Source organism: Sceloporus occidentalis, unplaced genomic scaffold (genome assembly GCF_023333645.1).
Source record: "Sceloporus occidentalis isolate IW3139 unplaced genomic scaffold, rSceOcc1.0.p SCAF_8, whole genome shotgun sequence".
NCBI classification, from domain to species: Eukaryota; Metazoa; Chordata; class Lepidosauria; order Squamata; family Phrynosomatidae; genus Sceloporus; species Sceloporus occidentalis.
Window position 1 is genome coordinate 23,327,463 of NW_028316988.1, and position 58,894 is coordinate 23,386,356.

General features: G+C 47.8%; 4 protein-coding genes across 10 annotated transcripts; 3 read left to right on the forward strand and 1 right to left on the reverse strand.

Annotated features, from left to right (window-relative positions):
* Positions 1 to 1,104: 1,104 nt before the first annotated feature.
* Positions 1,105 to 29,895, forward strand: CERS4 (ceramide synthase 4). 4 transcript variants are annotated; one of them, XM_089535374.1, is made up of 11 exons: positions 1,105 to 1,159; positions 16,932 to 17,105; positions 19,233 to 19,350; positions 22,508 to 22,626; positions 23,274 to 23,331; positions 24,290 to 24,340; positions 25,002 to 25,094; positions 26,354 to 26,482; positions 26,802 to 26,908; positions 27,677 to 27,833; positions 28,577 to 29,895. In XM_089535374.1, the coding sequence occupies exons 2-11, from the start codon at positions 16,933 to 16,935 to the stop codon at positions 28,772 to 28,774; spliced, it is 1,203 nt and encodes a 400-aa protein (XP_089391500.1). In that variant the 5' UTR covers positions 1,105 to 1,159; position 16,932; the 3' UTR covers positions 28,775 to 29,895. The 4 variants fall into 4 exon arrangements, with proteins under 4 accessions (XP_089391500.1, XP_089391499.1, XP_089391504.1 ...); XM_089535373.1 differs by lacking the exon at positions 1,105 to 1,159 and adding an exon at positions 7,702 to 8,324; XM_089535375.1 differs by lacking the exon at positions 1,105 to 1,159 and adding an exon at positions 15,098 to 15,394.
* Positions 29,896 to 31,945: 2,050 nt separating this feature from the next.
* LOC149308240 (uncharacterized) lies at positions 31,946 to 34,726 on the forward strand. Its single transcript, XM_089536853.1, has 3 exons — positions 31,946 to 32,723; positions 33,503 to 33,716; positions 34,516 to 34,726. The coding sequence occupies exons 1-3, from the start codon at positions 31,946 to 31,948 to the stop codon at positions 34,724 to 34,726; spliced, it is 1,203 nt and encodes a 400-aa protein (XP_089392979.1).
* Positions 34,727 to 35,764: 1,038 nt separating this feature from the next.
* Positions 35,765 to 47,555, reverse strand: LOC149308241 (proprotein convertase subtilisin/kexin type 4-like). 3 transcript variants are annotated; one of them, XM_089535380.1, is made up of 15 exons: positions 47,514 to 47,555; positions 43,430 to 43,534; positions 43,151 to 43,252; positions 42,945 to 43,073; positions 42,782 to 42,858; positions 42,441 to 42,529; positions 41,320 to 41,492; positions 39,857 to 40,069; positions 39,403 to 39,503; positions 39,067 to 39,170; positions 38,683 to 38,800; positions 38,314 to 38,496; positions 37,534 to 37,658; positions 36,803 to 36,922; positions 35,765 to 36,334 (listed from the first exon to the last, which is right to left on the reverse strand). In XM_089535380.1, exons 1-15 carry the CDS (start codon positions 47,538 to 47,540, stop codon positions 35,853 to 35,855), a joined length of 2,148 nt encoding a protein of 715 aa, XP_089391506.1. In that variant the 5' UTR covers positions 47,541 to 47,555; the 3' UTR covers positions 35,765 to 35,852. The 3 variants fall into 3 exon arrangements, with proteins under 3 accessions (XP_089391506.1, XP_089391507.1, XP_089391505.1); XM_089535381.1 differs by lacking the exon at positions 47,514 to 47,555 and adding an exon at positions 47,384 to 47,449; XM_089535379.1 differs by lacking the exon at positions 47,514 to 47,555 and adding an exon at positions 44,950 to 45,305.
* Positions 47,556 to 47,589: 34 nt separating this feature from the next.
* Positions 47,590 to 54,914, forward strand: LOC149308242 (receptor expression-enhancing protein 6-like). 2 transcript variants are annotated; one of them, XM_089535383.1, is made up of 6 exons: positions 47,590 to 47,751; positions 51,570 to 51,663; positions 51,881 to 52,019; positions 52,970 to 53,126; positions 53,835 to 53,908; positions 54,801 to 54,914. In XM_089535383.1, exons 1-5 carry the CDS (start codon positions 47,637 to 47,639, stop codon positions 53,858 to 53,860), a joined length of 531 nt encoding a protein of 176 aa, XP_089391509.1. In that variant the 5' UTR covers positions 47,590 to 47,636; the 3' UTR covers positions 53,861 to 53,908; positions 54,801 to 54,914. The 2 variants fall into 2 exon arrangements, with proteins under 2 accessions (XP_089391509.1, XP_089391508.1); XM_089535382.1 differs by lacking the exon at positions 53,835 to 53,908.
* Positions 54,915 to 58,894: the final 3,980 nt, after the last annotated feature.

The following is a 58,894-nucleotide window of genomic DNA, read 5'->3' on the forward strand; positions in this document are numbered from 1 at the left end:
GCCAGGATTTGTACTTTGGTGGAGCATCAGTGCTCTCTCTGAAGGAGAAGGGGAAACAGCTCACAAAACTAGAAAGCCCAGCATTCCCTAGCAGGGAGCCATGGCAGCTAAAGTGGGGCCAAACTGCATTCATTCTGCCATGCAGATGAACTTAGGAAAGGCTAAATGTTCCACAAAGCTACAAAGCGCAGAATCACCTAGCATGGCGCATGGCAGTCAAAGCAGTGCCAAAGTGCATTAATTTTGCAGTGCGTAGAAAGCTCTCCCTGTGCCTTCCATGTCCCCTCTGCTGCCAATTTCTGTTTTAAAGGCATCATGCCCAGGAAGACGTGGGCATCCTTAAGGAAAGTGCGCCTGCAGGTAATAACAATCACAGTCAACTTGTCTTCTCCAGCCAAGCATGTTATGTACAGTAAAACATGATCCCAAATCCACCGGGCAGCGATGTGTTGGTTCTGCATGTTTTGTGCCTTTGAGTTGTTTCCAACTTGTAGCAACCCTATCATAGGGTTTTCTTGGCAAGGTTTGCTCAGAGGAATTTGCCATTGCCTTCCTCTGAGGCTGAGAGAGTGTGACTCACCCAGGTCACCCAGTGGGTTTCCATGACCGAGTTGGGATTCGAACCCTGGTCTCCAGAGTTGGGAGTCCAACATTCAAACCGCTACGCTACGCTTCGAACAAAAGCTTGCATCACGGATTCTGTGCCTTTTGGGATGGCCTAACCAAGGTGCCGCTGCTGGGTGGATTTGGGGTTTTATAGCACTTTGGTGTCGGACCAACCTGGAGCATGCTTCCTGGCCTTTAGGCGGGTGATTCTGGGGCGCCTCTGGGGCTGAAGAGCAGGGAGTGGAGCCTGCAAATCCACACAAAAGATACCGATATAAAGAGATATGTAAAAAGTGCATAGCTTTGGAGCCACCCCCCTCTTGAGGCTCCCTGGCCCTCTGTACTTGCTCAGAGGCACCCTGGCCTTCATCATCATCATCCCTGGGACTGGAGGGAGGGAGGTCTGCCTGGCTGGCTGTTCTCTCCGCCTCTTTGGGACTCCTCCTCCTCCCGCCTCCTCCTCCTCCTCCTGCTTTCCTTCCTTCCCTCCTTCTTCATTCTGCCAACCAGGAGCTTCGGCAAAGGCTGCTTCAGCTGCTTCTGTTGGAAACAGGTCTGACTCTGGATCAGGAGGAGGGGGCTGGAGGGGGGCTGGAGGAGGGACCCCTTCCTTGGCCTTGCAGCCCTCTGCTTCCTTCCCATCAAGGCTCTGGGCATCTGCCAACCTGGGCAAGGAAGGAAGGGGCTGCCGGCATGTGCCCCTGAAGCCCACCCTCTGCCCCCCAGGAATGCCAGGGACCCCTATCGCCCCCCTCTATGCCAAGGGGAAGGCTCTCTGGGCAGAGAAGGGGCAGGGAAGGAGGACAGCTTGTTGCTGATGGGCACAAAATGGTGCCAGCCTGGGAACAGCCTTAGGGAAGGGGCGCCTGGGCGGAGTGGGGCAAGGGATTGTGGGGGGGGGGGGGGCTTGGTGGGTCATCCTCGCCCTCTTGCCTTCTGTCTCTCAGCCCCAGGTTTCAGGAGGGTCTCTCCTCTCCTCTGATGGGATGCCAACCCTCTGCCCCAAAAGCTGTGCCAGGCTGGCAAGGGGGGGAGGAAAGGGGTCATTGCTGGGCATGGCATGAGAGGGGCACCCTCTACACCCTCCTTGGCTGTGTTTTCAGAGCTGTGTCTCTGTGTTTGTGCATTTATGTGGCTGGGGATGGGCAACAGGTCCCTGGCAGAGAGGAAGGGAGCTTGGCACCAGACCAGGAGGGCACCCAATGGGGAGAAGGGGCCGGTGGAGTGGCTCCTCCCCTGGGCCCTGGGGGGTTTGGGAAAGAGGAGGGCAGGTGGGGGTCCCCAGAAGCCATCCGGACAGTCCCAACTGGCAAGGCCAAGGATGCCTGGGAGGGAAGGCCAAGAAGAAGGCAAAGCGGGGCTCTGTCTGTGGTAGGAAGGGCACTGAAGAGAGAGCTTGGCAGAAGAGAGAAGGGTGAGGCTCAGAAGGAGACTAGATGGTCCCACATTTAGGATGGATCAGAGCCCCACATTTGAAGCTTTGTGGCAGCTGGCATGGACCCCTCCAGAGGGGTCAGGGACCGGCTGGCCAGAGAGAGTGGCATGGGTTCCAGGGTGCCCAGCTGTCCCAGCCGCCTGCCTTGGGCAAAGAGGGCCCTGCAGAGAGAAGGCACAAAGACAGCCAGCTTTGGGGGAAGACAGAGAGAGACGGAAGCGCCTCTCACTCACTTGGCATCTGCCCACAGCGCTTGGTGACCCGGCTGCAACAGGGCTGCTTTGCCAACTCTCCTGTTTTGCCAAAGCTTCAGTGCTTTTACTTTGGGATCCCTGGAAGCAGGCTGCCCTTGGGATTGGTTTTTGGGTGGGTGGGTGGCTCCAAGGGGCAAGACTGTGCCAAGCTGGACCCCAAAGGCCTCTCTTGGTTGGAGTGCCCACGGTGGGCACAGGGATGAACCCACATGTTTAAAGGGATGGGTGTGATTAAATCTACTTTGTACCCTGTCTCGAGCCTTGGAATGATGTGGGTACAAAATAAAATTTATCATCATTATTATTAGGAAAAGCCAGAGACGAACTTTCAACTGGCTTTAAACCCTGCTCCTGGGGGTAAAAGTGGGGCAGAGACACAGTGCCATGTTCTCCTCTATTTTTGCCCTGCAGTGAAGGGCAGAGAAGCACTAACCTTCCAAAAATATGACAACCCTTGGTTCACCAGGAACAGTATAGCCCATTTCCAGATGTGGTTGGACCCAGCTCCCATCGTCCCCCTTCCCTTTCCCTGTTTGCTGGACTGTGGGAGTTCAAATGCCACCTCCTGTGGAGACTGGGCCTTCAAGATTCCCTTCCCTGGTTTAAATGGTGCAGTTTGATGATTATGGTATAATTAGCATCGTAATAGGGCCATACGTCTCATATTAATTGCATTGCGTCATACCAGTTTCATTGTGTCATGCGCTGCTAGGGATACTTGAGATAAATACTAGAACATCCAAAATCCACAAAACAGGGTTACCGTTATCAGACCAACCTAATTGCACTCAATAAATGCTGCCAGCTTTCCAAGCTCCACTGCTTCAAAAGTGTATTTGGTGCATTTTGGTTAGATCTATAAAGGTATCCCTGTTTTGTGGATTTTGGATGTTATTGTACTTTGCTACATGGCTAACATTGATACCCCTGGGTATGTCGTTTGAGATACATACTTTTATTGTTGTCATTTATTTCACGCAGGACTGTTTGCTTACCTTCACATTGTTTTGAATGCTACTGATACTTTGATTATATTCTGACTTTTGTATTGTATGAATTTTTATTGCTGTTTCAACTTTTGGAAGGTGCTGAAAGGCTTTTAGACTAGTCCTCCCAAGTGTTCCCCCAATTTGTGGCTTTCCCTTGCTGGCTTTGTGGCTAGTCTCACTCACTTGAGCAACCTGTGTTCCTCTTAAATGCTTGGCCTCTTGAAACTTGTGTTCCTTATGCCACTGGAAGACTGCAGGTGAGTCTACACTGTAGAAGTAATGCAGTTCGGCAACCCTTTTAAGTGCTCTAGCTCCATCCTATGCAATCCTGGGATTTGTAGTTTCACAAAGCCTTTAGCCTTCCCTGCCAAAGAAAGCCTTCTACTGCTTCACAAAAGCACAAATCCCAGGGTTCTGTGGGATAGAGCCACGGCAGCTAAAGTGGTGTCAAACTGCATCATTTCTACAGTGTGGATGCACCCTCTGAAGTAACAACTGAGGCAAGGGTGAAGTCCTTTTAAGAATTAGATAGTTCAGCCTTTGCAGCATGGCTTCATCTGGGATGCTAGGAAGGGAATTTGGGTCAATACAAGCAGTTTCTAGTGAAGCCTGGACTCTGGTACCTTTTTTGCAAGGTTTGGGTGATGGCAGACGGACACAGCCAGGAGGTGGGAAATAACCATACATTAGAAAGATGCCAATCCAGCCTCTGCTTAAAGGCCTCCAAAGATGGAGAGTTGCCCAGCCTCAGAGGCAGCTGGTTCTACTGTCAAGCAGCTTCTATAGTCAGAAACTCTTCCTAACATTTAGGAGGAATCTCTTCTCTTGCCATTTGAATCCACTGGTTCTCATCCTAGTCTCAGAACCAGCCTTCTACTGGAGATCCCTTCAGGTTTTTAAAGATGGCTCCATCCCATCCCCGTTCTCTGTTTCTTCTCCTCCAAACTAAACCCCGCAGCTCCCTTACCTGTTTGGCAGAGGGCTTGAGTGGCTTCTCCAGACCTTTGACCGTTGGGCTGCCCTTCCCGGGACACGTTCCAGCTTATCAATATCCTTCTTGGACTGTGGAGCCCAGGGATGGACACGACTGGCTCCCGGAGAGGTCTGATCCAAGCAGAAAGCAGCAAGGAGGTTCAGTGGTTTCACCTGGCAGAAAGAAAGCCCTCCAGAATGCGGAGTGCCTCTTTGGGTTTGTCAGCCAGCCCAGCACTCCCTTTGTTTCTATCCCTTCAAGGCAGTTGACTGCATCAAAAAAGGTACAAACAACACCATGCATAATTAAAAACAGACAATATTAAGTAATTAAACAATATTAAATGTTCTGTAGCATTGAAACATGCTTGCAGAGAGTGCAATAGCACTTCTCCTGGAAAACAAAGAAAGACTCCTGCCCTCATGTTTCAGAATAACCACCTGATTTAAATAGGAACGTAAGAGGCTGCCTTGCATTCCCAGAGCTCCCACCCACAACCTTCTGCCTGCAAAAGAAGGGACTGTCTGTCCACCCTCCTCTGATCCCAGCACTCTTAAAATGAAGACCAACCAGCCCAATGTGTTGGACTACAGCTCCCATCATCCTAGGGGTGATGTGGGCTTGAAGCATGCAAACGCTGGGACTGACGCAGCTCTGTCGGCGGCTTCTTGGCCACCCTGAGCCTTGTTTTGGGTCTGACTGGTGACTTGCAAAGCTCTGAAAAGACCTGGGGTAACCTGTCCGGGTGGCATTCCTCAGCCTTGGGAGTTGTAGTGCAACCTGGGGACCAGCCAGAAGCAGTAGCCCCTATTTTGCAGAAAGTTGATTTCCCCTTGATTTGGGAGCAGCACAATAGTTGATCCCTTCTGCACTTCCCCTGCGGCCTGACATTTCTTGTGCTTTCAGATTGTACAGATTAAGAAGGTAGATATTGTCATCGGTACATTTTTTAAAAAATATTTCCTTTGCGGCAATAAACTGGCCAGAAAAAGCAATGGAGGCACAGAGGTGCTGAGAAAGGTAATCCAGCCTCAATAGGTTTAACACAACAAGCAAGTGGCACAGGATTCAGAGTTTATCTACATAGGGCTGAGTTGGCCTTTTTCCTTTCTTGAAAGGAGGGAAAAGGAAAACCAGAACCGCTTGCCAGGACTTGCTTGCTAGGAGGTGGCTGGTACATTTCTCCATTCACAGGCTGCGCAAGACATTCACACCCAGCTTCATGGGTTGCATGGCCAGAGGAAGATGCCTCTGAGCATAAGCAGAACGCTTGCGCTTCGCACCTCATTGAGTGGCTCCAGCCAAGAAATATCACAGCCAGGTATCCTTCCCTCTTTGTATTCTGCTGTTGTTTCCACAGGCTCAAAAGAATTTTTGGGGAATCTTTTAACCCAGTCATTCACAATTCAGGATTTCTGGGTCCCACATGAGCCTGAGTCTCTCGAAAGCAAATAAATGACGCAAAGCTGAAGGCGCTTTGTTTTCACAATTGTTGCCCATTGCAAAATCCCAGCATCATTTTCAAAACCTTAATCTCTTTCCTTGTTACGGCGCTCAGTCCCAGTTGCAAACCAGAAGTTGCACCCAAAGCAGAGCGTGGTGCGAGGCTGTTCACAAGGGACACAAGGCTCCTCCGTTCATGAGGGCTGCTTTACAGCCAGCCACAATTGGCCCTGGTGCGGCTGCAGGTAGTTTAAAAACCAATCCTGCCTGCTCAGCTCAGCCAGCAAAATTAAATATTAAACATTAAACATTACCAGGTGCTTTTAAAAGGGGGCTAATTCTTCTCTTCGCTCTCTTATTAGCAGACCCAGGACTCATCCCAAATCTGAAGTAGTTTGCTGAAGGGAGCTAAGCTCTCAACACCAGACTCAAAATGTATTCAATGATTTAAATATTTTTCATCAGGAGACCTCCGGGCGTCAGATAGGTAAAATCAGGCAAACGATTCATTGCAAATTAAGATCCATAAATAATTTTAAGAAGGTAGGAAAGATACTAAGCATTTCAAACAAATTTGAAGGGTTTAGTAAAAGCCAAAAGAGTGAAAACACACGCTGAGAGGTAAGCCACTAGTCCCCGCTGGATGATCCTCGTGCAAGTCACACTTTCTCAGCCTCAGAGGATAGCAGTGGCAATCCCTCTCTGAAGAAACTTGCCAAGAAAGCCCTATGACAGCTTCACCTTATGCTGTCGGAAATGGAAATGATTTGAAGGCACACAACAACTTCTGCAACGTATTCAAATCCAAATGCTTGCCTAAACAAAAAGGTTGTTGCTGGTGGAAAGACAGCCAACTTCCAAGTCCCACAACTTGGGAGCCGCCACCTAAAAGGCTCTGATGCATAATTGGGACAGTGAGGGAACAAGGAAAACCTTTCTGGCTCATTGAGGGAGGCAGGGTCTTTTGGATGCCTTGCCTCCCCCTGCCCCATGGGTGGGACACAGAGGAAGACCCCTCGGCCAGATTTCAATTTGTGTGTATCTAGAGAGAAGCATTCCTTCAAGTATGGAGGTCCCAAACCCATCAGGGCTTCAGATGTCATCGCCAGCACCGTGGATGCAGTCTTGCACTAGTTCTGTTGTGCCCTGTCACTATTATACCCCTCGCTCACACATGCGTTAGAAGCAAGACCTAGACTATCTCTTGTCAGTCGCTTGGGTTTTCCAAGCAAGCTCATTGCTTTTGCAAGGTCCCTGCTTAGAGTGAGGACTCAGCAAAATGGCTCGCGGATGAGGTGGATTAATGACAAGGATTTGTGTCTGCTAATAACTTGCTGTTTTTCCAGACGGGTTCTTCTTGCCAGAGGGGAGAAGTGGCAGAGACAATGCCACGCCAATTAGAGGCCGCCTTGATCCCGGGAAATGCCTCCCCAGCCAGTAGGGAGTCGTCCTCCTTCGCCAGACACAAGGTACAGCCGGTGCAGGCAAGCTTTGGCATTGCCAGGATGAGCCCCGGGCAAAGGGCTGGTGCCACTTTCACTCACCTGGCATGTCCAGAAGGGAAATGTCATGCCAGCCACGTTGCAAGCAAGTGAACAGCCGTGAAGCAATCACGTATTGGTATTCTAGACACTTTGGCGTTAGGGTTGTTCTTGTTGTCGCACCACTCTGTTTCCAATTTATGGCAACCGTGGATTGAGGGATGACAAAGCAAGACTTGCCACTGGCTGTGGGCAGTGGGCATAAGGTTCCTTTCTTTTTAACAATCAACCAATCTATCAATCCTTCTATAGCCGGGTTCCTCCCTGTAATCCTTGTGCCCCTGATTTACAGCTGCTTTTCTGTTCAGTGTCGGTCATCTCTGGACCGACAGCAACCTGGTTTGCTAAATGAAATAAACAAGACACACACAGACCCTGCCTCAAACCCCGGAGAACCAGCCAGATTCCCAGGGCTGAGGCTCAGTAGGCCTCTCTTCCCTACACAAGGACCCCAAACAAAGGCAGCAGGAAGTCCCCTTTGGATAACAGGTGCCTCGTTCAAATTATTACTATCCCTGCAGCCTGTTTCAAATTGCCACTCGCAGAGGTTGCTGGGAGAGGCACTTCACCCTTTTCATGAAAAGGGGCTTTCTGGGGAGGTTCAAGCGTGATGCAGCGGCCAAAAAGGCCAATGCGATTCTGGGCTGCGTCAACAGGGGGATCGTGTCCAGAGAAAGGGAAGTGGTAATACTCCTCTGTTCTGCTTCTGTCAGGCCTCCCTTGGAATAACCCTGAGCCCAGATCTGGGCACATAATTCAAGAAGGATGTTGATAAGCTGGAATGGGTCCAGAGAAGGATGCCAAAATGGTGGAAGGTCTAGAAACCAGGCCTTATGAAGAATGAATGGATATGTTGAATTTGGAGAAGATGGAGAGATGGCCAACTTTAAATACCTGAAGGGATGTCATGGAGAAGATGGAGCTTGTTTCCTGCAGCTCCAGAGACTAGAACATGAACCGATGGATCCAATGTACAAGAAATCCCACCTAAACATTAAGAAGAACTTTAAAAACTGTTTGATGGTGGAGGATGGGCTTTCTTGGAAGGCAATGGGTTCACTTTCTTTGGCGGTCTTTAAACAGGTTGGTGCTTCTGCTTGGCAAGGGGTTGATGTCCCTTGGGGCCCTTCCACCTCTGAGATCTTAAGAAGCATAAAAATTGCCTTGGGTGCTGCATATGGCCCACCCAAGAAAGAAACAGATGCATTGGGGGGGGGGGGCAGAGAGAGGCTAGGCCTTTGGAAAGTGGGGCACGGATGTCCCCCCAAGTATAAGACAAGGTTTGTGTGTGTGTGTGTGTTTTCTTCCACCCACAGGGTTGTTGCATTGTCTCCCTTCTGGTGGGAGCCTGTCCTGGCCAGCTGAGATTAAACACCGTGCGCTTCTTGCAAGGGACACACGGCCAGCCAGCCAGGAGCCTAGATTCGCTTAAAGCCTCTTAATCCGCATTGTGCTCCATATGCTCTTGGAGAGCCTCTCTGGGTCTTAAATGGTGGCTGGCAAAGCAGATTGTCTGGCAAAAATAGATCTGGGGGCGGGCGAAGCTTTGTTGCGTATGTATTTCCCGGGCAGAGAGAGAGAGAGAGAGAGAGAGAAGGCGGCCAGCTTGTCACCCCGGCAGAGCCACGGGCCACGGGCCGGGTTTATTTTTAAACACCGAGCGCAGCTGCAAAGTTCTCTCGCTTTGTAGTTTGAGCAGAATTGGGAAATTAATCCATCCCCTTTGCAAAAAAGTCTCCCAAAGAAACCTTAGATGGCTTTGCTTTCTTTCCAAAGCTGCAAAGGAGACAAGGAATCCTTGAAATGCTGAAGGGAGGCTGTTTGGTTCTAGCCCTTCTCCTGAGTCACAGATGTTTCCTGGTTTCTCTTCCTTGTTCAGTGTATTTTCGGCAAGAAGAAATCCATGCAGGCAGAAGAACACCAAACCACCAAACCACACAAACACGGTTGTCAAGTTTAGATCTGTCTAAATCTATTTTACATGCCTCTCTTGTTGTGTGCCCTCAAGTTGTTTCCCATTTATGGGGACCCCCAAAGTGACCCTGTCATGAGGCTGAGAGTGTGTGACTTGCCCAAGGCCACCCACTGGGTTTCCGTAGCCAAAGAAAGAGGATTCGAACCCTGGTCTCCCAGACGACTACTCTCTTTTAATCATGTGTTGTAAATGAGTGGTGTGTTTTAATACTGTAATACAGAGGTCCCTTAGTATCCACCAGGTTTTGGTTCCAGGACCTCCCTGGAGATGCTCAAGTCCCACTAAATCCAATTTTATAGACATGTGGAAATGTGGTAATATGGCTCCTTTGTGATTCTTCAGAGTAACAAATGTTCTTCTCAGTTGCTGAGAAGGCTAACCTGCAAAGCCTTTAACCCACTTCATCGCACCCGGGACTTGTACATTGTCGTGAGCCAAACCCTGTCCAGCCCCAGCCCTGGAGGGACCATTCCAGGGCAAAAACTGGCCTGGTCAAACCCCCAGGAGAAGGAGGCTCTGAGGAAAGGACCTGCCGGGAACAGCTAAACCGGTTGCCTCCTGCACACACCCTGCCATGCACTTAATGAAACCCGTAATGAGTTGTGAATAAATCCATGCTGACATCTCAAGGTCCGGGATTGCTTTGGTTTAAATGAATACATTAATGTAATTAAGGGGCCTTTTCTTTTTTTGGTTACCAATTTGGATTGTAATTTCTTCTATTCCGATTCATGGATCCTGCAAAGAATGGGGTCTGGCCCCAGGCAACACTCTGCATTGTATGTTTCCCGGCTTCAAAGTGGAGTTTCGATCCGGGTGTCATGTTTTTTTGGATTGCACCCTCCACGTTCTGCCTTCCGGATGGGTCACTGGTTTGACCCACAGCCAACCTCGGTGTCCCCGGTCTCCTTGCCTTGAACCCATGGGGCAAGAGAGGAGCCACAAGGCGCTGCTGAACCCAGACATTTTACATTAAGGGGTGTGGGACAGAGCTTCTGAGCCGGCAGCATAGCCCCACTCACAAAACACAGCTTCCTGTCAGAGTGCTGTTTTGCAAGGACTCGAAGGCACACGACAACAACCACAACCCTTCTGGAATTATAGTTCCCAGAGCTGAGCACAGTTTTCCAGGAGAGGTCTGACACGATGCTCCTGTTCCCTGCCACCTAGGACCATCTTGGCTTCTTGGCTGCTGAATTGCACTGTTGACTCATGCTGAGCTTGTGGATGCAGCAATGGCGGCTGTCATACAGCAGCTTCAAAAGAGGGCTGCAGAGATATGTGCAAGGTTCTGGGACCGAACAAAAGCTGTTGGTCCGGGTGGCTATGCATTGCCTCCTGCCCCAGAAGTCAAATGGTGGGGCCAGTTGCCTTCATTTCTGGCCAGTCTGAGGCAACTAGTTTGGCCATTATGGGACAGGCTGCCTTTGGGCTGGTTCACAGTGGCTCTTCGGATGTGTCTCGCTGCATTTTCTGGCTTTTCTTTTGCACCTACCGGTCTCCATTCAAGCTTATCTCCTTTTTGTTATCTTTGCCTTGGACTATTCCTTCTGCTTCATGTGTGGCTGTGCCTTCAAGTTGCCTGGTTCTCTTGGGCAGTGATTTCACCAGTTTCTTTCTCTGAGTATTTGTTGGCAGTCTCCATCCAAGTACCAACCAGGGCTGACCCTGCCTAGCTTCCAAGATCAGATTGTGTGTGTCTGTATGCGCCTTCAAGTCGCCTGTTAATTTAGGGAATCCCATGAATGTATTAAGGTTTGCTTAGGCCAGGAATCCTCGAAGGTGGTTTTGCCAGTTCCTTCCTCTGAAACAAAGCGTCCAGTGCTTTCTAGTGTGTTGGACCACAGCCTCCATCATCCCCAGTCATCACAGATGCTGAAAACAGGTGTCCCACAAACAGACAGCTTGGGTTTCGTTCTCTCTCATTGCTCTGCCACCACGGTTCCTCTTTTCTTGGAATATACAGTATATTTAATTTCCTCCACTCCCCCTACTGCCTTCCTTTTGGGTTTTTGGTGAAAATGACACAGTCAGGGGAAACATTTTGTCAGATTCATTAAGCTGAGCCTTTTAAAAATAAATGTAGAGTTCTGCTTATTACAACTAGCTTTCTTCATTTACGCTTTTTTGAGATTTTACATAGCAAAACAACTGCTCTTTGTTATATTCTCTAATAGTTTTTGGCCATTCTGATGCCTTAGAGAACTCCAGTTTGCCAGCCAGGTTTAATCTTTGGGGCGTGAATCATGTGCCGCCCTCCAGAGGCTGCAGGACTGCAAGTCCCATCAGCACAGACAGGGACGATGGATGTTGCAGTTGAACAACTTCTGGAGATGGGCTGCCTTGTTCCCGACCCTGATGGATGTAAATATAACGTAGTAAGATAGATAAGGTGCAGTGAGATGACTAGGAACGATTCTCTGGTGATCGCTGAAGGAGAGAAGGAAGGAAGGCGTGATGCTTAGTTGTGTTTTTCAGGTTAAGAATGATGGGAACACTGCCTTGCTTGTCTCCTGGGGAAGAGCCAAAGGGGAGGGAAGGATCCAGCCATATTATCTGGCATGCTGTTGCCTCCAGCTTCCTCCTTCATCTCTGAGACTGAGAATCTTGCTGGTGCGGCATTTCTGAGGCCAACAGTTGTGATCACCCGACAGCTTCCTTTCCGATACCAGGGAACTCACATGATCCAGGGTGGGGTGCCTGCATCTCTTTGGCATGGAAAATGGTGGCTCTGCTCCTCCACGGCAGGGCTTGCGTATCTCACAGGAGCCAGCATAACCCTTTGGCTGAGGGATGATGGGAGCTGCAGTCGAATTGCAAGGGGTGGGTGGTCAGGACTCCTCTTTTTCTTCATGGGATATAGATGCCATTGCCTGGAGTCCATCTGGGGCAGTATGGTCAGCTCTCTGGGGTTTCAGGCGGGGATTTTGAACCGAGGACCTTTGAGAAAGGAAGTTGGTCTTCTTCTGAATCAAACCTGTGAAAACCCACCGAGCACAACATTGGCAACATGGCGCTAATTTTGTACTTCTCTCTGGGTTCTGTGATGCCAACAACAATTGAATATTGCAAACACCATCACAGTTTGAGTCCCAATATATCTTTTGAAAACAATAATTAAGCAAGCAAGCAAGCGCTTTATAACCCACCTTTCTCCCATCCTAGTATTCAAGCTGTTACTGTTGCGTGCCTTCAAGTTGTTTCCGACTTATGGCAACCCCAACGTGAACCTATCCTGGGTTTTCTTGGCAAGATTTGTTCAGAGGAGGTTTGCCATTGCCTTCCTCTGAGGCTGAGAGAGTGTGACTTGTGGATTTACATGGTCAAGCCATGTTCAAGCTCACCCAGTGGGTTTACAGGTCAGGATTCGAACCCTTTTAATACAGTTCAAGAAACCTTTTATACTAAAGTTAAAATGCAAATGAAACTGAACTCCTGTTTGTAAATGGAAGTTAAAACCAGCATTTAAAAGATGTTTAAAACTTAATAAACTAGAGATCCTACACTCATTGAAAGTGTGGCCACAAAATACTAAAAACCAAATAAGAGGATCTTTACCTGCCGGAGGAAAGACAGATTTTGGACCTTATTACAAAATATAGGTGAATCCGGACACAGAGGTGCTGCCCCCAAACTTCCAAGGGGTTTTCTGCCTGCGCAGTGCAGTTGTGTTGCAGCATTTGGGTTTCAAATTTTAAAGTCCTGAATAAAATAAAACAGAAAATACAGTAGAAGCAAATGCAACCCAGAAATCACACTATAAAGAGCCCTCCTAAAAGCACAACTGAAAACCCAACTCTCACATACAAGAGAAATGTAAAAATAGTCTGCACTCACTTCCACTGGTCATTGCACCTCAGTGACATTCAGGGTTGCCAGCTGAGGGTCATCTCATTCCTCTGGTTTTCAGGCCAAAACCTAAGACCAAGGGACGGCCCCTGGGGATGGCATTAAAGGCTGTGCGCTAAGTGCCACAGCTGCTCACAACTTGCCATTCAAATACACAGAGAGAGAAAGAGAGAAATGGGATAAGGAACATGTCATCTAATGAGATGAATAGTATTTAATCTAATGTAGTTCTTTCTAGACAGAAGGTGGATGCGGAGCAGAAAGGAGGGTGAGCCCTGGCACCCCAACAAATGGGTGGGAAAGAGGGAGCTAATGAAGGAAATGCATACATACACACCATTGAGAAGGGATTGCTCATTGTAGCAACAAAGGATCTCTTGGGAACTGTAGCTCTCTTCACTGAGCCCTTTCCTCTTTCCCCAAAACTGGAGAATTTGTATGATTGTTTCCTGCCTAGAGATGACCCCAAAAGACAGAGGAGACTCAAGGAACCCCGGTTGATGTCATGAGATGATCCCCATCTTTCTAACAGCTGAGGTTGGGGTGCATCACTAGGAGAAGTGAGGAAAAGGGAAGGATGGATGAAGATGAAGCCACTGCCCTGATGCTTTGACTGCAAAATTGTGTAGTGCTGAACATGGGGCAACAATCTTGGACTGTGGAAAGGGATTTTTCTTTTAAGATACTGTGCTGGTCCTCAAATTGGCTGGAGTGAGAAACCTCACAAAAAGCCAGCAGAAAAACATGACTCTCCCCATTTAGAAGCCTTTAGGAGTGACAACCTGCTGCGTAAAACTGTTGTGGTGCCCCTGCACTGTATAACACCCTAAAAATGCCCATTTTTCAATGTGAGAAATAAGCTTCCAGTGATCTCCCTTTGGAGGGTATGTGTGCGCATGTGTGGCATTTTCTGCAGCCCCTTGGAAGGTGGTGGGGGTCTGGCTGTGGTCCCTAAACCCCAGGCTGGGGGCACCTCCTTATTCCTTGGAAAGTAGCTGGAGAGAAGGAGTGCATCTGCTGGATTATCCGTGTGCCTAAGCCTTTGGAGGCAAGCCTCTCGTTTCCTCATTAACTCCGAGGCCACTTCAAAAGGACGAAAAAGAAACTGAACCAATTGTAATTCCATGCAGGCAAGAGTCCAGCAGAAGCTTCCAGACAATCCAAGCTCTTTTCTGTGCCTCTTCCCCCTCCTGCCTCCCGCCTCCCTTTTCTGCAGCTTGGCCTGGGATCGAGTGGCTCCGTCATGCAGGCTCCCCGCCTTGAGGCTGCCTTCTTCTTCCTCACCCCACAGAGATGGCACCTCCATTTGCAAAGGCAGTCTACCTCTGAGCGCCAGAGAAACAGGGAGGGCTTGCGCTGACTCCCATGGCCTTCCCAGGCAGGGGTCAAGCTGGGATGAGGGGGGCTTCTTTTGGTACAGTGATACTGGCTTTCTTAATAGGAGGATGAACGGTGCTAGACAGCAAGAGCTGTTTATTTAGTTCCCCATTGTACATCTATTGTTATTCTTAAGATTTATTTATAAAGCGCTGTAGGAGATCCTTCTTTCCCAACCAAGCAGTTCAAGGCCTGTTTAAGTAAGAAAGGCTTTGCCCGACAGCAAAAAGAGAGCAGAGAAGGGGCTATTGAAGCCAGTTCCTAAAAGATTGCTAATTTTTCGACAAAAGTTTTCTCTTGCTGGTAGCAGGACACCAAAGATGGAGGTATCCTGGCCCCAATAGGGATGGAGACTAGGCACTACAGCCCAGAAGGCCTTCCCCAGCATTTGTGTTTGTTGGGGTGCAGCTTTCCCCAGCCACCTCAATCTGAGCCAGAGAACCCGGTGTATAAAATAGGGGTGGCAACCCATAGATAGGTCCCCAAATCGTGGATGGGAATGTGGGCTGCCAAAGCCGCAAAGGGCCACTGGAGGCTGCAGGCTTTTGGCGGCCAAAGGGAGCTGTGGCTCTGGGTGCCAGCCATAGCTCCCGCTGTGCGCACGGTCCCAAAGCAAAGCTGGAAATGTGGATCTCGGCCAGGAAGGGTGACTCAAGCCTTGGAAATCCACCTCAAAGGGAAGAGGCAAATGAAACCTGATCTCCTTCCCTTTGGAGAGGGACGGCCTTCTCCCCAGCTGGTCGCACCACAGTCCCAGCCTCTCTGGGCTTCCCCCGAACCACAGCCAAGGACAGACTTTCCTTTTCGGCCTGCAAAGAGGCGCTTGGCTGCCCCATCCCAGCCCCCAAAACATGAGGGTTCACCTACACTTGAAAATGTCCCCGCTCCTCCTCTGAGCTTCACAGAGCGTCCCTCATCCTGCAGAAGTACATTTCCAGAGCATCCTCAGCTGGTGAGTTGCGCAGCTGCTCCTTGGTCCCTCTGAGACGCACCGGTTCCAGCCTGAAAGAGAGGTAGAAGAACAAATTGCCCATTCTGGCCATGCTCAGAGGTAGTCTTTTCCAGATATTCTGGGATCACATTGGATGGGTAGGGTTGTTGTTGTTGTTGTTGTGGGCCTTCAAATCACTTCCAACTTATGGCGACCCTAATCTGTCCTGGGTTTGTTTTGTTTTTGGCAAGTTTCTTCAGAAGAGGGTTGCCATTGCCATTCTCTGAGGCTGAGAGTGCGACTTGGATTTGAACCTTGGCCTTCAGAGTCATAGTCCAATGCTCAAACCACGACACAATGATGCCTCTCTGAGTAGGGTTGCAGGTATAAGAAGAAGGGCACCTGATACCTCTACACTTGGAGAAATGTGGTGCAGTGGTTAGAGCATTGGGTTAGGACTTGGGAGATCTGACTTCTAGGGTGCGTTTGCAACCTATCTGATAATAATAATAATAATAATAACAACAACAACAACAACAATAATAATGTCTCCAGCATTGTACTGCTGGCACCTGTATTATTGCTAAGTTAGATCCCTTGTGCCTGTTGGCTATAGATGGCATTTGTTACGGCAAATGAAAGGGTACGCCTTGCCAAGGCATGCGCCAGAGCTTTTGTTCTTGTGAAACGCAGCTATTGGGGTGAAGGAATTGCTAGAGGGTAAGGCTGCACAGACGCGGCAGCAAGTCTGGGCCAGACCATTACATCCTTCTCTCAGGTGGAACAGGGATGCACTCTCTCAAAAAGCCTCTTCATACACAATGCTGGGCAGCTCTGGATTTGTGCTGGAATGGTGTTGTTGTGTGCCTTCGAGTTGTTTCCAACTTCTGGGGACCCTAAGGCAATCTTATCACGGGGCTTTCTGAGGCTGGGAAAAGGGATGCACAGTTTCACTGAGAAACTTCCTTATATTTAATTTTGTGCATTCCTGGATTTTTCCTTCTACGGGCTGAAATTAGGGTACATAACTGCAAGAAGTCTCTTTGGATTGCATTTTGCACAATTCTGGTTTTTCCTGATAGACTCAGTTTAGGCTGTGGGGCAGGAGAAAAAGGGCCCATGGGCAAATTGGCTGTGAAGGAAGAGCAGAGAAGGGTGATAAGAGGTGTGGAGAACAAAACCTAGGGGGAAAGGTTGAAGGAGCTGGGCCTGTTCAGTTTGGTGAAGAGAAGACAGAAGGGTGACACGGTTGCCCTCCTTAAACCCCTCAAGGATTGCCCCGGAGAACAGGGGACAGGTTATCCTCTGCTGCCCCAGAAGTGGGACCAGGTCTAAGGGTTAAAGTTACAAGAAGGTAGATTTCCATTGAACATTTGAAATAACGTCTTGAAGTCAAGCATTGAATCAATTCTTAAACACTCGGCTGACACATTAACTGAGTGGGTCTGCTGTAGTTTTGGGGGCTTAATAGTCAGCTGCAGCTCCATCCATTTCAGCTCTACCCACCTCATTTTATCACCTTTCCCCCTAAGATTTCTTTTCTGTCCTCTTCCTCCAGGATGGCTCTTCCACTGAATGAATGGCTTTGGTGTCATGAATATTGGCTGCCACCGGGGATCACCTGGGAGGACATGAAGGAGACGGAAGAAATCCGGTACCCGCAGCCCCGGCACCTCCTCCTCAGCGTTCCCCTCGCCCTCCTTCTGGTCGCCATCCGGTTTGTCTTCGAAAGGTGAGCTGCAAACCAAGAAGCAAAAAGCCCAAAAGAAACCTGTAAATGTTTTCAATAGTTGTGGGAGCAAATTTCCTTGCCCCGCAAGATGTATCCCCAAAGTGTTTGGATGCAGAAAAATGTCCTGGATTTGCACCCGGGGCCCTTTTCATTAAAGTCAGAAGGAGGGCACCCGATACCTCTGCCCATGCCTAGGAAAAGGCGATGGGTGCCCTGAGACCTAGGCTGCAACTGCACTGCAGAAACAATGCAGTTTGACACCACGTTAACTGCCACGGTGCAATGCTATGGGATTCTGGGATTTGTAGTTTAGTGATCCATTTCACCTTCTCTGTCTCAGAGCTCTGGCGCCACAACTGACTATAAATCTTAGGATTCTACAGGATGGAGCCACAGCAGTTAAAGCCGTGTCAGGCTGCATTATTTCTGCAGTGCGTATGCAGCCCCAGAGACAGTTCCCAGCCGTGCCATCAAGTGTTCGCCATGAAGTGCCAACTGCAGTTGCTCACTGTTTGTCATTCCAAAAGAAAGAGACAGAAAAAGAAAGGAGGAGAGAGAGAGAGGGAAAAAATGCACACGCAGAAAGAGGACATATTTTCCTGGTGAGCAATCCGCAAATGTTGCCAAGAATTCTTTGCACAGGAGAGAAACCCGGATTAATTAAGCAACAACAACAACAACAACAAAACCAATCCATCAGGGAGCTGGAAGAGCAAGAGGAAACTTTCTATGCTCTGCTGTAGTGGCGGGCAAGATGTGGACCCCATTAATTCCCCTGTACCCCAAGGTTTGGTTTGGTTTTAAATGCAGCATGATTTTGGGGCAGGATTTCTGACCCATTCTGCCCGTTTCTGGATGCCTTTCCACTTTGCAGTCTTCAGGATCTCCTTCTGTCGCCCCCCCCCCCCTACATTCTTACACATTTTTAATTCAAAAATAAATTAGTGTTATTTGGATAGGCCACATCCCTCCTTCTGAGTCACAAATTCTCCTGCAAGAGCACCCATTTCACACACGGATGCTCACACCTAAACCAAAACGTGTTGTTGTGTTTCTTGAGGCTAATACTGATTTATGTTAGCTGTTTTCTAGGCTTCTCTAGGTTTGATTTATTTGGAGGAAGGTTGTCATCGTGGCTTTCCTCTGTGCTTTGGCTGAGCGGGGATTCAAAACTGGGTCTCCTAGATTCCTAGTCCATCACTCAAACTGCTATACCTTGCCACTCTTACTCTATTGGGGGGGGGGGGGGGGGTTAAGTAAAAAAAGAAAAAATTGAGAAGGAAAACTACAGAAGCCTTTGGAAGGAAAAACAACATCAAATGACATTTGGAGATGGAGCACTGATGGCTCAAAAAGTACCCCAAGACAGGATTAAAAACACACTGGGGAGAAAGAAAGCACAGATCCTAAGGAAAAAATTCGTATCGTTGATTTGGCTTGAGATCATCCTTTCTTAGGGCACGGTGGGTGTCCCTAGACTGAGTTTAGTAACACTTTTGCGTACGGACACACACTGATTTCTCCGCAAAGAACGCACTTCCCCAGGACAAAACGCTTGGGGAAAAAGGGGCCCATTGTCTTTTGCCACTTCAGAGAACAATCGACTGCTGAGCAGACGTCTTTATCAGACAGACGACAGACGCTTGTTGTGGTTGAACAGTCCGGGTGAAGTGTTTACGGCGGACATCAACAATACCATTTAGGTGGCTTTTCTGCATCCCCATGTGTTCTGGTTCACTGTAGGGATAGTTGCCATGTCTTACTCTGTGCCTTTGAGGAACTGGACCATAAAACCCATGGAAAGCCCACCCTGGAATAAAAATAGGCATTCTGGTCTTAAAAGTGCCATTTGGTTCTCATGATAGTTCAGAACGTGAAAAGAACTTTGTGGGATCAGACCCAACTTGGGGGACTCCACAAATGATAATTTTGTACCCTGCTAAATTTTTTCCTTCAATGGGTTTTAGGTCCAATGGGTTTATAACCAGGAAAGCCCATGCAAAAATAAAAATGAGTTAAAGGTCCTCCATTTCTTGATGGATGAGACCTAGTGCTTCTTTGAAAGGCTACAGTTTAGCTCTCTGAGCCATGGACTTATGTTAACAGGATTCTTGTCCTCCCTCACAGGAATGTTGCTGTGCCCCTGAGCAGGAAGATGGGGCTGCGGGAGAAGGTGCGGAAGAAAGTCCCTCCCAACCCTGTCCTGGAAGCTTTTTATGTCGTTCATAGGAAAGGCCCCAATAAGGTGAGTTCTCTCTTAGATGTCTGACTTCCTAGGTGCTGCCAGGCTGCAACTCCCATCATCCCCCAAGTGGTAGCACCTGGGGAAGATGCAAATTGTAGCCAGTCACATCTGGCATTGCAGCTGTAGAGCTATTTTATCTGGGAGGAAAACACTTTCCCACACCTTGAGATTTTCAGGCGCTTCTCCTTCGTCTGGGAGGCTTGGCAAAGTTGCTTTGCTCAGTAAAGGGCTTTTTCCAGGGCCAAGGTTTTCTTGACTTTTCTTTCTGCACACTGTCTGAAAATGGCAAGGCAGGAAACAGTTTTCCATGGTGCCCTGAATGAGCTTGCATTTTTTCGGTGGGGATTCCGCAGAACAGCCACCTTTGCTTGAAAGGGTCATTTTTAAAAGAATATTATGTCTTGTTGGTGGGGAGGCCGAAGAAGCGTGGCTACCAAATGGTGGCCTAGCTGGCCTGTTTGGTGACCTGGCCCCAGCCAGAGACATTTGCCTCTTTTGTAATTGTCGAAAGGAGGAGAAAGAAGAATTCATTTGCAAGACCAAACACTCACAACAAAAAGTCTCTAAAGAGTGAGGCCAACAACCTGTAAACCTAAAAGTAAAGGCCAAGGAAGTGGCATTACCCCTTATAGTTATTCTGCAGCCACAATGGCCGAAAGGGAATGAAGTACAAGTGATGCATTCATTATTTGTAACTAGTTCCTTGGAAGCCTTGAGGAATTCCACGGACAGGGTCCCCAAACGCGCGGCCTCTGGGCTGCAGAGGTGACAACCTGGCATGGAAATCTGGAAAGTGACACTCTCTCTGCTTTGCAGAATACAAAACATTCCCCATTCTTTCCCTTACTGGACGCCATCGGTGAATATGGAGGCGTTCCTTCCATCTTTAAGAGCCACTGAGGAACATTTCATAAAACAACAACTCCGTGCTTATTCTGAAAGGCTGCTGGGGGGCTGGCTCTCTTGTGGCAAGGAGTCCCACAGAGCCCTGCGTCTCCTTGCCTTTCATTCAGGGAGGCAGCTCTGCCTTTTGTTCCCAAACCGCTCTCCAGCTGCACAGAGGGAATGACTCACCCGCCTTTACTCCCTTTTCCTGGAATATAAGCCTCAGTGATCCCCAGTTGCTGGTTTCCGTATAAATAGCCCGAGCGCTGAAAGAAATTCTTCTCTGTGACTCATCTCTCCGGTCACTCCGGGCCAAAAGGTGGCTAAATGGAGGCCGGCCTTGACGCCACTGGACTCATATAAACACAACCATCCTTTGTGTCTGTATATATAAAGACACACACATCTAATTGGGGTTGAAAACAATTAACCACACTGGATTCTGGAAGCATATTTGGATTTAATTAAAATTAATGACAGTCACTGAAAATAAGTGGTTTTTTTAGGAACACTGGAAATTAATACTTTATATGGTGACAGCTGCTTGTATTCTTCTACCTAAACACTGGAAAAGGGAAACTATACCCTCAAATGAAGAGTGGTTGATAAACCTGATGGAATTGATGGAATTAGATAAACTCACTTATAGATTAAATAATAAGCCAGTAACTGAAGTGGAAAAAACATGGGGTCCAGTGATAATTTACTAGAAGGAGAACTACCAGGGACTGCTAATATAGTGTTTTGTTACGATATGGGGAATAGACATATTTAAATTAACTGTAAACTCAGGATGAGTTGTATTTAGCGTCTATAAATTGATCTTTTGAATATTATACTTTTCCCCCTTTCTTTTCTTCTTTCCCACTTGGAAAGTCTGCAACATCTAACTTGCAGATCAACACCAAAATATCTGTGATAAAAACTAAAAATTACTGTTGTCAGGTTGACTTTAAATAATACTCAAGATTTAAAATAATAGACTATAAAGTTAAGAGTCAAAAGGAAGGAAAGTAAGAACGGAGAACGGAGAACAACACTTCGTAAGATTAAGTCAGTTATCAAATCACTATCGTGTAAATATAACTATTAACTTTTTCAATAAGTATTTGTATATTATGAATGTTACAAATAAAATATGGGGGGGGGGGAAACTGTATTGGATATTTCAGCTTGTGACTGACTTGATGATGTGCATCCCACTGGGAAAGATTTAATATTACTATCGATCGATCAATTGATCGATCAGTTAATATTTCATCTAGATATTGAATTTGTGTGTGTATGCATGTATACTGCTGGGAATGACAATTCAGTATCATCTGAGTGTCCAGTTTGGCAGGCAAAGACCTGCTTAATCCTCTGCCATCCCATTTTCCCATTGCTTTTAAAGTGTCCCAGTTTCCTCCTTTGTCCTCAGCTGACTTCAGTGGCTGCAAACTGAGTTCAAAGTACAAAAAATACAAAGAGTTAACTCAAGAGGAGAGGAAGAAAGGGCAGAATCTTGCCCTTCCCAGGAGCTTCTGGCAAAAGCAAACTGCTGCAGCCTTTCCTGGCTTGTCTGCTCTTGCTTATTAACAACTTTAACCATCTTGATCACAATCTGATGTTGCTTGGCCACTCGTTTCCTAGTTTTCAACTGAGATATATATATATATAGACACACACACAATTATACACAGACATGCAGACAGGTATCTTTATAGGCATGCATTTGTTTATTAGACTTAATTGAGCCTAAGGGTTACTTATTAGTGAGGTTCGGCAATGAAAAGCTTGCCATGGTCCTGTAGGTTAATTGTTCCAATGACAGCTTCTTGGCCCTTTGGCTGCAACGAAGTGCTGTGCAATGGCTGTAATAAATGCATATTGTAACTGATTAACCACATCCTTCCTGGACCCTGGGTAGCTTTATCAGAAGGGCTGCTGGTTTCTTTCTTCAGATCCTCTTATACAGATGCTTCCTTTTGTATAAGGGGTAAAAACAGCAGAACTACACTTTACTGTCATGTAATGCTCCAAACTTAAGCATTTCAGTTTAGGCATGCAAAGCAAAAAGAGAGACCAAATGGCCCATGGAAAGCAAACACAGCAAAGAGGAGATGTCTAGTTGTGATGGGTTTTCAGTGTCTTACTCACTGAAATGCTAGGAATTCAGGGAGAGTTTGGAGGGGCAAATTCTCATTTGAGGGGGGCAGTGCCCTCATCTTGCCCCCCTGAAGAGCGTCTTTCTCACCCAAATCCTATGATCTCGCTCTCGCTGTCTTTCCAGGCAGAGACCGAAAGGCTAGCCAAACAGTGCGACCTGCAGCCCAGGCAAGTGGAGCGCTGGTTCCGCTATCGGCACAACTGGGACCGGCCCAGCTTGACCAAGAAGTTCTGCGAAGCCAGGTAAACCGAGGCAGGGAGTGTGTGTGTGTGTGTGTGTGTGTGTGTGTGTGTGTGTGTGAGAGAGAGAGAGAGAGAGACTGTCACCTATGGAAGTGGGTTTGCACATCCCAAAGAAGGAAGGCGGTCAAGTGGGGAGAACAGAGGGCTCTGGGACTAGATTATTTTGGTCATCGGCCCACAAGGAGACCCAAAGAGAGTCAACAGCAGTGTAAATCCCATCAATTCCGTGCATCAACTTGAATTAGAAGAAGTGATCCAGAATCAGGCCCAGATTTGCAAGGCAGCTTTCTCACCTCCTGATCCAAACTTGGGGAAAAGTTTCAACATCTGAAAGTAGTAGCGCCACTCTCTTCTGCTTTGGTCAGACCTCAGTTGTGCCAACGTCTGGACAGCACAGATCAAGAAGGTGGAGGTGAATCTGCTCTGAGTTGGAGTCCAAACTTTAAAGACAGATTTTGCATATTCACTCAAATGGCCCGACTTTGGCACATCCTGGACCTTTTCAATTCCATCCAAAACCTGGAGCCACCAACTGTGCCTTTGCTCAGTGCTGGACATAGGTTTCTCTGAGGATCATTTACTCTAGAACTTTACTGTAATTACATAAATAAATATGTAGATATGTTTTTCTTCCCCTTGCTTTTCAGCTGGAGGTTCACTTATTACGTCACTTCCTTTTGCACAGGAGTGGCGATCCTCTACAATGTGAGTAAATATATATATATATATATTTATATTACATATATATTGACACATGTATCTATAGACATATATATATTTGATATTATCTCCTTCTTGATCTTCTCCTCATTGCTGCATATCTGAGCGTTTCCATTTTTTTGAATTCAGAAGATTTTGGGGAGCAAAAGGGATGAGGCGTTTAGCAGAGGTCAAAGGCTTTGGGGGAAATGACTGCCCTAATGTTGTGCCTTACAGGTAGAAGGTGACACATTAGCTTAATGCTGTTGTTGTTGTGTGCCTTTGAGTTGTTTCTGACTCATGACAATCCTAAGGCAAACCTGTCACACTGTTTTCTGAGGCTGGGAGTGTGTGGCTTACCCCAGGTCATCCAGTGGGTTTCCACAGCCGAATGGGGATACAAACCCTAGTCTCCAGATTTGTACTCCAACCCCTTAAACCACAATGTCACACTGGCTCTCCAATGCCCCAAGACCTCACCACAATGCCCTCTTTCATAGATTTCAAAATCAGGCTGAGTGTGGCCAAGCAAGTTCAGAGTGCAGAAAAGACAGCAAAAGTTACTAATTAGAAAGACCAGAGAAGCCAGTCCAAACCAACTGAGGAGTGCAAGATTTGCATTTTCCTCGCCTCTGTGTCTTGCTGACTTAACTGAAAGCAAATGACTTTTGCACTTTGAATTCAGTTGGCAGCAATGGAAATAGGCTGAAGATAAAGTGGGAAAGTGAGAGAAGGAGAGAGAAAGCAGGCCCTTTTAAAAGCAGCTGGGAAAAGTGGGATGACAGAGGACTAACTGGGATTGTTGCTGCCCAACCAGAGGATATGCTCCCTGCCCCCAGATATCTAGGATATAGCAATGGAAAATACACAGAAATAAATAGGGCTCACCTTTGTATTCCCATCACGGTGGTTGGAGAAGCAGAAAGGTGTTCAGTTATTATTTTGGCCTCGTTTCTTCTTGCAGAAACCCTGGTTTTGGGACCATCGTGAGTGCTGGGTTGGCTATCCACAACAGGTGAGGCCTCTCAGGAAAAACGGGAAGTCAAATAGGACCAGATTATCAACAATATACACAGGAAAGAGTTGTTCCTGGAAAGTGTCCCCCTTGAGACCCTACATTTCACACACATACACACCATTCTTTCCAGAAATACAACATTGTGCTTTTTGCACACACAAAAACCTACTACTGGAAAGGTGGTGCTGCTGCTGCTGCTGCTGGTGTTTCTGCACAAAAAGAAGTATCCCATGTTTCTGGAAATAGCATTCAAAACATGGCTTGTAAAATCAAAGCTTTTGGAGCCCTAAATTGATTTTATCAAGTTTATACAGGTGCTTTAGTCCACATTAAACTGCTTTTAAATTGCCTGGATGGCCACCTTTCAGGAATGCTTTGACTTTGCCTTCTAGACTGGCAAAAGGGGTTGGGTGGCCCTTGGGGTCCCTTCCAGCTCTAGGATTCCATGATTCTATAAGTGAGAAATGATTTTATAGGCTTTCAGTCTTTCTGAAATTATTCTTATTGCTATTTATTGTCTTAAACTGATTTTACTGTACGCTTTCCTGAGATGATCACATGGATAGGGAATATAAATGTGTTAAGAGATTAAACCTATAAATAAATAAGCAAGAAAACCTCAGAGACCAACAGGATTCTTCCCATTTCTGGATTCCAGCCCCTCCTGCCTTCCATCTTCGGTTACTACATGCTCCAGCTCTCCTTCTACTGCTCCTTGGTGGTCACTCTGCCCTTCGACATCAAGCGGAAGGTGAGTGCGGGCATCGAAGGAGGGAAGGAAGGAAGGAAGGAAGGAAGGAAGGAAGGAAGGGAGCCCCCAACTTCTGGGCCAAGAGTCACCCAATGTCCAACTCCAAGGGCATAAATAGGCAACCTGCACCTTCCAGTAACTTATGCTTCCTGGCAGAGATGCCATGTTCCTCGCTGACGGATGCTCCTGGCTAAAGTACACTGCCTTCTAAAGAATCCCATTGTTGTTGTTGTTGTTGTTGTTGTTGTTGTTGTTAAGCATCCATCAGTGAGGAACACTATTACTGTTATCATTATCATCATCATCATCACATATACTTGAATATAAGTCGACTTCATATATAAATCAAGGGCAGGTTTTGGGGCCAAAATTATGGATTTTGAAATGGACCTTGGATAAGTCAAGGGTAAAACTGGGGCATGTAACAAAGCAAAGTTTCCGGCTGAAAAGCAAAGGAAAACAATGCCAAAGTATTTACAAAACTTCAGCAGGCATAAGTGTTTGTGTTTATATTAAAGGCAGGATGGATGGGAGAACAGAGAGGGAGTCAGTGATTCCAGGATTGTGCTCTTACCTTTCACCGGGATGCTTCCCTTTTTTCGGTAAGAGTCAAAGTACAGTATTCACACTGACCTGTGGATAAGTCAACTCAGGTTTTTTTGGTCAATTTTTTGACTAACATTTCTAAGACTTAGTTTTTTGTGGGTTTTTCTGGCTATGTGGCCATGTTTTAGAAGACTCTTCCAGAACATGGCCACATAGCCCGAAAAACCCACAAAAAACTATGGATGCCAGCTATGAAAGCCTTCGACTTCACATTTCTAGACTTACACATCCTCGTGGGATGGAGCAAGCTTGGTTTCTGCTCCTTTGGATATTAGGAAATGGACTGAATCATTCGCATTCCATGACAGGAGATTACAGGAAGAACTGTTTGATAATGGAATGGATTTTAATCCGAGCCAGAGAAGGCAGGCATCCAGAGGCTTATTAACCAGGGCTGCCTGACTTGGGAACTTAAGAGTCCTTTTCAAAGTCCCCTGGTTTGAATTATGAAACACTTTCTCCTTGTCCTGTTCTCCCTGAGATAAAATGCTTGTTCAGGCAGTTTGGGGGATGAACATGATCTGACACTCCTTCCCCACAAAAAGAGGCAAAGGGGCTTTAAAGTTCGGACTACAACCAGAAGAGAGGAACCACTCCATCCCACTGCTCCTGCCCCACCACTTTTTCCTCCTCCTCCTCTTTCACCCTTTCAGGACTTCCATGAGCAAATCGTCCACCACGCTGCCACCATCTTCCTCATCAGCTTCTCCTACTGCGCCAACTACATCCGGATTGGCACCTTGGTCATGATCATCCACGACGCTCCAGACTGTATCCTGGAGGTAAGCGGCACGGAGGGGAGGCTTCATGCTGCTCTTGTAAGGGAGGCACAGAGGAGGCCAGATAGATCAGGAGGAAAGCCAGAAAGGGTGCAATCCCTCTCCGTGTCTCTTAAAGGAAAGACTGAGGTGCTAAAATGTGTTTCTTCCCCATCCCACTATCCACCATCTATGTGTCTATGAACTGCTGAGCTAAGATGCCCAACAGACTACATAGGGCCATTATTCTCCACTGTTTTAACCAGGATGTTTTGCAATGGAAACGCAAGCTGACAGATTGCCAAGTAGGGACCTCACTCTGATCATTTTTTTCCCTCCGCAGCCCACAAAAATATTCAACTACCTGAAATGGCGGCGGACTTGTGACGCTCTTTTCCTCACGTTCTCAGCCCTCTTTCTCTTGACCCGCCTGGTGATCTTCCCCTACAAGTAAGTCAAGGTCCCAGGGTTTAGGAGTAACTTGATCCAAATGGGTTCTGAAATTCCTCAATGGGTCGTGAGGCCAGTTTTCTGCACAGAGGATCTCCAGAGCCAAGGTGGTCTGTGGAAAAAAATTCAGCATGTAAAATTTTCAGAAATATTGCAGGAAAGAGAATTGATTTTTTCTCCCATGTTCTGCTCTGGAAAGAAAGGGACTTTCCCCATGGGAACTAGTGGAAATACCTTCAAAAGCCCTAAAGGATGTTTCATCGTCCTTTTGTTTCCCCTGATCCCACTCTTTCAGTTTTAGGGAAAGCAATGCAAATCTCCTCAGAATACATTTTAAGGGTCAGCATGGCTACTGGTTTAAGCATTGGACTAAGACCGGGTTCCAATGACCAGGGTTCGAATCCCGTCTCACCAATGGAAACCCACTGGGAGACCTTGGGCAAGAAGTCACACTCGCTCAGCCTCAGAGGAAGGCAAAAGCAAAGCCTCTCTGAACAAATTTTGCCAAGAAAACCCTGTGATGTTTCTTCCCGGATAAAACCCCAGCCTCAGGGTTGCCATAAGTCAGAATCAATTTGAAGGCACTTAGCAACAACAATGTATGAAGTTATGGTAACTGTTGCTGTTAATAATTTTAAATGAACCTTTTGAAGCAAAAGCCAATTGATGGTTATTGATAGACTGCTTAATGTCTTTTGACTTTGACTTTCTTCCAAAACTTGAACCAAAACCAGTCTTTTGTCTTAATCTTTACCCACTTCCCTGCAGGGTTATCTACAACACGTATTACTACTCCATGGAGATTTTCCAGCCTTTTTTCGGTTACTATTTCATGAACGCGCTTCTGATGACCCTCCAGCTGCTCCACATCTTCTGGTCCTGCCTAATCGTCCATATGGTTTACAAGTTCATGAAATGCGGCACGGTACGAGGAGAAGGGGAACGCAGCGCATGGTTGCAGCCGTAATTTGGGGATGGGACAGATGGGGCACAGTTTGGAAGATGGGACTCCAAAGCATGTGCAGCTGTGTGTGCCTTCAAGTTAACCTAGGGCCATCCAGCAGATTTCATAGAGTTTTCTTAGGCAAGGAATCCTCAGAGGCAGTTTTATAGCACCTGGGATTCCAGGTAGTGTCCCATCCAAGGACTAAACAGGGCTGACCCTGCTTAGCTTCCAAGATCAGATAGGATCTGGTGCCTGTTTAGGGTATTTAGGCCATATGTGTTGTGTTGTTGTGTTTCTTCTAGTCTCTTGGGTTCCTTGTCCAGTATTGAAAACCCTGCACTATGTTGGCTCTCAAAATATACTCACAAGAGGTTTGCCATTGCCCTCCTGTTAGGATGAGAGAGTGTGACTTGCTGAAAATTACATTTTCCTGGTCACCCGGAGTCCTAGTCCAACTCTCAACCCACTGCTCCTGGCTCACTTAGGGGGATTTATGCTTGCATACATTACTAAAAGGATGCTGGATGTGGTCCATTGGATAGCTTTGACCTAAATGCTCACAAATGGCATAAAAACAGCAAACACAATCCAGCTCATGTAAAGATGTACATCTTCACATGTTTCATTTGTGCACATGAAAATGACAGCTCTGCAGAGCTTGGTCCCCCGCTTAGCTGAGATTATCTTGAATTATTTACCTGTCTGTGTCTCTCTTCTGGCAGATGGAGAAGGACCTGAGGAGTGACACGGAGGACAGCGAGAAAGGTGAGGACGAGACAGCGCAGCGGGAGAAGGAAGTCAAGAGCAACGGCAGCGTCCATTCCGAGTCCAGCAGCAATGGGAACTGCGTCTGCAAAGAGATGCCCCTGCAGCTGAACGGCAGGACCCTCCCCGCCAACGGACATGCCAAAACCAGATAACCTGAGCCAGACCTACTGTCCGCTTTGCCACCCACTCCGAATTGCTCCTGCCCCCCTTTTCCTCCCGTGGCCCTTTGCTTCTTGTAGGCCTGGGAACAGGCAGTAACTGTAGCCTTCTAGCCGAACCTCTGCCGCCTGCAGGAATAACGATAACAATAATATTAATATTAATAATAACAATAACACCAGAAACGACAAAACAGTGACTGCCGCTTCTTTCCGTAATATAATCATCAGCGCCGTACTTAGAGCCTCGAGGTTTCAACAGGAGCGGGGGCGGGAGGGGACAGGTCACTTAGACCCGAACTCGCCCTGGCCTTGCTTTCGGCAGCTGGTCCTGAACCCGGCGTCGTGGCTGGCAAAAGGCACCTCAAGGCAGTACCCAAGAATTGCTGCTGGGCCATCAGCATATCAGTTTGGGTTTGCTTTTTTATTTGCCTCCCCGCTGCCCCTCTCCCCTGAAATGGAAGTACTTGCAAGGGACCCTGAGTGGCAAATCTGGGAGGAAGAGCAAAGCTTGGACCTGGGAGACAGTGATGCCCTCCGTTACAGCTGAGTCTCCATGTTGACCATGGACAACGGCAAGGATGAAGCTTAAGGCAAGATGGGGAACCGGGGAACCGGAGTGACATGTCGTGGCGGGCCAAGGACTTTTGGGATCAGTGAAGAAGGAGTAAAACTGATCCAGGTGTTGCTGGAGAGGGAATAGTGTTTGAAGGTCTGCGTTGGGTGTTTTGTGCGGTGTTGGGTTCACTGTATGGACAGGAGAAGGACATTTGCATCTTGCGGGAGGAGACGGGTGTGCGTTTTTGGTTTTGTAGTATCTCTGAGGATGGGAGACCATGAGCGTTAGGTGGACCATTGCCCAGGGAAGGGAGCCATACCACAGTGTCCCCACTTACCCAGTAAGAGGAGGAAAGTGGTGTTCTGAACTTTAAACCCTACCAATCCAATGGTGCTCCATGTCCTCCTGAGGTAGTTGGAGGGGAATGCCGAGCAGGTCCCATCCTGGCTGCACTTTTTGGTTTCTTTCCTGAGTCACTGGATTCTGTTGGTTGGTGACATAGAGACCCCTTGCCCGGCTGCTGGAACCAATAATAAACTAATTCCACAACACAAAACCTGGGTTTGCCTCTTCTGTTTTTCATTGGCCGCACTGAGGTGGGCCAAATGTGGCCCACAAAGCTGTGTACGTGGCCTTCGGCCCCTCCAGATACCTAGCACAGCTCTTTTATTTTCCAAACCCAGAAGGGTATCTTGTTTCCCCAGGATTTCTCCATGAGTGGCCCTTCACCTTTGCAATATCTGAAATCCACCTTCCTGTCCAGCTTTCACAACCGCACACAGAAGTTGGCAATACGATGGCACAGACAATCCTATCCATGGGTGCATTTGGCAGAATGGTTTTGCAAAGACACGAACAGTGGAAAATGCACACATGCACATAACACAATATACACATTTCTGTACAGTCTTTACAAAAAAGACAGGAAAAGGAAAATTGAGGGAAAGATGCATAGCCAAACATTGCGCAACATTGCAAAAACAACATAGATAGCTACGCCTGCTTCCTAAAATGGACCGCTAGAGGGACAGCATCTGGTGAAGTTGACTTGAATTAAGTCTGCTTCATCCAATGAATGGGATGCATCTCCATTTCGCATTCCCTTTCAGCCCTCAAATCCATGGGTCTCCTCTAGCTGGGGTCATCCAGGGTAACTATAAGGCAATTCGCAACCAGGCAGCTACTTTTATAGCAATTGTCATCATGAGCTTGTCAACAAATGTATACTGCAACAATATACTGTAACTGGTTATGCTCACACTGTTAACAAGCTCATGACAACTGATTTAAAAAGGTAACAGAAGGCTACCTGATTGCTAATTGCCTTTGATAGTTGTCATGTTCAGAGTATTCCTATTTCTGTTTGGGATTATCCAGGGGCCAGCCTTCTGGGCTGATGGATCCAGAGGGCTGCATGTGCCGAGGAATCCCCCTCCCCAGAATAGAGGCTGGGTCTCTGCCAGTTTCCTACAAATTAAATGCCTCAAGGGGAAAAAAACTCTTTGTGTCCAGGTTTCCTTTTGAATGAATCCCTGGCCCCCTCCTCACTTGAGGGGGGGGGTCTGGAATGTGTGAGAAGCCCCCTCCCCACTTGCTTCCTTGAGCCGGGATTGGCTGATCGGGAGGGTGGGCGGGACACTAGAGGGGGAGATGCCAATTATGGGGGGGAACTTTGGGGTGAGCTTCTTTCTTCTCATGACTGAGTTGCAGTTGGAGAGGCAGCGCTTGCAGGGAGGTAAAGCAAGGCAAGGTGGGTCAGGACCGAAGGGGTTATTTGGGGAGGCAGGATAGGGGCCAGAATGGGGGTGACCAAATTGGAGAGAGGGGCTCCAAAAATTTGAAGAAACATAAATGAGTTGCAGACCATTGCAAATAACTTAGCGAGAAATTGCAACTAACTGTGAGGGACATCATAGCCCTCCAACTGCAAACCACTTGGAAAGAAGTTGCAAGGAAGTTTTGGCAAAACGTAAGGTATACTGACCTGGATGTGAAAGAGGGCTGGTGATGGGATCTTTGGGCAGGGCTCAGGTCCTTCAAGCTCGGAAATGTTCCTTTTGGGGGCTGCGAATACAAGGCCAGCATTTTAGAGTAAAGTTTTTGCTGCTGGGAACTGAACCCAAAAAGAAGCAGCATCCCAACTTTTTAGAGGCAAAAGCAAAGAGTTGGGATGCCACCAAATTATTGGTGGGGATTTATGTGACCTCCTCCAGACTTCAGATCCCATCATCCTTCACCGCCAGCTGTGCTGGCTGGGAGCTGATGGGAGCCGCAGTCACTTCCCTGCCAAAAAAAAAAGGATAGTCCAAATATTGTAGTCCAGAAGCAGGAAATATGGTGTCTAGTGCAGGGAAAATTTAGTGTTTTGGACCATATCTCCCAGAATCCCAGAAATCTTGGGCTAGTAGTTCAGTTGTATCCCCCCACCACCCCTGCAATAAACTAACCTAGCAGGGGATTCTGGGAGCTATAGTGCAAAGGTTTTGGGAGATGTGTAAAGCCCTAAAGGCACCAGATCCCCATGTGCGTCTTACCCTTTCGCCTTCTTCAAATGCTCCCCCTTCTATTTCTTTGCCCCCTTTCAGCTCTCCTGCCCCTCTCCCATCATGGCATCCCTGAAGACCCCTGCTGGCTCTCCCCTGCTGAACACACCGGACTCCCTCCGTGACTCCTTTGCCGACCTGGTGAGCCAGCTCCACGGCATTGACCCCAACCGGCTCTCCTTCTCGCCCTTCCTTGACTTGGACACCCAGATCTCCCTGGCCCCAGTCTCCGACAGCCCTGAATCCTCCGTGGAGGAGTTGCGCTCAACTGAGGAGGAAGAGGAGATGGAGGAAGAGGAAGGCCCACTCACGCCCACCCCACCTGCAGCAGAAGGCTCACCCAAATGCCAGTGGTGCCAGCCTCCCAGTCTGCCAGAGCCTTCTGGGCCCCTGGAAGCCAAGGACGGGCCCCCTGCACTCCGAGACGAAAGCTGCTGCGACTCAGTGGCCCTCCAGATGCCTCAGGAGACCTCCTTCCTGGCCGGAGACCAGACCGGGCCACAAAATCCTCTCCCGACCACAGTGGGCAGGGGAAGCCAAACGGGTCTTACTAGAGAGAGGGACCCCTGGCTTTCTCCTGTTGTCCCAGAGGCAGGGAGCATTGACCCAAACTCATGCCATGGCTCAGGAGATCCAGGCCCCCAACACAGAGGTGGGAGGTGTTCCGGTGACCACATGAAAGCCGTGGCATCAGCCTTCGTGGGCTTCCTCTTTGCTCCGTGGGTCCTCTACGGTCTCCAGGCCTCTCTTCCACTGGAGGACCCCAAATGTCCAGACCTGGCTAGCCGGGTGGCCTTTGCCTTGCGCTGCCTCCTGGTCACCGGGATCCCGATCCTCCTCGGTAAACGTCCAGGCACCTGCTTTCATCCTGTTTTTCCTTTCCAGATTTCATTAGTTGGAAAGAAAATTCTAGGCTGTTATTTCTGTAAACAGAGAGAGAGAGAGAGAGAGAGGTAGAAACACTAGTTCTCATCACATTTCTCCAAGCCAGGCATTCCTGTCTTAATGGGAGGATGTGTGGAGGAGCAGCTGCAAGACTGTCAAGAAAGAGAAATTTGCCAAACACTGCAGGAAAACTGATTAATCCAAACACTGTCAAGATATTGATTGTTTTCAGAATGCCATATTTGCAGGACAAAAAAGAATCCACCTTTATGGTCTCCTCATTTCTTAATAGATTTTGCTATTCACTCAGAAATTTAGATTTAGAAGGGGACATTGGTGCGCATAAACAGTGCTCTATTTCCACATTAGTCACTGTATTTCTATCTTATGAAATCCTAGGATTTGTAGTTTAGTGGGGAAGGAAAGTTAGAATTCTCAACTGTTTCTCGCTGAACTATAAATCCCAGGATTCCACAGAGTGCAACCATGGAAGCCCCAGTGGAATCGTAGTGCTATGATTTTGTGGCCTGAAAGGGCCCGTTGTTGGACTGCAACTCCCAGCAGCCACACAGGCCAGCACAGCCAATGCCATAGAACTATTGCAGTCCAATGACCACTGTTCCATAGAGAGTTTAGATAGAGCTGCATCTCACCAAAAAGCTAGGAGACCCCTAACTAGGATACCCTCAAACCCCCCCCCCCCCCATCATTACCTTCTCTTTCCCATTCTTGCAGGCATGATGCTGAAGGCCTTCTCCATCTTGTGCCTGGACCCCCTTGGACCGCTGGACGGACGCTCCAGGCCTGCCCTGCTCCACCAACTGTTTGTCGGTGGCTCCGTGGAGCAGTTTGCCATCTTCAGCCTCAACACAGTGGTGACAGCAACTTACCTGCCCCAGGAGCACCTCCGCCTGGTCCCGATCCTTGCGGGGCTCTTTTTGGTGGGAAGGTGAGCTGCCAAGAGACAAAACAAAACATTCACTTTGCAACATTTCTTTGCAGAGATTTATAAACCACTTAGATCCCAAAGCAGGGTATAAATTTCAAGCTTTTAGGCAAAAATTTGCTTTCCCTCCCCCATTCCAGCAAAGCACCAAGATCCAACAATAAGGGCCTGGTGCCAAAGATAATAGCTCTATTTACTTAGTTGTATTTACTTACATTTACTTAAGCACAGATACGCCTCAGGCCCAGGTTGTCTGAAGGACTGTATTTTGCTATATAAACTGCTCCCAGGCTCAGAAACTCCCTTCCTAGAGAGCTTAGACTGGCACTCTCCTTGAGAGCCTTTGGTAGAGAAGTACCCGTGGAAGACATTGCTATCATCCACTTTCCGTTTAAAGACCCCCAAAGAAGGAGAATCCATTACCCTCCAAATCAGTCTGTTCCACTCTCAAACAGCTCTTTTACAGGCAAGAATCTCTTGACATAAGAGATTAAATAAAAGAATAAGTTTTGTCATTAGTCTGGTTGAATCAATCAACTGGTCACTGGTAATCTGGTTAAGCCCATGTACTGCTGGTTACTCCAAGTTACTCCCAAGTGGTTTTGGGTGGTGATAGTTGGTTTGACATTTTGGGGTGTCGTATGGAGACAGTGCCTAAGTGGAGACCACTAGGGCGTCCAACCATGTTGTGGCTCCATCCCTGTCTCTTCACTGCTAGACCATACAATCTAGCCACCCAGCTATCCAGGGTCTCCAAAACCAAACATCACTTATGGGTCGCTTTCTCCCCTTTGCAACACAGGTTCTGCTACTGGGCCTGCTTACACCTATCTAGCACTTACCGGGGCTTTGGATTCGGCCTCTCCTTCTTCCCGACGCTGGCACTGACAGCTTACAACCTCTTCTGTCTCCACCAGCTGGGCCTGGGCTTCCTTTTCATGCCCTCATCGGACACAGTTTCCGTTTACTCCACACCTGTCCCCACCCTTGGACTGACCATCCCCAAGAGATGACCAGGACACAGGCGCCCAGGAAAGTAACTTTCCTCAAAATAAAAATTATAATTAAAAAACAACACCTTTCCCCCAAAGCTTTAAGTGGGATGTCCAGAAAGAAACAGACTAGTTCTTGGCATAATAATAATAATAATAATAATAATAATAATAATAATAATAGAATTTCTGGATATAATTTCCATGGCTTTGAAATTTTGCAAGCTTTGGGGGGTCTCTGTTCATCTTCAAACTAACAAGCACATCAAGAAGGCTCAGTTTGGGTCTTCCTTTCTTCAGGGCCACCTGAAAGTATGTGATGTTGCAAAGGTGAAGCATCTAATAAACTGGGAGGAAGGAAGGAAAGTGTGCCTCTGAGGATATGCCAAGTGCATGGAATAATTCCAGATCAGGCTCCGTTAAATCTTAAGTGCCAGGACCTATTGACAGGCAGCACTTAAGCTCTCAAACTCATTTGTCAAGCCTCAGTTATTGGCCACAGTACTTCTGAGCATGTGCAAAGTGGCTTGCTTCTACTTTTCACAGCTGGAATTGGAAGAACAAAGGGCAAACTTCAAAATCAGCCCTTTCAGACTGGCATAGTTTCCATGCATCGTGGAAGTGGGGAAAACTGTGTCAGGTTTGTAAAAGCATCACTTTTGCCAAATTGGGAAGTTTGCAAACATCAAAGTGTGCCCTTCTGCTCCAAGGCAGGTCAGAAGCAGCCATTTTTCCTGTCAGGACCAAATGCAACCCTCTTTTCTTTTCTTCTTTCCACCTGCCCTCCACCAAATTTCTGATCACCTCAAGGATACATGGATTCCATCAGAATCCTGGGACCTGCAGTTTTACAAGGTCTTAGCCATCTCTGCCAAAGAGGGCTAGTGGCTCACCAAACTACAAATCCCAGGATTCTGGAGGATGGAGCCATAGCAGTTAAAAAGGTGCCAAACTGTGTAATTTCTACAGTGTAGATGCATCCTTCCTATTAGACAACCAGGCTTTCAACCCTCAAAAAACAAAAGATGAAGAGAATGGAGGAGAGATGGAGAGGCTGGCTTGGGTGAAGGATTTATTATTGCTCTCAGAGGGAAATAACAAGGTGGCTGAGCTTCAAGTCTGCCAGGATGCCAACCTGAACGCAGGGTCAAGGCAAAAGGTCCTGGGATGGTTCCATGAGCTCCTCCTCAGCCTGGGCTTGGTGGAGACACAGGAGCCCCAAGCTGGCTTTGGACACCCCTTTGGCCTGGTCCTGTTTCTTCTGCCGCTGGCCCTTGAGGGCCACCAAGCGGGCCACCAGGTAGGCGAGCCCCCCAAAGATCAAAAGGGCGACCACAGCTGGGACAAGCAGCCGGGCAGGCCCCTGGGCAAACCTCCCAGCAGGGGTCAGGAGTGGGTATCCTGGGTGCCGGAGGCAGGTGTGGGTTGGCTGGTCGAAAGTGCTGAAGGGTGGGCAGGCAGAGCAGTCGTTGGCCGCTCCTCCCTGGCAGGTGTAGCAGGACGCGGAGCACGGGGCGCAGACCCGGATGGAGCCTCCTGGAGATAGGGATGGCTGGGAGAGCCCATAGTACCTGGGGGGGCAGTAGGAGAGGCAGAGATGCTGGAAGGCAAACAACGGGCTGAGGCATTCTGGGAAAAGGAAGAGAGAAAGAGATTGGAAAAACAGGGGAAGGTTAGCAGGTGGGTTGGAGGTCTTTCCTCTGGGGAAGGGCCACATCCCACACCCCAAAATCATTATTTTAGTTGGGGGAGAGCAGTCGGAGGAGGACACGACTGAGGGGATAAACATTAGGCTAGGAAGGAAAAAGAAGAGGGAGAAGAAAGTGGTCATCTCTATGCCCCCACCACTACTTCATAAGTGGATACTTGAAAAGGAATTATTTCATTCCTCCTTTCCAAAGGACTCAGGATTCTTTAGACCTGAACATAGGCTTTAGGAAAGTTGCTTTCCTAAAACAAATGCAAAGGGATGTTACAGCACCCTTGAGACTAACTAAATGAAAGAAGCCAGTAGCAGGAGCTTTCATAGACTTGAGCCTGTCCTGTTTCTTCTACCAGTGTTGAAAGCAAGGTGAAGTGCAGTCTGGAGATACTCACCTCGGCAGCTCCCATCTGGGTTTCGCCTCACACATCCACTGCCCACTGAGGTGGGGGTCTGCCTCGCCATCATGTTCTCGTCCGTCCCATACAGTTTTAAGACAACGCTGTCAAGGAATCCTGCGAGGGCAGAAGACAAGCAGGAAAAGATTATATAAATACATATGCACATGCCTACTGTATATGATTGTAAAACAAACAGCCAGCACTTTGTTTTGGATCCCAGAAGGATGCAATTAATCATAAGTGTGTATGTGTTTGTAATTACTGGAGTGATTTACAAATATTATTCAGTGTATGTTTACTGCTCTTCTATTTATGGTACTTTGATACCCCTCTTGCTGCTGTTTCTGCTATTAACGTAAATGTCAGCGTAACATTTTCCCTTTATAAATACACCAAAATGAATTAATGAATCAATAAACAGCACAACATTTCAGCTTTTGCCTTCTTCAGTTGCTGAAAAAACAAATGTTTTCAGCTGCCTTTGCTCTTCAACTAAGGAAGGTAGAGTCCAAAATGTTTTGCTAATATATTTAAATTCTGTTTCCTAGGCTGCAGAATTAATGCAGTTTGACACCTTTTTAACTGGCAAGGTTCAATGCCATGGAATTCTGGGATCAGCAGTTTTGTGAGACCTGTAGCCCTCTATGCCAGACAACTCTAGTGCCACAGCAAACTACAAATCACAAGTTTCCATAGGCTAGAGCCATGGCAGGCTTTGGGCTCACCTGTGTTATAGGCATCGCCTTTGTTCTCCAGCAGGAGGGTCCAGATTCCCTGTGGATCCTCATCCCAATAATGCGTGGACATGAAGGACCAGTCCCTGTAGCCTTGGCTGCTGGTGTCATAAGGCCTAGTAGACGAAGGCACACAGCTCTGTGAGGTTTGGCCCATAGGATAATGTTTACAAGGCAAGAGAGGCCAAAGCAAAGTTTCTATACACACCCTAGAAGGCCACAACTCACCCCCAAGCACAGCCTACCTCCCCTGCCCCCAAAACATCATAATCCCACAGCTAAGAGAGATGCAATGTTACTTCAGATGGCCCAAAATGGCAGCCCAACATTTAGTGGGAAGCAAAGCTGGGCACCAGAGCATCACCACCTGAATGCCAAATTAATAAATAAATACAGGTCGAGTCTCCCTTGTTCATTATTCCAAAATATTCCAAAATTCAAAATGGTCCACATGGATGGCTGACAGTGACACCTTTGCTCTCTGATGGTTTAGTGCACACACACTGTTTCAGACACAAAAAGATATACATAAAACAAACGAATATCACATTTAGACTTGGGTCCCATCTCCAACTTATCTCATTATGTATATGCAAATATTACAAAACCTGAAAAATTCCCAAACCCTTCTGCTCCCAAGCAGTTTGGACAAGGGAAACTCAGCCTGAAATGATAATACACTTATTCTGCCTTTTCCCCACTCATGGGACTTAAATCAGAGGAGAAGTTATTATCCCCAGCCGCACACGTCTGCACAGAGCTCGCCTTCACCTGACCGCCACTAAGACAGAGCGCGTCCCCATGGGGCTGATGAGCGAAATGGCGAGGTCTCCCCGCCGGCTGTAGCGGAGAGAGAGTTGGACCTGGACGTGTTCGAGGGAGCGGATCCTGCGAGTTCTCCCAAGGCAGGCCGAGGTGATGTTTTTAGAGATGGTCAGCCTGAATCCGATCCTCCTAAGAGAAACCACCAGAAGGAGAGAGAAGGAGTGAGCAGAGCTTGTGGAAGGAACCTTTTTTTAAACACTCACACACAGCATGAACACATGTGCTGTGAAAATGGAGGGCTGAATTTAAGGCCAATCGTATGTGTGAGCATGGGTGCATTTGATCTGCATTTGTGCATCTTCCTCTCTCTCTTACAGCAGCTGGTGGACAATCCTGATGGGGCATTTTCTTTGCGGCCGAGTCATGTTCCACGTTTTCGCCAAAGCTACCAACTGCCCAGCATCCAAGAGTCCGTATCCATAATAGTGACTCACTGAAAGAACACAGAAAAACCACAAGCAGATGCAACCACAAGAATGGTAGTTTTGCTAGCAGTATCCTTCTATGGATTGGAAAGTGGTCCCCAGAGTTGAGTTCAAATTGCCATCACCATCAGTTTTAGTCTAGTGACTGGTTTTAGACCATCAACCAAATCAGATTCTATCCAAGAATTATCTGATGACATGTCCTGTTCCAAGGTTTCATGGAGAAGGCAGACTTTGCTACTTCCAAAGCAGTACGGCCCCACCCTCAGCTCACCTTTGCGCCCCACGCCGTTTGTGGCCCAGTCATCTGCCTGGAGGTGGGCCGGCCTGGATGCTCTCACCACGAGGTGCTGCATGTCACGCCAGGTCAGGGCTGGGCTAAGAGAAGGAACACAGAGAGCATGATTGTATGGTTTCAGGCTCTCTAAAAGAGACATCATCATATCCTTCCTGATGACAAATGACACCATTATTGCTGCTTCAGCCCCAGGGATCGCCGGCTCTGCTTAATCTCCAGGCCCCAAATGCAGATGCTGACCCCCTCAAATGTTCCTTCTTCCCAGCCCCCAGAGGTGGTCGGTGGCCCCCATGACTCTGGAAAGAGTCTTACTTGGCCTCCAGAGCAAGTGCGATCATGCCAGCTGCCAGAGGAGCGGAGGCTGAGGTTCCCGTGTGGCTGCTAGTACAGGTGTGCCTCAGGTCCGTGGTCACCTGGAAGAGCAATGGGAGATCAGACCTGCTCCTCTCAAGTCAAGGACCACCAAATCCGCCCAGAACACCTCCCCTCAGGGCTGCCACAAGGCAAGAGGTGGCTGGACATCAGCAGTAAACCCATGTTTTTGGCCGAGGGTGGACCATGGGTAGCCCCAAGGCTGGGTTTCACAGCCTTTAATCCTTTGAAGCTACCTGGGTCACCCTTTTGCCAGTCAAAACAAAAGAGAAAGGTGAATTGCGTCTCCTGGGAATCAAACAGCCACAATTCATCTTTGAAACAGGCCCCACGGACTGTTTTAGCACAAAAATATAAGCTCGTTTTTCAAAAGCAGTGGACAAACGGGTCTCACTATTTGCTTCTCGCCCTTCGCCCCGCTGCTGTAGGTGGTGGTGAGGGTGGAGGCACAGGCCTCGTTGTACCAGGGCACCCGCCCGCTCTCGGTGGTGCTGCCCACGGATAAGGTGTAGATGCTGTTGGTATAGCCGTCACAGTTGCAGTTATCACGGCGAAGGCCTCCATTCCCTGAGGCCCAGATGAAGAGGGAACCCAGACCACCACGGCCCTACAGGGAGGAGGAAGAGGAAATGGAAAAATCAGAATTTGCCCTGGATGCACCATGTTGGAGGCCTATGCCTGGCCCTTTTCTTCCCGCCCCTCATTCCCATACTACTACTAATTCTCATACTGTTCAAGGTGTATTGCTAGCAGAGAAGAGCAGGAATTGTGGCAAAGAACTCAGAGCGAGTAAGAATGGAGGAATGGAAAAGGAAAGGAAGTCTTGGATTGGCTTCAGGGAGGAATTTTAGCCTCCAATGGTGTGCTATACACAGAGGGAGAAGGATTGTGGATCAGGAGGTCTCCAACATTAGTCTTTCAGGTGTTTTGGACTTCAGCTCCTAGCAGTACAGCCAGTTCTGCCAATGGCCAGAGATTCTGAGAACTAAAGTCCAAAGAAATTTGGAGGACCCAAAGTCAAAAATCACGGCCATCGCTCACTACGAATACCCTTCTGCTTTCTACACAGGAGGGTCTGGGTTCCCCCTCCAAATAGGGTGGCCATCAGGGCCAGTGTGAGTGGCGGCTGATGTCTCCCATCTCAAAGGTTCCTGGTTTTATTCTAGCCTCCAAAGATGTTGAATTCCATGCCTAAACAGTTTCAGCACCTTGGAGAGAGCCCCTTCACACCTAGCCAAAACCTGGAGCAGACAAGGGAGATGCCAGCTGGCACTGCCCAGATGAGAAACTGATGCTGAACACAGTCTCATAGGGCATGGGACAGCTTCCAATATATCACCAGTAAGAAGCAGGGTTCCAACAAACCCAAAGAAAGGTTATTCACCACCATGAGAACTATCAATTTGGGGTAGGGCTGAAGAGTAAGAAGAAAGGGATGCAGAAGCAGAAACCACAAGGGCAGAGTTGGGTGCTCCTTCGTGTCCGCTCTCCACTGGAGGCAAGAGCCATGTTGGAAGGATGAAAGTTGGAATCTGGAAGGTAAAAGAGGACAGGTCTCTTTGGCCATCGTGATATGGTTTTACGGTACCTTCTCCTGCTCCATAACATCTTCAGGATTAAAGTTATAAAAATCTATATGGAACATGGCAACCTTATGCACCAGTGAAATACAAGACAACCAAAACTGTCAGTATGTGTAGTCAAAACTGCCAGTCTGAGTGAGATGGCCTAAGCAGCCACTGTATTCCTGTTTAAGCCACCAGCCATGAGTTCAACACCTCCTCTGAGAAAGGATCAGAGAACATGTTTTGTGGGGGAGATGGCGAAAGGGTCCCTGGTGATGGGGCCTGAACTTACGTTGAGCACCCCCTTGCGGAAGGCTTCTGTGGCCAGAAACCCAGGGCCATCCACGGTTTTCCCATCATCCTCCGGGCCCCAGCTGGCGCTGTAGATGTCAATGTGCTGCGGACGCAGGCTCAAGGACTGGGCCTCCACAATATCCGTCACGGTGCCGTCCAGCATCCTCACCCCTGCAAGGGATTGCTACATCTATCATCCAAGCTCCCCCTTTCTCAACCACTCAGGTTCTGATTGTTTATCAATTTGAATCTTAAAGTTGCATAGGATTTTTATTTTCCCATTTTTGAACTGCTCTTTCAGGCTAACATCCACCAGTTCTTTGCAAATGGTAAACAGCAACAACTTACTACTAATAATAATATTTGTGGCTCAAAAATGGAGCATTCCTTCTATAGATGTCTCCAGGATGGGTGATTCTTCCAATCTATCTATCTCACTGTTTTCCTCCTCTGTCCAACCCAGCACTCCCCAAAAATTCCCCAAAGAGCTCAAAATTGCAATCAAAAGGGGCTGGAATGTCACTTCGTTTCACAGAAAGGTTCCCCAAATGGGACCCACAGTTAGTATTGCCAGATTTTCAAAATACGAACAATAAGGGACACCCGAACTCCATGACATGCAGGGTTGGTGACCAAGAAGTAGTCATTAACAAGTTTGGGTACTCTGCTATTATAGCAAATGAAAGCATTGGTAACCTGACCATGCATTTCTCTGCAAAATGAGCATATTGTCCACATTCATATAGTAAATGAAGCAGACATTTCTGCCTTTGTGAAAGGACAATACCCCAACATATAGAACTTTTGTCATCTCCCTCAATTCATATAAAAGGAAGAGTTCTTCGACTCTCATTATAAGGGATATTTGGCAACCCCAGGCATGGCCCTTGAGCCCTCTGTAGTGTACAGATTCTTTTGGGGTTTCTTACAGGTGACACTGAAAAGTATTGGGGGGGGGGGGGATTCAAGGAACACCTGAAGGGGAGGTAGTTTATCTCCCCAGCAGAGATTGGCCACAGATACTTTCCAAGTGAGAGGACCCAAGATGGAGACTCAGCCTCTTTCCTTAGTTCTACAATGGAACAACCCCCCTCCCACAAAATGGAAGTGCTCACTTGCCCCCGATTTTGGCTCCATAAGCGATGCCAGCCCCACAGATGTCATTGTTGGCAGTTGCGGCTACTTCGCCCGCGCAACGTGTCCCATGCCTAGAGGTAAAAAAGAGAGACAGAGAAAGTCAGGTACAAAGGTGAGGTTCCACTGTTATTAGTGATTTAAAATGTTTTCTGTATGTGCTTGGATGGGCACATTTCACTAGATGGCCTCTGTGGTCTCTTCCCACTCTAAGAGTATACTTAAAGCTCTGTGGAGGAAAGCTGAGATGAAACTGTCACTACTAAAACAAAGTAAGTCATCCCAAAGCTGCCTTTTGGTTGTTCCACCACCTTCCCCCAACTCGCCTGTTCTCATCCCAAGCATTGTATCGCGGTTGAGGGTCTGGATCATTGTCGTTGAAGTCATAACTTGCCGTGGGATCCTACAAATGGAAAAAAACTGTGACTTGCCCAGGGTCACTTGATGGGCTTCCATGGCTTTGCAGTCTTTCTCCACAGCCCTACTCACGTAGTTGGCCACGAGGTCCGGATGGTCTTTCTCGATGCCGTCATCAAGAATGCTCACCACCACACCAGCGCCCGTGTATCCATGGCTCCAGACAGTGAGGACGTTGAGGTCCGGATGCACATCATTGTTCTAAAAGGGAAAGGAAAAGACCCTCAGAAGCCAGGGCTGTGTGGGCATATGGATGTTTGTGTGCTACGTTTCCTCACCATATACCACTGTTTGTGGAACCAAGGATCGGTGGGCACAATGGTGACCTCCATCACCCTTCGCTTTCGCCTTTTCAGTGTCTGTTGCTCAAACCACGGGATCTAAAGCGAAAACGCACACGCTTTAGCAATTGCTCCCCTTACCACGGTTCTTCTGTGTGGTCCACAAACCACTGGGGTTTTACAAAAATCTGGGTGTTTAAAACGTTTTAAAGCAATTTTAACCATGTTTAAATCATTCTTCCCCCATATTCCATATCTAGGATTCAACGGACCAACCTGTGGCTCTTTCGTCAGGCGGATGTGCCAACCCCGGTGCTGACTCAAAGACCTTTGTGCCACACCTCGGTGTGCCAGGTGGAAATAGGGCTCTCCCTCGATCACCTGGAAGGGCGGGAAAGGAAAGGTTTTCAACAGATCCCTCACCTGTCTCAGGCCAGGAAAACGTACAACCCTGTGGGGTTATCCAGGCATCTCCTTTCTCCACACACATTTGCCCTCCAACTTCTCCCATGTGAACAACACCTGGTCTCCTCCTGCCATGCTTTTGGGCAGCTCACGGCTTTGAAATCCCTAACCTACCTTTTCAAAAAGAAAGGAGATTGGCACAGGAGGAGCTTTTGAACGGCTCCATTAAGACCTGGCTCTCGCTGTCAGCCTGCTTTTAGGATAATTCCAGGCGGCGTGTATATTTAATGGGCATGATCTCCATAACCAGAAATTGCCACAGCTGGGTGGAGCAGGAGGGCATAAATCTTTCAGAAGAACCAATTTTGTTTATTCCTTTCCAGCAAAGCAACACGTTGGCCGTATACAAAAGGAGGCTCGGCCATCCTTGTACTGCGCACCAGGAAAAAATAAATAAATCCACCCCACCATTACGCACTTTTCTGTTTACTGAGATCCTACACTTTAGGAACACATCCTCATAACTGCAGAAGGCTCTGCCAAGTAGCTGCATCAATCTTGGTCTATAGAGGACCACAAGTGGACCGAAATGTATGGGATCCCTAGGGTCATCTAGACCAGTGCAGAAAACCCACGGCGAAAACCTCCCTGGCAGAGGCCATCTTGCATCCATTGAGGATGATAGACTTGTAACCCTAAACAGAGGGATTTACGGCAAACTGGGAACAATTGTGACACAATGGAAAGTTGGGGAGGGGGTTCAAAATGGCTCCTGTAATGCCTTCTCTTTAACTCTGAAGGCTCACAAAAGAGTCCGTTGCAGGTGAGGGATTACAGAAACAGGAAAGAACTTGCCCATGTATTAACCCAACTGGGCAGCACGCATATGCTCAGGAACACACTTTTCCTCAAGCCTGTTTACCTCAGTGCCACTTTAGTCTCTCAGACCCCAAGAAACAGAACCATGGCATAAGGTTCAGAAACAGGAGGACAAGCTTTGCAGTCCTCCCCTTTCCTTCAGAAAAGGCACTCTGCACACGCTCAGAGGCTACTGTTTTCAACAAAGAAGCCAACTGTCTCAGTCTTCATGAGGGGGCTGCGTCCACACTGGAGAATTAACCCGGCTTGGCACCGCTTTAACTTGTTGTCTGGCTGAAGGCTATGGAATTCTGGGAGTTGGAGTTTGTTGTGGGCCCCACAACATACTCCAATTCCCAGAATTCCATAGCCTTCAGCCAGACGACAAGTTAAAGCAGTGCCAAGTCGGGTTAATTCTCCAGTGTGGATGCAGCTAACCTCTCTCTTTTCCCTCCTTGTGCCCCAGGAAAAGCACTCTGCACATGCCCAGAGGCTATTTTTCAATGTTTGCAAGGAAGGCGACCCTCCCTCACCTGGCCCAGGTAGAGGAGGCCATGCCTGAGGGCCAGGCGCCGGGCCTCGGGGCGCCCTCCATGGACGCGCACTGCCCAGCTGCCCAGAAAGACTCTGCGAACCTCCGCTCCGCACCCGAGGCAAAGGAGCCACAGCCACAGCCCTGAAACAACCACTGCCCCCTTCATCATGGCTTCCCTCCCCCCGGGCAAAGTTTGGAGGGACCATGCGAGGCCTCTTTTTATAACCCAGGTGCGGCCTAGGGCAGCCTGCGAAGCCTGGGCCTCGATTTGGTCCCCAGCCCGGCCCTCGGGAGCCCGAGGGCGGCTTGTTCCCCGCGCCACGTGTTCGGAGGCGCGAGTCGCCATGGCAACGGGGAAGCAGCCGCCGGAGGCGGAGACTACGGATCCCATGGGGCTGTGCGCGGCTTGGCCGGCAGGAGGAATAGAGGGGCCGCCGCAAGGTCTCCTGGGAATTGTCGTTCTGTCTTCAACAGCACGGCTAAAGCAGCTGAATCGCGTTATGGGTTGATTTATCCAATGTAAAATAAAATTCCGTTTGTGGAAATAGACTCAATGCGTCTATTTTGTTTTTGTACTTTTGTTTTAAGTTTTGCATTTGCATTTACATCCACACATATATACATATTTGTTTGCATGTACGTCCTTGGAAGATGTAGGCCAGTGCAGATTGATATTACATTACATTATATTTGTTTGCATTTACAGCCTTAAAAGATGGCCTGGCCAGTGCAGATTTAAGCTCCAGTTTGCCTACAGAATTCCCCTCGCACCTTATTTTATCCCCACAACAACCTCCTGAGGTAAATTAGGTCAAGAATAAAGGAGTCTCCCCAACTAGAGGTATGTCCACACTGCAGAATTAAAGCAGTTTGATGCAACTTTAATTGCCACAGCTCTTATCCTACAGAATACTGGGATTTGAAGTTAGGTATCCAGCCTGGTCTGGTTCTGGGACCACAACAAACTACAAATCCCAGGATTCCCATAGGATGGAGCCATGGCAGTTAAAGTGGTGTAGAACTGTGTAGAACTGCATTAATTCTGCAGTGCGGACAGAGCCTGAAAGAGATATTTAATCAAGTCTCTCAGGTCCAAACCACACTGCAAAAATAATCCAGACCGCTTTAACTGCCCAGGTTTCATCCTATGGGAACCCTGGGAATTGTAGTGTCTTGTGGCTCTTCAGAGAAGGCTGAATGTATCATAAAACTACAGTTTACAGAATTTCCTAGCACTGAACCAGGGTAGTTTAACCGGTCTCAAACTGGATTATTTCCGCAGTGTGTTTTGGGCCTAAGTGAGCTGAGACTCAAACCAGGATTTCTAAAGTCCTTGAGATGTTGTTGGTCTGTGACTCCCAGCATTCCTCATGTCCAGCCAGGAAACTGATGGGACTTACAGTCAAACAAAACTTGGATGCCCTGGTTCAAACCACAAAAGTTATTGCCACATTTTGCTGCAAGGAATCCCGTGTTTATGGCTGAATTGCAAATTCCATCTTCCTTAGCCAGCATAGCCAGTGCTGATAGGTGTACTGCAACTCCCAGCATGGGACTGTGGACTGCAGGAAACAGGGCAGAGGTTGGGCCCAACACTTCCAGAGAGATTATTAGGGTTGGGCTCCGGGGCCGATGGTTCCCAAGTCCATGCCACACCCTCGGGTGCAGAAGGGCTCTTGAGGCGATGGGCCCATCGTCCTCTGTCCATACATTAGCACCTTATAGCTCTCACTTAGAGCTAATGCCAACCATAGGTCTGCCAAATGTTTGGGACTACAGCACCCAGCATCCCTGGTCCCTGGCCCTGCTGGCACCATTTAAACAGCCATGGCTCCATCCTACCGAATCCTGGAATTTGTAGTTATGTGAGGCACCTGCACTCTGACAAAGAAGGCTGCCAAGGCCTTGTAAAACTACAAATCCCAGGATCCTATAGAACAGAGCTGCAGCATTTAAAATGGTGTCAAACTGCATTGCTTCTGTTTAGTTTAGTTAAACTAAAATTTGACCCAAGGCGGATCACAAAAGCTGCTCTTTTTAATAATATTAAAAAAAGCAAAAGCTCAATTTTAAAAGAATTAAAAACATCAGATTAATGTAACCTTAAAAATATAAAAACATTCAAAGGCTACAAAAGCAACACACCAACAAGAAGAAACGCAACTGGGGCAGGATATAGGAAAATAATAATAATAATAATAATAATAATTATTATTATTATTATTATAGTTGCATCCACACTGCAAAATTAAAGCAGTTTCCATGCTGCTTTAACTGCCACGATTCCACCCTATGGGATGGAAATAAAGCATAATAATATAATATAATATAATATTAATATATTATAACCTTATATATTAAGATATTTTATATATACATATATATATATATATACACACACACACACACACACACACACACACATATCCCACTTTAGGATTATGGAGCATGATCCTGGGATGTGTAGTTTGCTGGTGGTGATGGGGGCACCAAGTACAAATCCCAGGCTGGAGCCAGCTCTGCCCATGCTCAGAGGCGCCCTTGGCTGCTCACCTGTCTCACCTGGCTGGCCCCGCCCCCTCCTGCCATTGGCCCTCTCCTCCGGGAGCCCCGCCCATCGCTGAGCTCCAGGAGCGGATTAGAGCAGAGCCAGGCGTCTCTTGCTTGGCTCTGCTGCTGGGCGTCATGGATTCCTTGCAGCGCCGCTGGAAGGCCTTTCTGGAGCAGCCTGGCTGGCTGGGCGACCTCCTGGGCAGCCTGGAGGCCAGGACCGGGCTCCAGAGGCAACACCTGGCCACAGGTGAGATCTTTCTCCCTTGTCCTCTGTACATGCTCAGGGGCACCCTCTCCCTCTGGGCCCTCTGGGCTCCCAGGGCACTGAATAGTAGGGTTTGTTGCAAGGTAAAAAGGTGCATCTGCCACCTGAGTCATAAGGCCCCACTTGTTGCCATGCCTCCTCCTGTCTCAATGCTGCTAACCCTGCTGCTTTTTTCCTTATTCATGACCCCCAAGGTGCTGAGTTCGAGTCCACAGGTGAGAGGGGTCCGGAGACCCTCAGCACGCAGCTCTCCCCACACCTGGCTCTTCCTTTGTCGGCCTGGATGACTGTTTTGCCCTAAGCTTCCGGCAAATGGCCTAAAAGATAAACCAAGACCTTTAATAGTAATCATTGCTACTGAAATGGCTCTTGGTTCGTGAGATGGGGAATTCTGTCCATGCTCTGGCACCCTCTTTACCTGCCTTCATAAGTGCAGACAAAGAGGCCAAACCCTTGCTTTAAAGCCTGGCTTCCTATGACAGAGTGCATTTGAGCATGTGCAGAGTGCTCTCCTCTCTTCTCCCACCTTCTGGGTTGTTATAGCCTGAGAAAGGAGTCATGGTGGCATTGGGATTCCAACAGACATGCTACCTTTGGACTCCATTTCCCATCATCCCCCAGCCACTGTGGCTGGAACTGTAGTCCAAAACAAAGGGCGACCATCCCCAGAATGACCTTCGGTGGGGTTGCCTTTCCAGATATGAGGAAGGAAGGAAGGAAGGAAGGAAGGAAGGAAGGAAGGAAGGGGGCCGCTTGGATGATCCCCTCCTTTATTTATGGCACATCTACGCTGTAGAAATAATGTGGTTTGACAGCACTTCAAGCCCTGCTGCTCCATCCTGTGGAATCCTGGGATCTGTAGTTCTGTGGGGTCTTGAGCCTCCTCTGCCAAAGAAGGCGGGTGCGTCACAGAAACTACAAATCCCAGGATTCTGTAGGACGGAGCCAGTTCAGTTCAAGTGATGGTAAACTGCATTGTTTTGATGGTGTAGATCAGGGGTAGGCAACCTGCGGCCCGCGGGCTGGATGCGGCCCAGCAAGGCCTTGGGACCGGCCCCCGCCCGGTCCTGCTGCCGATTGCCGCCGGAGCCTTTGGCCTCTCGTGTGAGGGCATGGGGCCTTTGGCCTATCAGGAGGAGGCGGGCAAGGGGGGCAAGCGGCAGGCAAGGGGGGCAAGCGGCGGGCAAGGGGGGCAATTGTCTATAGAAGCCTCCGAAACATGCATTTATATTAACATTTTTTTAAAAATCAGCTATTTTTTTGCGTGTCCTCCATTTTTTTTAAAAAAAAGTATCCTCCATTTGAAAGTTTTGTCCTACATTTGTCCTGGTTTATTTATTTTATTATTTTTTTTAAAAAAGTATTTAATTATTTAATTTTTGGCTTCGGCCCCCCAGTAGTCTGAGGGACAGCAACCCGGCCCCGGCTCAAAAAGCTTGCCTAACCCTGGTGTAGATTCACCCTTATAGTATGATCAATTTGCAAATATTCATACTCTGCCGATATCCAGGGATTTCAAGGGGGAGGTTCATTAATTAAAATTTAAATACATTAACTAGACACATTAATTGTTAAAATTAGGGGGTAAGTTGGGGTTTAACCCTTTCTAGCATAACCGGTTTATTTTGCTAGAAATCACATTCCCGTTAGAGCCAACTGCGATAAAATAAGCTCCTTACTTACATGTTTATTAAATATATCCTCCCTCTTTTTAGCCATTTGGGATTTTTCTTTCCTGGAGAACAATCAATTCAAGTTTCTCCCAAAAAAACAGGTAATTTAAAACCCCTGCGAGGCATCCTTTAAAAAGAATCTGGTCCAGTAAACATGATTTTTTCATGAAATTGTGGAAGCTAACAGGTTGTTGGTCCCAGAAGGGATCATAAACCGGAATATCAAGTTTTCCGCAGAGTCCGAATGTGTTGCAATGATGCCTTGCACAGTTCAATGCAGTCCACAAGTCCAGGGGCAACAAGGAGGCGCAAGAAAGGGATTTGAGTTGGCCTGGGTTTGGAAAGTGGTGCTGTTTCCGCACTGCAGAAATAACCCAGTTTGACGCCACTTTGACTGCCATGGGTCCATCCTATGGGATCCTGAGATGTTTATTTTGTGGCTGCACCAGAGATCTCAGAAAGAGAAGGCTAAATGTCTCACAAAATGACTCTTCCCAGATTTCCATAGCACTGAGCCATGGCAGTTAAAGTGGTGTGAAACTGGATTATTCCTGCATAAGAAAGTGAAGACTGAAGCGGTTGGGGAATGAATACAAAGTTGGTGTGTGGCATTTGGGAATACGTACAAAGGAATACAAATGCAATGTTTGAGAAGAATACAAACTCAGTATCTGAGATGACAGATGAATCCAAACTTAGCATTTGGGAATCCAAACAAACACAAAGGCGGCTCTTCGTAATTGGGGAGAGTGACATTCAGCACATGCCTTTGTGTTCTTTCCCTGGAAAAAGGCTTTGCAAGAGCCGTGTCGACCTGGACTTTGCCTCTGGGGAGTTTAATGATTGTCACAACCCAGACGGATCCGTCTTCCTGATCTTTCCTCCTCGGCCCAGGGACCATCTCTGGCACACGCCGCTCTCTATTTGCACACTGTGTCCCTTTTATTCCAAGTCTCAGAGGCTCAGCTTGGAAGGAGGAGAGGGCTTTGCACACTCAAAAGAGTCGTGCAAAGATTTCCCTGCATCTTGAGTCACAATTCAACCATCGATTCAGTGGTTTTGCTTTTCTCAGGACTAATTAATAACGCACCCTCCAACATTTCACAGAAGAGCGACTGCAGCAAGTTGCTTTTGCCAGGGCTGACAGGGAAGGACAAGACCAACCCTCCTCTCCTCCTTCCTGAGCCAAGTAGTTCCCCAAATAGAAGTGTTTTCAATGTTTTTATTGATCGATACCTATATGAACAATGGGGCCTAACATCATTTCAGAAGGAGAGAGATGTGACTGTTCTTCTTTCCCACATTGAGGGCATCAGCCATGTTGTTCTAGAATGCTCCTTGAACATAACGTTTCCGTTATTCTGGTTGGCCTCCATGTTGTGGCCAGGTTTTGTTGTCGTCTTATCTTCTTCCCCAAAAACAGCCTGGCAAGTTTGACCTTTTCCTAAACCTAATTGTGAGGGAGGAACATGGGAAGGCCCTTCAGCCCTCCAGATGCTCTGGAATTATCCATGACTGTGGGTTAGGGCAGGCATGGCAGCCAGGACACTGGGCAGCCAAATACAAATGCTGTCCACTTGTTCAGAGGTTATTTGTACACAGTTTTCTTTTACTGTTGTTGACTTGAATTTAACTACTTTGGTTGATATTACTAATACCAATATTAATACTAATAATACTCTAGGTAATGATAATGATAATAGATGGGATGAACCAATATAGTTTCAAGCCTTGTCTTGTTCTGAGTGTATTATGTTTTCTCACAGTACCTAGGCCTGTATATTTTTATATATTTGTGTATGCTTTATTCATATCATCACTGGTTTTCTATAATTTTGTTACGGGGTTTTTCTGGGACCCGGATTCTCCTGGAAACAGTCCTGTTCAGGTGCTTCATTCAACTGTTTTATCCGCTTGTAGATACTGATACACAGCTATGTCTGAAATGAAGGCTAACAACGTTTTAATTGGCAGAAATCCTTGCTACTGCCCCAGTTTTGCTTTTTGTGAGCCTACAGAGGTCCTGCTTCCCTTATGGATTCTATAAATGGCATACTCCTTCTTATTGATTTGGATGGCAGATGCGTGTCTTTTTGCAATTGATCTTGGCTTTGCTTTTCCTCCCAGGTACGGTTGCTTTCCTGGGACTCTACCTAATGTTCGGATACGGCGCTTCCCTGCTCTGTAATCTCATCGGCTTTGTCTATCCGGCTTATGCCTCGTAAGTACCTGCACAGAGAGATAAAAGCATGTCCCGCCACCCTTTTAGGATCCCATGCATCCCCCCAAAACTTGGAGGGATGTGAGTTCCTTGCCTTGCTGGACTTACTGGTCTTTGGAGAGCCCTTGGCCTTTGTCCTTCTGGGAGCTGCCAGGGCCGACTTGCAAAGTCCCCTGTTTTTTGACCTGCTTGCTCTCCCTCCTTGATCCATCTCCAGCATCAGAGCCATCGAGAGCTCCACCAAAGAGGACGACACAACATGGCTGACCTATTGGGTGGTCTATGGCCTCTTTAGCGTGGCAGAGTTCTTCTCTGACACCTTCCTCTACTGGTTCCCCTTCTACTACGCTGGGAAGGTAAGCAGAAGGGAGCCAGGGTGGTGGGTTAAAGTCTAGCCAGTACTGTGCAAAGCGGTCTTATCAATGCCTGAGAGGCCTCTGTCTCCAAATCCTTGTTTCGTTGAGGGTTATCTCCTATGGATCAACCTGTATTGACAAACTAAGATGGGGTTTTTTTTGTAAAGCTAACGGCTGTGAATTGCCCCTACGAAGGGCAGCTGAGCCCACAAACTCTGGGCAATGCAACAGAGAGCTCCCAAGATATATCAATGGGGCGAAAGTCCCACTTTCTTGCACTGTGTGGACTGCAGCCACACTAAAGGGAACAAAGGTTGGTGATGGTACATTGGGTGGGTTGGTGTGCCATTTGCAGGCCTCAGACCCCACTTTTTGAGACTGACCATCACCCCAATGTCTTGACCCAGAAGTGGGGACAGTTCCACACCTCTCCCGGGGCTCTCCTGTTGTAACATAAGCTTTATGGTTGTTTAAAAAAGGACTCCGAAGTCCATCTGCCTCGTGGCAGAGGCCCAACTCATTATAAGCCCCTTTAATATTTTTTGGAAGGAGTGATTTTTTTCACCCAAAGTGACCTGCCATGCAACAGGACACCCACACATATCCATCAACCTGGTCAGAAGTGTAGGGTAGACCCATTGAAGCAATATGACTTACCTATGTGTTGATTCAACCATTCAATGGGTTTTTGGTTAGGAGCAACCAATCAGGCCAGGAAGTCCTGCAGCTGTGATTCTGCAAACCCTGGGCTCCTATTCCGAAGCTGATCCGAAGGGTTGCCTGGATGGGACTGTCTATCTCTGCAATGCAAACCCTGGAAGAAGGCTGTCTTGATGTCTCCAAGAACTGAGAGATTGAGTCCCTGAGATGGAAACCCATCAGGAATTCTTCGGTTGGTGCTATTGATAAGCCTTTTGACGATGACACGTCTGTGTCTTTCCCCCATCCAGAGTCTCTTCTTGGTCTGGTGCATGGTCCCTGTATCTTGGAATGGCTCCCAGGTCATCTACCGCCAGGTCATCCGTCCGTGGTTCCTCAGGCATCACCAGACGGTGGACAGTGTCCTCAATGACCTCGGGGGACGAGCCGCCGCAGCATCCAAGGAAGGTAAACAAGGAGGGTCTCACACAACAGCAAGGCAGAGGAGAACCATCTGGGCATGCCTTGACCGCAGCTCCCATCATCCCTGCATCCTGACTTGGCAGCCCAAGGGACTGATGGGAGTCCCAGTCATGCAACATTTGGAAGGCTGTGTGATTCCTGTTCACCCTTTTATCACGTTTTCACATTATGACATTACCCTGGTTTGGCCAAAGGATGCTGCTGCCCCAACATTTCAGCAAACGAGATTTTGGGGAGTGGAGGGGAGTCATCACCCCTAAATAAATCCCTGTTAGTGACTTAGACAGGACTCGGTTGCGCTAAGTGTGGGGACCGGCAATTTGGACTTGTGTAATATTCAACTGGCAGTGGCAAAAATGACATTGCATATGCTGAACCATTGGGTGGTTAGGTGCCTGCATCAGTTTTAAAGCCTTTTTTGTGCAAGGGCGGGAGAAAAGCCCCACTTTCCATGCCTCTACCCTTCGGGTGTAACTTGTCCCCTTTATGCCTCACTAAATGGGGATCCCTGCAAGAAACCTCCTGCCACCCTCTTTGGCATTTTAGATCTCTCTTTCTCATCCGTTCTTTTGCTCCAGCCTTGGGGCTGCTAAGTTCTTCCTTGTCTCTGAATTCTGCTTCACTGTTCCTCATGCCTCTTTCTTTTCCTTTCTTCCCCTCTTCTGTCTTTTATGGCTAATGCCCCCCCCCCAGTGCTCCAATCGCTGGCAAACAGCTGAACTCTTCCGCCTCCAAGGGCAGCTTCCAGCCACTGGCTCCGCTCCTCCGTATGTAACATACTCCACTTTTACCCCCCAAAATTCCCAGGTGGAGGAAAGAGCACACCGGGGGTGGGCCAGATATGGCCCTTGGGCCCACTGCACCTTCATGCTATGGAGTGGTTTTCCTGGGTTTTAGATGGTCCTTTCCTCATTCTGCAAGGCTAACGTGCCTCTCCTTAAAGTTTCATTTGGGACAGTAAGAGATTTATGATGTTTTCTTGTCTTTGGGTGCATCTACACTCTAGAAATAATGCAATTTGACACCACTTTAACTGCCATGGCTCCGATCCTACAGAATCCTGGGATTTTAAGTTTTGTGAGGCACCAGCCCTCTTTGGAAGAATGGCTAAAGACCTTGTAAAATTACAGATCCCAGGATTCAACAGAGGGTGGGACGACAGCACTTAAAGTGGTATCAAACTGCATTATTTGTGCAATGTAGATGGCACCTGTGGCCTCTTCTGCTGGTTTCAGCTCTGCCAGCCCCCAAAATACATTCTCCCCCATTCTCTGGACCTCGAGGAAGGGGCTGAGAGAGACCTGAAATAGTCCTCAGTGGGCAGCTCGCTGTGGACGATGGTTTATCCATGTTTGGCCATGTTGTTAGCTTCTGCTCAGATCCGGCTTAATGCTTTGCTAACTTTGGTTGCAAAGTGGATTAGGCCAGCATTACCTCCCTCCCTCTTCTCTGGCCGATAAAAGCCGTGGGTTGGGATTTTCCCAGGTGGCAAAGGGTCTATTTTTAAAACTCCGCAGAGCTACGGAGCAAGCCTTGGCCTGGGGAGGGGGGGGTCTGCGTAACTCTTTCCCCCCAATTTTGAGCCGGCTTAAGCTGGAGAGAGATCTGTCTTTGCAACCCGCCTGTCTTACGGCTTTTCTTTCTTCGTTTCTTTTGCAGTCTCCAAAGAAGCCATCAAGCGAACCCTCCGGACAACAGAAGACTGAAGAAGCACTGATAATTTATTTTTTTTAAGACCCAAAACTCCAAGTGAAATAAAGGGTGCCCAGATTCCTTGGTTTTTTTAAATGTTATTTCACAACTTGGCGGGGTTTGGGTCGCTGGCTTTGTCGTCCTCTGGAACGGCCGGCAGGAGGCGCTCTCACTCCAGGGACTTCTCCTCCGTTCTTGCAAAGCGGGACACCAGCTGGACACAGACACTTTTCACTCTGGCCAGATACAAGTATTTTAATAAAGAACAAGGGTATTACTATTAATTATTATTGTCATCCCAAGATCCCATGGGTACAGGGCAGAATACTACGGTTTTTATTTAGAAAAAGAAAAACCCCAAAGAAAGTCATACATGTCATTTTTCTCTTTGGGGTGGGGGCTGGTTTCCCAGCAGGGGCAGTTTGGGGGCAGAGGGAAGGAAGCCCTTGATCCAGTTAAGGCCCAATTAAAGCCCAATTAGAAGGAGGGGAGGAGGCCCAGCTGCAGAAATGGACCCATACAGTGCCAGATGTGGGGAGAGAGGGTCCTCTGGAGGATGATGCCAAGCCTGGACAGGGGGCAAGGACCCCCTGACCGCCTGCGTCAGCTGAGGCCCATCAGGCCGCATTAGTGCCGCTGCACCAGCTGGCCGGCTGGGTGTTTGCAAGTCCCCCTTCCTCTCCCTCCATTCCAAGACTTTGTCCAGTTCAACAGGGGGGCTGGCTGGACCATTGCATGGAAGGGACTAGAAACTGTGGTGTTTAAAACTGGCCCATGTCTTGCCTCATTGTATACAGCAGCAGCAGCTTCAGAAAGAGGACCATCACCATCATCACCATCCTCTCTCTCTTCCCTTCAGCCCTCCCAATTTAGCAAGGACCATCTCCTTTAATTCTCTGCTTTTACAATGTCCCGGTTCGTCTCTCCTCTTCCTCCCTTTGTCCTCAGTTACTTCCAGGGCTGCAAGCTGAGTTCAATGTGCAAAAGGGAGGAGAAAAGGGGAAGCATCCTGCCCTTCCCTGTTGGCTCAGGCAAAAGCAAACTGCCCCCTTGAATGCCATTTTGAGAGAAAGGCGACATACAAGTCCAATAAATAAATGAGAATAAATTGCTGCAGCCTCTCCTAGCTTGCCTCTTTTTCCTCATAAGTAACGTTTGCAATGCTCTGATGTTGCTTGACCACTGATCTGTCCTGGTTTGGAGCGATGTCTCCATCGTCTCAGTTTTGGAGCTTCCTGGTGTGACTTATGTAGATTGGACCCAAGAGTCCTATCTCCTCCTCTTCCTTCTCCCTGTTTTCCCAATCCACTTCATAATCACGGAGTGGACTTTTTCCTCCATCAGAGGTTTGGATGCTTTCGCAGCATCTGGGCCTCAATAAGGTATTACCAAATAAAGCAAGACGTTCCAAGTGGGGTTGCCTTTTGCAGTTCCGTTCCTGTGATCCTGTTGTTTGCTTTCAAGTCCTTTCCAACTTATGGCGACCCGAAGGCAAACCTGTCATGGAGTTTTCTTGGTTCAGAACAGGTTTGCCATTGCCTTTGGCTGAGAGAGTGTGACTTGCCCAAGGTTTCCCAGTGGGTTTCATGGCCGAGACGAAATTTGAACCCTGGTCTCCAGAATCATATAGTTCAGTGCTCAAAATACTACACCATGTTGCCTCTACTCTAATGGAGAATTCATTCAGTTTTTGTCAGTCCTTTCTGAACTTTGTTGCACTTTGAGTCCTGGTTGCAAAGAAAAGGCCAGATATGAATCAATTCAAGACATTGATGCCGACGTCGCTGTTGTGGCTTTGTGATAAGAGAGGTAGCTGGGTCAATGAGGAAGGAAAGAAACCACAGGCAGGTTGCAGCTGGATGCAGTGACTTCTTAAATGAAAATAATTTGAAAACGACATCACTTGGACCCAGAATGGAGGCCATGGTTGGATGGAAAGGCCACATTCGGACCTCCAAGGCCATCCTCATGAAATAACAGCCAAAGTTTGCAAAAGTCGATGAATCCTTACCCAGATGCTTACAAAAATAAATCTGATGCAAAGCAGACTGGGAGAGAATGTCTCTCCAATCTGTTCTATTTCCTTTTTGCCTCGAGGAGGAAGGAATTTGCAAATGTTGATCAATTCTTATCCGTTTTAAAGAATAAACTCTTCTCCAACAGTGACACAAAAAAGAATACTCAACTCTCCTGCTTCTAAAATGTGCAAATGCTGATAAAAAATCTCCGCTTTAAACAAATGAACTCTTCTCCAACAATGAACTGAAATGGGATTTCCAAGTGTCCTGCTTCTAAACATTTGCAAATATTGATCAGTTATTTTCTGTTATTAAAGAATGAATTTTTTCAGCAGTGTTCTTTGGGGCATTCTTCCTCTTATTTCTCTCTGTGCAAAGATGAAGAAATCGGCAAATGCTGCTGCATTCTTGTTCAGTTCTTCTTAATGTTAAAAATAAATCTTTGCCCCAAAGTGGTGCAGAAGGGACCATTTGCCCGTCCTGATCCCAGTTCTTTCCATCTTGAAGGAATTTAGGGGGGTTTGGAGATGCTCTGGGGCCGGTCCTTGGGGGAAAGGGCCCACAAGAGATCCCAAAGGCCTTGGCCGCAAGAAACCTGTCTCTTGGAAGGGGGCCCCTCTCTGCCCCACAGAGTGATGGGAATGCAGATAATTCCGGCTAACAAGCGCCGTGGGGCTCCTGCCCTGCCCCAGACAACAATGCCGCCTCCTGGGGCCTGGGAGAGGCGGCCGAGGGGGATGCCCAGACCCCTTTGCGTCAGGGGGCCAGCCAGGCGTGCAAGCTGCAATGGGACCAGGATGATGGGACATAGAGCGGGGAGAGGGGGCTGCCCGGCCAGATGCCCCTCAGCCCTTGACGCGTCACCATCAGCGCACCAGTGGCTTTGCTTGGGGTCACGGGTAAAATTATTAGGAATTATTACAGCATTAACAATAATAGTAGATTCCAAAGTCATTTGCAGTTTTTTGTTGGTGGAAGTGCAAAGGGAGCTTAGAGACAAACTGTGCATTAGGCTTTCCTAGATTTGGTCTCCTTCCTCAGATTATTGCCATTATGAGATTATAATAATGATAGTGGCTTTATTACTGATAGTGATTTTCCTTATTTTATTTATTGTTTTGTTCTGGAGACCAGGGTTTGACCTCCCTGCGGAGCCATAGAAACCCCTTGGGCATCCTTGGCAAGTCCACTCTCCCAGCCTCTGTGGAAGGTAACAACAAACCCCTTCCGGACAAGGAAATGCCAAGGTAGGTCTGCCTTAGCGTCACCGTAAGTCGCAAATAGGCCCACCTTAGGGCTGCCATAAATTGGAAGGGACTTGAAGGCAGGCGACAACAGCATCCTGAGAGCTGGGGTTCTTTTTTTGGTGCAGGATTTGGTGGGGAAAAACCTGCAGAAACGCTTTTTTTCTTGGAGTAACCGTTATCTTGTTGGCTTCTCTGGTTTTGTTGGCATGACCAACTGGCAACCAAACCACGCCAGACACCCAAGATTAGCGGAAGCACATTTAACCAACAAAAGGCATGCGACACACAAGAGCACCAGAAGGAGCCTGGGCTGCAAACAATGCAGTGAAGCACCAGCTTTGGAGCGGAATTGGCTTTTGGGTTGGATTTCCAGTAAGGAAGGAGAGAAAAAAGGTCCCACAATATTGTGGGGCAGCTCTTCATAGGAATATTTCCATGCCAGCTAGGAGGATGATTCGTTTTATTTCTCTTGTTTGGAAGAGACACCATGAAGCTGATGGCAAATCTGTCCTCCATGAGGACCAGAACCACGTCTCAGGGACACTCAGCCTGAATTTAATCTATTCTATTTATCTATCTATGAACAAATGAGAGATCAATAAACAGAACTGAATGCAAGAGTTAGTCCAAAATGTTTTAGCTTCCACCTTCTTCAGTGGCTCAAAATAAAGGTATAATATACACAATTTCCTAGGGACTCTATAGGTTTCAGGTGGGTCTGTAAGGAAGGGGTGACCATCTGGGGAAGGAAAGATTTGCTTTGGGCAATTCCACCCAAGTGACTCTCAAGCACAAT

Excerpts from the sequence above, each read along its gene's own strand:
- CERS4 (XM_089535373.1), top strand. The coding sequence starts at position 8,272 with ATGGGCTTTCTTGGAAGGCAATGGGTTCACTTTCTTTGGCGGTCTTTA. Across the intron at positions 22,627-23,273 it reads AAGAAGTTCTGCGAAGCCAG|CTGGAGGTTCACTTATTACG; the intron begins GTAAACCGAGGC and ends CTTGCTTTTCAG. Across the intron at positions 25,095-26,353 it reads CCTTCGACATCAAGCGGAAG|GACTTCCATGAGCAAATCGT; the intron begins GTGAGTGCGGGC and ends TCACCCTTTCAG.
- LOC149308240 (XM_089536853.1), top strand. The coding sequence starts at position 31,946 with ATGGCATCCCTGAAGACCCCTGCTGGCTCTCCCCTGCTGAACACACCG. Across the intron at positions 32,724-33,502 it reads CGGGATCCCGATCCTCCTCG|GCATGATGCTGAAGGCCTTC; the intron begins GTAAACGTCCAG and ends CCATTCTTGCAG. Across the intron at positions 33,717-34,515 it reads GGGCTCTTTTTGGTGGGAAG|GTTCTGCTACTGGGCCTGCT; the intron begins GTGAGCTGCCAA and ends TTTGCAACACAG.
- LOC149308241 (XM_089535379.1), bottom strand. The coding sequence starts at position 45,297 with ATGGCGACTCGCGCCTCCGAACACGTGGCGCGGGGAACAAGCCGCCCT. Across the intron at positions 38,801-39,066 it reads AAACGGCGTGGGGCGCAAAG|TGAGTCACTATTATGGATAC; the intron begins GTGAGCTGAGGG and ends GTGTTCTTTCAG. Across the intron at positions 37,659-38,313 it reads TCTGTCTTAGTGGCGGTCAG|GCCTTATGACACCAGCAGCC; the intron begins GTGAAGGCGAGC and ends TTCGTCTACTAG.
- LOC149308242 (XM_089535382.1), top strand. The coding sequence starts at position 47,637 with ATGGATTCCTTGCAGCGCCGCTGGAAGGCCTTTCTGGAGCAGCCTGGC. Across the intron at positions 51,664-51,880 it reads GTCTATCCGGCTTATGCCTC|CATCAGAGCCATCGAGAGCT; the intron begins GTAAGTACCTGC and ends ATCCATCTCCAG. Across the intron at positions 53,127-54,800 it reads CGCCGCAGCATCCAAGGAAG|TCTCCAAAGAAGCCATCAAG; the intron begins GTAAACAAGGAG and ends TTTCTTTTGCAG.